The sequence below is a fragment of the Beta vulgaris genome, chromosome 7 (genome assembly GCF_026745355.1).
Source record: "Beta vulgaris subsp. vulgaris cultivar EL10 chromosome 7, EL10.2, whole genome shotgun sequence".
In the NCBI taxonomy this organism is placed as follows: Eukaryota; Viridiplantae; Streptophyta; class Magnoliopsida; order Caryophyllales; family Amaranthaceae; genus Beta; species Beta vulgaris.
The window spans coordinates 17,575,151-17,647,239 of record NC_079208.1 but is presented as its reverse complement, the minus strand read 5'-3'; the positions used below and the strand labels follow the sequence as shown (position 1 = coordinate 17,647,239).

Sequence of the window (72,089 nt, the reverse complement as noted above, 5' to 3'; positions counted from 1 at the left end):
ATCATTGCCAAATCTCTCTGTCTCTGAATGTGAGTAAGTGTAGGAAAGCTCCCCCTTTTAAATTTAATAAAGTATGGACAACTCCAAAGGATTTTGACTGTTTGATTAAGAAAACCTGGAGAATTCATTTTCAAGGATCTCACATGTTTTGTTTCACTAGAAAATGTAAACTCCTTAAAAAAAGTGCAAAGAAATGGTCAACAACTCGATTTGGAAATATTTTTAGACAACTTAGGAGTGTGGAAACTAGATTAAAATCTATTCAAAGTGATTTAGTGCAAAATGAGGATTGCCTCCATCTTATAGCTCTACAACAAAAAATTTTAACAAAACAAGTTAAGCTACTTCATTTTCAGGATGTACACTAGAAGGTTAAAGTCAAATCAAATCATATTAAACTTAGTGATGCTAGTACCAAGTACTATCATTCCTGTGCCTCCATTAGGCGAATTAGTAATCTCATTAAATCAATCCAAGATCCCCAAGGTGAAGTAGTAACTCATACTGGTCGTATTGAAGAATGTATTACTAGTGCCTTTAAACTTCGCTTCATGTCTGATACGCGATGTTCGTTTGATGTCAATAATGACTTTGAACTTCTAAATGAAATTTTTTCCGAAGAAGATAACATGTATTTGTGTATGGAGGTTACTTTTGAAGAAGTTAAGGCTGTAACCTTTGATTTAGCACCTGATAAAGCGCCTGGGCCAGATGGGTATCCACCATTCTTTTTCCAAAAATATTGGACTTTAGTTGGTAAATCAGTGTTTAGAGCTATAAAAGCTTTCTTCTATTCAGGCAAACTTCTAAAGGAAACCAACCATACTTTTATCACTTTGATTCCAAAAATAGACAATCCTTCTAATCCCAACCATTTTAGACCTATTAGTTTTTGCTCCACGATTTATAAGATTATTTCTAAGATATTGGCTAACAGGTTGAAAATTGTTATGGGTAAAATCATGCATTCGTTACAAGGAGCCTTCGTACTTGAGAGATTAATTCAAGATAATGTGCTATTGGCTCATGAAGTATTTCATTCCATTAAAAATAAGAAAGGGGGTGACAGGATGGTTAGCAATTAAACTAGATATAGAAAAAGCGTATGATCATCTAGAATGGAATTTCATATTCACTACATTAGAAAAATTGGGTTTCCGCTCTCGATAGGTAGAGTGGTTGAAACATTGTATTACTACTGTCTCATTTTCAGCTTTAGTTAATGGTATATTAGGTGAAACTTTTGTCCCGTCAAGAGGTTTTGCGTCAAGGGGACCCTTTGTCTTCGTATATTTTTATTTTATGTGCAGAGATTTTAGCTCGTCAATTGCAGCAAGCAAGCCTTGCTAGTGCAAAATCTATATGTGTAATGTTAGCACACTCAGGAGTAAAAGTTCCTTTCTTAACATTTGTAGATGATACGATGATTTTTACTAAAGCTTCCGAGGGTAGTTGTCATACAATCAAAACGATTTTAGATAATTATTGCGCTATGTCAGGACAACTGGTAAATTTCCACAAGTCTGTATTCCAATATACGCAAAATGTTTCAGATTTCTTTTCTGTCGATTTTTCTAATATCCTTCAAATGGAAAAATCCTTCTCTCTAGGTAAATATCTGAGTTGTCCCATTATTGATACCAAAGTTACAAATGCAACATTTGCTAATATCCAAGAGAAAGTCTCTTCTCAATTGGCTAAATGGAAAGCAAATTCCTTATCACAAGCAGGTAGGACTGTTCTCATTCAATCTAATTTAGCAACGAAAGCGAATTATCAATTCTCGTTGCCTCCAACAGTTCTTTCCTCCCTGGACAAAAGCTATCGAAATTTCTTTTGGAATAAAGCCTTAGATGCTAAATCCCCTAATTTGATTGGTTGGGATAACATTTGTAATCCTAAAATATTTGGGGGATTGGGTCTTAGGAAAGCTAAGACCAATAATAATGCCCTTCAATTCAAACTCCTTTGGGAAATTTTAGATTCTCCTGATGACCTATCGGTCAAATTAGTTAAAAAAAAGTATGTAAAGAACGATGATCTATTTTCCTATAAAGTCTCCTGGCAATGGAGAAAGCTGATGGGCATAAGAAGTACTTTTAAGAAGAGGTTACGCTGGAATGTTGGAAATGGTGAAAGTATTTCGTTTTGGTATGATAATTGGGTTTTCAACTATCCTATTGTGGAAATTTGTGCTGTTCCTAGTGGCTCTGATAATTTAAAAGTTAGTAATTTCATTAGTTAGGATCGTCAATGGGACAAACTACTTCTTAAACAATTTGTTCCTGTGGACATTTCTAATATAGTTGCAAATCTTTTTTTACCAAGTAATCTTATTTCTGATAAAAGGGTGTGGGGTCTCTCTCCGGATGGTAATTATTCTGTTAAGTCAGGTCTAGAGATTATTCAAGGGTTTAGTTTACAACCGAAGGAGCCCTCGGTTTTTTTTTTATTTGGAAATTAAAAGTCCCCCAAAGATTACATTCTTCCTTTGGAAAGTTTGCCAAAATGGGCTTCCTACAAAGAAAAGGCTAGAATTAAGCCATGTTTTTCTTTCTATGGAGTGTGTATTTTGTAATCACCACTTGGAGGACTCAGAGCATCTTTTCTCTAGTTGCCCTTTTGTAATTGATGTGTTTGAGGATTTCCATAACCATATGAAGTGGTGTGCTCCTCCTATTATTGAGAATGATGTGCCCTCTCTCGATTACTTGTTAGAATTAAAAGCCTCTTTCTCGATCTCCCAAGTTGAGTTTTTTGCTATAACTTGGTGGTTTGTTTGGTATAATCGTAATGGGGTGATTTTTCGTCATGAAAATTGCTCCCCAATTAAGGTTAGTATGATGATTAAAGCTTATGTGTAAAAAATTAGTCTTATAGGGGACGCGATTGATGCAGTTGATGCTCAGCTCCCTCTGTATCCTAGGTAGAGGAATGGTTTTTCTTCTGCTATGTCTAGGTCCGAGATCAGGTTAGTTAGCCCCCCCCCCCCCTTCTGACTATTGTAAGGTTAATTTTGATGGTTCTAAGCTTCCAAGTGGTCAAGCTTCCTTTGGCTTTCTCATTCGCGATCTTGGAGGAAAAGTCCTGCTTTGTGGTGCTGGTGCCTTAGATTCGTCCGATTCATTCTTGTTGCTGAAGCTAGAGGCCTTCGTGAAGGAATTAGAGGGCTGGGTCTTTGGGTATTAGTAAAATTGTTAATGGAGGTGACAATTTGGTTGTTATTAACTCTATTAGAAAGATTTGGAAAATTCCTTGGATGATTAATTCAATTATTTTAGATGTAGGTGAAGATTTACAGCTTTTTGAAGATGTACAAATTCGGCATGCTTTTCGGGAAGCTAATGCGGCTGCAGATTAGATGGCACATTGTGGTCACACGACGACTAACACGACAAACTGGTTTGATGTCCCTGATTTCCCCTTTGCTGTAATCATTCGCAAGGATGCTTTAGGGTGGCCCAAAGCTTGGGATTCCCCCTAGTTCTTTCTTTCCTTTATAAAAAAAAAAGGGACGGAGGGAAACTAAAACTAAAACATTTATGATTTAGACTTATCCGCCCCTAAGTTTTTTTTTTTTGCTTTTATTTATTTGGCGTCGGTATAATTTGAATAAAGGAAACAAACAGACACTTAGGACATAGTAATGCTAGTACCGCTCGCTAGCTTTGGTGAATCCTTGACTTCACTACAAGGCTTACAAACACAGGTATAAAATACAAGAGTAGACCGAACTAACATGTTTTTTCCTAATATGAAAAGAGAGATCCGAAGAATGTGGAGCATTACTTCTCCGCTTGGATCCTACTTGAGAGACGACACATCTGCTTATTTTCGTTCTGAACTGGAGCTGGGCATGACATCGACTCAAGCAATCAATCTTCTTCGCCTTACAAATGAGAGCTTTTCCTCTTCACCCATATCGTTCATCCTTTCTTCTTTAGCTTTGAGTGAATTTTCCAGATTGTTAATTTATCTTGTACTTGTACATCTTTACTCAAAGTTGTGTGAGTTGAGGCATCCATACAGACCTTTATATTTGACATCTCCAGAAGTGCCTTAGCAGTTCGATTTCCTCGCTTCAGACTCATTGGCTTTTTTGAGACGTTAGCCACAAGAACCTCGTCCACATTGGATGTTGGACTACAGAGGTAGGCTGCCCTGAATTTGGAGTTGTGGCGGGCCACCTTTAAGATTTTAGTTTACGTATTGAAGGTTTGAAGATTCAAAACTGACATATAGCGGAATTGGTAGAATTGAACTTTTTTCCCTTCCTATAGCCTTTCCACATCAGCGTGGGAAATCATCTTGCCAAAAGATGGTCGTTTGTTGTTAACAAAAGTGACCTTGTCAAGGTTTTACTTGGGAAAAGGAGACCTTAAATTCTCCAGAGTTTCCTTCTCTCCACATTTCTCATCCATCTCAACTATAGATTCTCTTCCATTTTTCTGTTCTTCGGAAGAGAAACTTTTCTGAATTTTCCTAAATATGCATATCCATCTCATGAAGTCCACAAGTTAATTGCATTGATATTAATAGCTCCCGTCCTAGAAGCTTGACTTTTAGACTGTTGTGCATCAACAACACTATGAATCAGAAAAAGGGCCCCTCTAAACTTGTAATCTCCCGAGCAATTGCCTTATTTTTCTTCTCAACTACTCTGACTTCCCATAAGTCATCATAACCTTTCTTCAAACATACAAATTATATTAGAGCCGACCCTTTTCTAATAAAAGAGGGATTTCACATTTCTCTTATCAACCCCCAACACCAATAAACACAAAACTACGCCTTTGTTAAACTGGTTAAGTTTAATTACATAAGAAGCATTATTAAATTACAATTAGGAGCATAATCATCATCACGAATAGCTATAAAAGTAACACAAAAGCATTTGATAGCATTGCTATATTTCTCGCATGCTTTTCTAAACTCACCCAATTTGAATAGATGTTAAACCCTAGTTTTGATGATGACAAAGGAACAACGATACAAACTAAGTATTGAACTAACAAGTTGTTAAGTAAATGAAGTTATCAAGGGATCAATGAAAGGAGCAAAGAGAATACTAAGTTAAAGAAGAAATCAAGTTTGGATTTTGAATACTAAGTGAAGATGCTTAAAGAATTGGTATTGGAGAAGTATTGGAACAAGAAGACCAAAGCTAGGCTTTATGTTTCTAGTTCCAATATAAAGGAACTAGTAAAAATTGGTAAGAAACTGTTGCAATTTGAAATGAGAATGAGAGTATGTTTTGTTGTAGGCTTGGACGAATTAAGAAGATTGATAGAACAAGTCTCAGATTCAATGGCAAGAAACCAAAACTCGAGCAAGACTAGCTAAAACAAACATAAGTCACACCACTTTGATTTAACAAAAGGTCCTAAGAACAAGCAATAAAAGAAATAAATTCGAAAATTAAGAAACCAAGGTAACAATGGACTCTAATGAACTAAGAACAACCGGATGAAATAGAGCTTCATGAATGCCTTCTCCAACAAAATGAATAATCCTCTGATCCTTAGTGAGCAATGATGAAGATGCTATGCCATCATCCTCCTCTTCTTGGGAGGAGTTTGATCTCAAACTTAGAATTTAACCCTCATCTCATATAAAGGACTAAGATCACTTACGTTGAATGTTGCGGAGACCCCATAATCACCAAGAAGTTCGATTTTATATGCATTATTGTTCACCTTCTCAAGGACCTCGAAGGGACCATCACTTCTTGGACTAATTTTAGAACGCCTCTTTAAGGGAAAGTGTTGCTTGCGCAAATGGATCCATACTAAGTCTCCTTGATTGAATTGCACATCTTTTTATTCTTGTCCATGCGAAGCTTGAGTTTCTCATTAGCCTTAATGATTCTATCATGAACCACCTCATGTAACTTATTTATCTCCTTGGCTCGTTCATGAGCAGCTTGGCTGAATTTGTTATGAATAGGCAAAGGGGCGAGATCAAGAGGGTTGCAAGGGTTAATGCCATAGAAAATCTCAAAAGGACTCAATCCTGTGATCTAATGAGGGACCTTATTATAAGCAAACTCAGCATGAGGAAGAATCTCTTAACATTAGCAAAGACTCTTAGTAGCCAAAGCCCTAAGCAAGGTGCCTAAGGTGCGGTTTGTCACTTAGGTTTGGCCATCTGTTTAAGGGTGGCTGGAAGTGCTGAATTTAAGTTTAGTCCCCATATTCTTCCACAAAGTTAACCAAAAATGGCTCAAAAACTCTCTATCTCTATCACTTAGCATGCTACGAGGGATTCCATGTAGGCGAACCACTTCCTTGAAATACAACAATGTTGTTTGCACCGAATCCTGAGTGGTATGGCTTGGAATGAAATGTTCCATTTTTGAAAATCGATCAACTACTACCATGATATCATCTTTGTAGTGTTGAGTTCTAAAGAGCCCCGTAATCAAATCAAGACTAATATATTCCCAAGGTGCTTGAGGGGTTGGTAGTGGCATGTAAAGGCCTTAAGGAAGAGAATGACCCTTAACTCTTTGACACACTAAGCACCTTCGAATGATATACTCAACATCAGGCATAAGCTTGGGCCAATAGAAGTAATCACTCACCATTGTTGTAGTCTTTTCAATGCCAAAATGACCTGCTAATCCTCCTTCATGGAACTCCTTAATGATTTTTTCTCATACACTATGTCTTGGCACACACAACCTATTCTTTGTGAATATAAATCCATCGAAGATATGAAAATCTCCTTGAGAATGAATTTAACATTTCTCCCATGGGTCACCAAAGTCAAGATCATCCATGTAAGCTTCTTTAAATACTTCGAGGCCAATGACTCGACTCTTTAGTGAACTTAACAATGCATACTTCCTTGATAAAGCATCTGCTACCTTATTCATCTTTTCAGATTTGTGTTGGATTACAAAATGGAAGGCTTGAATAGTCTCGACCCACTTAGCATGTCTAGGTTGAATTTTTTGTTGGCTTTGAAGGTACTTGAGGGCTTCATGATCCGAGTGAAGAATGAACTCCTTAGCTATCAAGTAATGCCGCCAATGCTGGGGGGATCTCACAAGGGCATAGAACTCCTTGTTATAGCTGGAATACTTGTGTTTATCCTTATTGAGCTTCTCACTAAAATAGGCTATGGGACGCCCATTTTGAGAGAGCATTGCACCAATTCCTACTTCGGATGCATCACACTCAACTTCAAATACATCCTCAAATTTAGGCAAGGCAAGGATAGGGGTTGTAGTGAGTCTCCTTTTAACCTCCTCAAAGGCTGCTTGAGCTTCTTTATTCCATTGGAAATGCTTCTACTTTGTAAGCTCAGTTATTGGAGCCATGAGTAAGCTAAAGTCTCGAACGAACTTATTATAAAAAGAGGTTAATCCATGAAAGCTCCTAACTTAATGAATGGAGTTACGAACTGCCCAATCTTGGATAGCTTGGACCTTCTTTTCATCAACTTCAATATCTGCATGAGAAACCAAAAAGCCAAGAAAAGTTACTTGGTTAGAAAATAAATGGCATTTCTCCAAATTCCCATATAGTTTCTCTCTTTCAAGTACTTCATACACTTGTTGCAAATGATCAACATGTTCCACTTCAGTTTTGGCTATACACCAAGATGTCATCAAAGTAGACTACTACAAATCTACATAGAAAGGGTTTTAGAGTTTGATTCATGAGCCTCATGAAAGTTCTTAGTGCATTCGATAAGCCAAAGGGCATTACTAGCCATTCATTCAATCCCTCATTGGTCTTGAAGGCTGTTTTCCACTCATCTCCTTCATAGATTCAGATTTGATGATAGCAACTCCCTAGGTCTATCTTAGAAAAGACCTTAGCACCATGTAAATTATCCAAGAGATCGTTTAACCTAGGGATGGGGAAACGATACTTAACGGTTATCTTATTAATGGCCCTACTATCAACACACATACACCACTCTCCAGTCTTCTTTGGTACAAGTAATGTAGGTACATCACATGGGATCAATGATTTTCTGATCATCCCTTTGGACAACAACTCCTCCACTTGCCTCCTAATTTCCTCGATCTCCTTAGGGTTGGTTCTATAGGCTGGTTTGTTGGATAGGCTAGCACCGGGGATAAGGTTCCTCTTATGTTGGATATCACGTTTTAGGGGAAGGACGGGTGGTATTTGTAGTGGAAAACGTGAACATATTATTCAAGCAAAGGGGTGACCAAGGGGTGATTTGGCTCTTGGCATATTGGTAATTCATCGAGGCCACTCAAGATCAACTCCTTGAATGAGATGTACTCTTGATGATCAGCTTTCGTCAAGGTGGTGAGGGACAAGCTTTTCTTATTTTGGTGGTGTTGTTTTTTAGGTATCTTACGGACGAGAGGGGTAAGGGTGATTCTTTTGTGGTTCTTGGGGAAGGAATAAGTATTTTTGTACTCATCATGGCTCACTCTTCTATCAAACATCCATGGCCTCCAAGAAGCACATGACACGCATCCATTGGGATTACATCACACCATAGTTCCTCCTCATATGCTCGACCAATGCTAAAAGAGAGTAATACATGAGAGGTTACATGTAATCCTTTCCCTTGATTAAGCCACTGAATTACATAAGGTGGAGGATGAAGATTGGTTTTTAAACTCATTTTGGTTACAAGGGTTTGAGAGGCTACATTAGTGCACCTTCCTCCATCAATTATAAGTGAGCATACCTTCCCTCCAATAGTGCATCGTGTATGAAAAATGGCTTCTCTTTGTAGTTGGTTTTTCTTAGACTGGCAAGCTACTAAGATTGTGTCTCACCACCAAGCATTCTCTCCCATCTAGTCCAATAAATCGCCCTTCTTCACACTCCTCCTCAACAAACTCCTCCTCTTCTTGATCGACACTTTTGTCCTCCAAGGTTTCATATTCAACAAGGTTTATTACCTTTTTGTTAGGACACTCAGTTGCAATGTATCCTAATCCTTGACATCTATAACAACTCAGTTGCAATGTTAGGAAGGGGTGGTGTCGGTGTTTGTGTTTGGCTTAGGGGTGTATGGGATGATTTTTGTTTAGGCTTTGTGATGGTAGGCGTTGGTTTAGTGTAGGTGTAGTCTTAGTAAAGGTGCGAGAAGCATCCCATTTACTCTTTCCTTTAGCCTTTTGTTGGCGCTCAACCTTTCGGGCTAACAGCACTAACTCCTCCAAGGTGGAATACGCATGAAGCTCCACCACATTGGCTATTTGAGGATCTAGCCCTCCAAGGAAACGAACCAATGTTTGTGGTTCATCCTCCAACACATCACACTTCATCAAATAGGCTTCGAATTCACGTGCATAGTCATCCACACTAGTAGTTCCTTATTACAAATGATGGAACTTAGCAAAGTTCTCTTGAACATATTATGTAGGAAGAAATTTTTGCTTGAGGAGTTTCCTCATTTTCTCCCATGTTCTTACTTTCTCCTTCCCCATTCTTTCTATCTTGGTGCATACACTATCCCACCAAGTAGAGGCGTATTTGAGTAGCTTCAATGCAACAAGTTTAACCCTCTTTTCTTCAGGAACTTGTTTATAATCAAACACTCGTTCCACAGTTCTAAGCCATTCAATAAAACCATCAGCATCTCGCTTGCCATCATAATCTGGAATATAAACCTTAATATCATTAGAGTGTCCATGATTTTGGAACCCTCTTTGAAATGCACTTATTTGTTTAAAGTTGTACAAGGCGCGCTCACTTTCCTCATCATAATTATGGTGATCTCCTCCATTGATTTTTAACCTCAATGAGAGTTGTCTAACTTAATCTTGCAACAACTCCATTTGAGCATTAGACTCCCTCCTTTGATCCTCTAGAGTCTTGAGAACCTCACTCCAATTCTGCTGAGGAACCTTAGGATCCGTCATAGTATTGTGGTGGGTGTAGGGTTGTGTTTGGGCGTGTGTTTTAAAGGGAATTTAGGTTAGGATTAAGCGTAGGTCGGATAACAAGATGTTGTAGGCTTGATTATCAAATGAAGCATACAAGTTTGGACGAAGAAGATTGATTGAACAAGTCTCGAATTCAATGGCAAGAAACCAAAACTCGAGCAACTCTAGCTAAAACAAAGATAAGGCACACCACTTTGATTCAACTAAAGGTCCTAAGAACAAGAAACAAAAGAAATAAATTTGACAATTAAGAAACAAGCTAACAATGGACTCTAATGAACTAAGAACAACCAGATGAAATAGAGCTTCATGAATACCTTCTCCAACCAAATGAATAAGCTTGTGATCCTTAGTGAGCAATGATGAAGATGATACGCCATCAATGTTCCTTTGAGAGGAACACACGAACTGGAACTGTCATGTTAAGTTAAAGGAACTAACTATTAAAAGCAACTAGACATAGGTTGAAGTTATACAATAGTTATGACGCTTGAATGTTTTATGCCTAGCTAGATAATAGGTTATCGTTACTATAATTAGTAAAAATTTGATTTTAAGGAAAATCTTTTAAGGACAGAATTTTATTTTTGTAAAAATCATTTTTAATTTTAAGGATTATTTTTAAAGATAATATTTTGGTAAAAAAAAAATTATTTTGTTTTTATTAATTAAAATATTTATTAATTGAATCAGATTTTTGAATTACTGCTTAAGTGGTTGCTAAAATTAAGAAAGCAGTAAATTACCATCACCCAAGTTTAACATAGATCATGGATACTAAAAAGGAACGTGAACATCATGGAAAAATATCACTAGGAGAACAAATGCTTATTAATGTGGTCATTAAGTGGCCTATTGCGGCGGTTTTGGACGTGCAGTAATTAAGGGTGCAACAGTAGGAAATTAACCTATTGCTGCAATTTTTGACCGCAGCAATAGGTCGACATATTGCTGCAGTTTCTGGGCAAAACCGCAACAATATATTAAACTTACTGCTGCGGTTTCTAGCCAAATCGCAGCAATAGGTTTATTTTTAACAATTTTGTGCTCATTTATCAACGTTTTTGCTCATTTTACGTTTTGCACATTTAACTTTTTTTTATGCTCATTTTACGTTTTTCTTCTTTTACATTTTTTTACATTTTATGTTTTTGATAACTTAATATTTTCTACTCATTTTATGTTTCTGCTCATTTGTTACTTTTTTTGCTCATTTTAAGTTGTTCTCACGGTTCTCACCATAAGAGGGTTCTCACTAGAACCCAACCATATATATATCTCTCTCTCTGTGTGTGTGTGTGTGTGTGTGTGTGTGTGTGGGTGTGTGTGTGTGTGTGTGTGTGTGTGTGTGTGCGTGTGTGTGTGTGTGTGTGGTGTGTGTGTGTGTTGGGTGGTGTGTGGTGGTGGTGTGGTGGTGTGTGGGTGTGTGTGTGTGTGTGTGTGTGTGTGTGTGTGTGTGTGTGTGTACGTATATGTATATGTATACGTATACGTATACGTATATGTATATTTGTCTGTGTGTGCGCGTGCATGTGTGCGCTTGCTAGTTTTATATGCAACTCAACTGTGTAATAACATGTAAGTAAAACGGTAATTACTTATGTGCAACACAATCATAAACATGGTTATTTGATTATAAAAAAAAGGAAAAAAATGTTTTAAATAATAAGTCTACCTTTTGATTGTTCCTGATTGAGTTAGGCTTGTAGGACTAGTTTCTTCTATTGAGTTTTAACCTGTTTGTGACTTATGTAATAGGTTACATGTGTTATGTGTCGCCATATGATTGGTTTGCTATTTTGTTTTTTTTTTTTTTTTTGTTTTTTTTCTCTCCACTCCCCTCCTCTTCTCATCTTTCTCGTCCCTGTCCCTTAAGACCACCCCTCCCCTGCCCCCTACATCCCCAACAGAAGCACCCCGACCCCTCCTACCCATACCCGCCGCAGCTCCACCCTAACCCTTGCCTGGCCCCAACCCCTACATCCCCACCATCAACATCCCCCACTCCACCCCTCCCCTGCCCCTGCTGTGTTTCCACCAGCAGCACCCCCACCCTTCTCCACCTACTAGCTGCGCTCCCACCCATACCCCCCACATCCCCTATCCTATCCCAAAATGCATCCCTCACCGGTTGCCACCCGCTCCCCACTATCACCTTCACCCCTCACCTCCCTCGCCCATTCCCCTATCATCTCCCTTCGTCCTAGCCCAAAGCCTCGTCGTTTAACACTAACCTTGCTCGATGAAGGTGGCAGAGAGAGAGAGAGAGAGAGAGAGAGAGAGAGAGAGAGAGAGAGGGGGGGGGGGAGGAGAGGTGTTCGCAGGGGGTGGGGGAGGTCGCAGGAAGAAAGGGGTGCGTGAGGGGCATTTCCAGGGGTGGGGTGGGAGAAGGGGTGTTCTTAGGGAGGGGGAAAAGGTGTGGAAGAGGTGTTTGCAGGGGTGGCGCAGGGGTAGGGGTGTTTGCAAGGTGGGGAAGGGGTGTTTGTAGGGGTGGGTCAATAGGTTTGCTTTAGTTTTAGGTAGGTTTTCAATTTTTGGTGGGTCAATGGGTTTTTGTAAAGTTAAACTTTTTTATTTACCAGTTTATCAAGTTACCAGTCATTTAGCCTAATTAAAGTTAATGGTGCTACAAAGTTGACTTGACTAGGAATAATCAAAAGTTAGACTTGAAATTGGAAGATCAGGCAAAAGTTGACTTATTTAAAATAATTTTCCTAAAAAAAATGTGAATAATGAAGAATAATAAGTTCCGGAAAAGTGTAATATTATATATAAAAATACGTCCATCATAATATACGAAGACAAAGTGTCAATGACATTAAGCTTAAGATTAGCTAGCTAAGTATAGAACAGTAAATTAATATTGCCAACAATAAAAGTCCTTATTTCTTATTTTTATTTTTTAATATAACACTATTTTATAAATAAAGAGGTGTATATGAACAGGTGTTATAAACAGGCGAATATAACATGAGCTCTCTCACAATGTCTAAACACTATCTCTCCATTCAATAGTTCATCACAAATTCTTCAACATCAAACCATCGCATTTTCTTTTTTCAAGCGAAAAAAATCAAGGCCTTCACACGCAGGGAAAGAAGAAATAGCCCAATTCAAATTCTGAGGAATTCAACATTATTGATTTTGATATTCACCTTGTAAGTGAGTTTAAAATCTTTCATTTTGAATGTGAAAGTAGCAGAAATATTTCAGATTTAGTGAAATATTTCAAATTTTTAGTAAATTTAGGATTTAGTATGCTCAAGCAAATTTATATATTTGTGGGTGATTATTACGGTTGGAAATAATTTAAAAACTTTTTGGCAATTCATATTGAAAACACTATTAATTCCCCCCAACAATTTGATTTTTTATTCCGTAAAAAGATTGAATTTTGATATCTGGAGATTAATTATAAATTTTAGAAACGAACTTTCATTCCCTTAAACTGTATTTTGATTCAACTTGCAAAATATGATTCATTCCTTCAATAAAATTGAGTTGTGAAATTAACATGAAAATCAATAAGATAAGTTGGTTTGTACAAGTTCACTAAATTATATTCATTGTAAAGATAGAGAAACAAAGGAAATTAACATAAATTAACCTACGCAATGCAATTATCAATAAAGTATCTTGCCCACTAATTTTTCATGTTATTGATTTGATCTTCCGTATAAGAATCGGAGGTAAAGGAACGAGAAATCTGAAAAGAATTCACCAAAGTTAACCTGAAATAATTAAATAATATATGAAATGAATTAAAGTGAACAAATACTTACGTCATCGAAGTCCTCCAAACCAAAATATAAATTGAGTACGTCGAATATGTTACGTATGAAAAAAAAATCGTACTCCTGCCCTCCTTGTAGTTGTGGGTACTTTATCAAAAGTTTTAAGAAAATGAGGTAATTTATTGTATAATGAGAGTAATATAGGCTTTTAATTGAAGAAAATAAGTATATTATACTTCAACACACTTTCAAAGAAGCTTTTCCTAACGAACTTTGTTGCCGCTCAACCGGAACATCCTAAAAGCACTCCATACAAAATATCAAATTTTTTAAAACTTAATTTGCTTTATATTATAATTTCAATTCATTTATAATATAGCAAACTGATCAAATTAAGCTGTCATAGCGAGTCTAATTTTTAACTTCCGCTCCTTGTGTATGCTAACAGAATCAAAGACATAAATTATCCCGAGCGTGGGACATATGACAAGGAGTATCCAATGACGGCTATTGCAAAATTGAATAACAAAAGTTACTATTAAATCCACATACCATGCAACAATCAACATTTGTAAAACGCACTAAATCATGATACTAGCACCATCGAGGACGGATTGAGTCAAAGCACACTAAATGTAAGTCGCTGAATTTCCAATGCATTCACATTTACGGTCCTCTCCGGACACATCCAACAAGCACGAAAATCATCCCCAAATCCGCTCAAGTCAATCTGTGATGCCCTATATAAAAAATAGATAAATGTAAAATTGATGTGCAAAATACAACTATTATACAATCAAATGTAAAAAAATCATAACTTTAATTATTGTTACCTCGTGTACACTAGGATAATAGAAATATTAAGTATCTCCCCTATCAAGAACTGAGCAACATCCTCCTTGGTCAGATAAGCGGTGGAATCTTCTAGATAATGGAACAAGGAGCTCAGCAAGGTAACACCAGTGGCATCATTGTCTGCAACGCCAAGGACCTCTTTTACTCTTGCTAGATGCCTTTGTCTTCCCACCTGATTTACTTCCCCTCTCTTGTGCACCATAATATGCACTGTCTAACAACGATCTAAGAATCAAAATAAGGAAACTAAAATAGAGAACGAACAAATAAATTACATATTCAATGTTCAGAATATATAAATAAGCGCGAACCTGAGGGGGTGGCTGATGTGGATCAGATGTCACCTCAATGCCAAGTAAAGCATTCCTATCAGCCTCTTCTTCCCATATTTCCCACCAAGCAGCTAACGCTTCTGCAGCACTATCCTCCCCCTGGCCAGGCTCCTTTTCTGGGATAAACGGTGCATCAGAATCCGATGAGTGATCGCTCGAACCATCACTAGCCATATCTGTAGCATATATGAAGAAATAACAAAAAAGTGTTAATTAACAAAATTTAAAACAATATATATACACGTCTCAACATATTATTGTAAGAAAATCTATTGAAAACTCATCATTTATAATTCAAATTACTTATATAGAACCTTTTTACCTTTATTTTTGGTCAATACGTTGCTCGATAATCATTATTCCTTCTTGATGATCTGTGTGCATCTAATTATTTTCAGTATTAGGCACATCCATCATATCATCATTTGGGATTGAGAAAGGGGGGAGGGGGTATCATCAAACGTATCATATTCTTCTTCGTCGTCAACATCACCGACTCCTAAAATTCGCCTTTTACCGTTAATAACAATGAATCACTGATGATATACATGATCATATACGTAAAACATACACTTGTTTTTCTTCTGATGCGAAGATGAAAGGTTCTTTAGTGTCACGTAGACGACTCATATTAACTAGAGTAAAACTGCAATCATCCGTTCGCAAACCACAACTATTGTCCGTCCACTTGAATTGGAGGCCTAGTGAAGTCACAATAGTCGAGCTCCCATATTTCCTGAATTATCCCGTAATATGATTGTCTAGCATCAACCAGAGGTTTATCCTTTTCACTCGCATATTCCCTAGATGATGCAACCATTTAAACCCCACAATCTTGTACCACCTTAGATTTCTTGTCCTGGTGTTCAATGTAAAAGGTATATCCATTGATATCATATCCCTCATATGATTTAAAACTGTCACATAGACCGTATGCCAACCACTTAATTGTATCAGCTACATGATGGCTGTTTGCAGACAACTCACCAATTACTTTATTGTGGAACCAATCAATGAAAGACATGTTGTGATCATTCATCAACGCCCTCTCCCCTTTTAACGGGATTTTGTGCCGCAATTTAAGCATATGTCTATCCACGTATGCATGAACTTCACGCATATGCAACTCACTCAACGAAGGCGAAATCTTTCGTATTTCGACCCCACCCATGCCTTCCATCCTACCCTTGGATCAGGACTTTGGAAGACCTATCATCACAGCTTTACCAAAATGAGAAGCACAATATCCTCCAACCTCTTCGGCACTCGTTCATTTGAATAATACTCGCCTCTGGTCTTACTGGATTCCTCACTTTCTTTTTCAAATAACCCATATATCTCTCAAAAGGGTGTGCCCATATTAAAAACACAAGGTCATATAGTTTAATCTCACTTACCAAATGAAGGAGTAAGTGAACCATATTGTCAAAAAAAGAAGGTGGAAAATACATCTCAAATTAACAAAGTTTTATAAACACCTTATTTTGCAAACTATCCAACTTATCAGGATCAAGTATCTTGTTGCATATGGTATTGAAAAATGAAAGCAACCTCGTGATGGCAAGCCAAACATGTTTCAGAAGAATCTCGCGTATTGCAACCGACAAAAACACTTGCATCATCATATGATAGTCATGGGACTTCAACCCAATTAATTTCAGATCAGTCATAGAAAAAAATTCTTCTCATGTTAGATGAGCATGTAGTAGTAACATTAAGACTGTATGAACACTCCCAGAATAGTCGTTTCTCTTGCCTAGACAATGTATAACAAGCTGGAGGCAAATATGTTATTGTGCCCTTTCCGTTCTTAGCTTTTTCCTAAACCTTTGGCCATAAATAATTAGGCCGAATCTTCAATTTCTCCATATCTCTACGAACCTTGAGACCATCCTTAGTCTTTCCGGGGTTTTCAACAGAGTATTGATAATTGCATCACAAACATATTTTAATATGCATTACGTCGAGACAATGTCTAACTGGTAAGTGTTTCCAATGAGGAAGTCTCCAAAATACAGACTCTTTTTTCCGAACGACACCATCATCTTCTGAAACTTTTAACCCCCTTACCAAATATTTAGCACATCCCCTTAACACGATAATAGACTTCTTTTCCTGTCAACGGTCTAGGAGCTGGAGCATTTGCAACTAACCTGTTAAATAGTGTTTTTTTTTATATGGATGAGAACTATCTAGGAATTTCCTATTAGTGTTATAATGTTTCCCATAATGTGGCAAATGTGTAGCCTCCATACTATTCTCACAAATCAGACATGCCTTTTTTTTCTTTGACCTTATACCCCGACAAATTGCCATAAGCAGGATAATTATTTATTGTAGTGAATAGCATAACACGAAGCCTAAAATTTTCATTAGAATACGCATTAAATACCATAACATCATTGTCCCACATCTTTTTGAGATCGTCGATGAGAGGCACAAGATATATGTCTATATCATTTCCTGGCTGCTTAGGCCCATAAATTAGGAGAGACAACATAATATGATCCCGCTTCATGCACAACCACGGAGGAAGATTATATATCACTAAAAGAACAGGTCAAGCACTATGTTGACTACTCAAAGTACCGTAAGGGTTCATTCCGACCGTACACAATGCATTTACCAAGGTCCTAGCTTCTTGACCAAATTCCCTATATCTGTAATAAATAATCTTCCATTAAGGAGAATTGCTGGATGCCTAAGCATCTCATCATTCTTTCTCTGATCAGCATGTCATCTTAGGTTCTTTACATCTTCTTTGATACTACCTCCATTTCCTAAAGATCTTCCTTGTTACTGTTACTACAGATACCAATGGGAATTAATTTGTGTGGGGTGTGGGGTGAGTAAAGTAGGAGAGAGAAAGGGGTTAAGAAAAATAAACAAATAAAAAGAAGTTAAAGTAGGAGAGAGACAGGGAGTAAAATTGAATTAATAATGTAATGGTGGACCATATGATAGGGACATGAGAGGGTAAAAAGGGGAAAAAAAATTCCAAATAAGGAATAAAGTAAAAGAGGGAAGATCTTTTGGAAACGCACTTAAACGGAAAGAGGGAAGAACTTTAGGAAACGGAGGGAGTATAAAGAACTTCTTGAACCTTGGCACAATTGGAAGATACAACAACACTTTCGCAGAAGGACACGTTTGCCCGACACAGGCTCAACCCTATTCGGTAATATATAATAGGACTTACCACACCTCGGGCATTCATAAAGGTGCGTATACGCATTTCGATACAACAAGCAATTCATTAGGACATGCATCAATCCGCTCATATTATGTTTCACTTTTATGTTGAAAAAGGTTAACACCATACTCAGTTGGGTGTATTTTGTACACCCTGGATAAAGGGGTTTCCTAACAGCTTCAGACAAACTGTCAAACACTCGTGGCCACTCATTGACTTGGTCACGAGCTCCTTCCAACATCTCATCTAATCGATCATCACCAAAATCTTTATCCCTAGTGTCACTATTATCTCCGTAATCATTTTCATCACCTACTACATCATCACCTTCAATCCTAACATGATCTTCAATCACAACTTCATTCTCAACCCCAACATTCGACATATCAATATCTAATGTTTTACTAGTGCCAACATCAACACTAACGCTATCCTGAGTAAATTTTTCCTTCCCACCATACCATAACCAAATATAATACTCATCCCAAAATCCAAGATGAATAATATGATCCCTTATAGTCCTAATATTAGAAATCGTATTCAGATTCTAGTGATCAACACATGGACAATAAATCTCATCATCACAAGTAAGTTGTTGATGCGAATTTCGATCCATTTCTAAATAGCTGCACACATACACACATACATACATACATACATACACACACACATACATACATACATACATACATACATACATACATACATACATACATACATACATACATACATACATACATACATACATACACATACATACATATACATACATACATACATACATACATACATACATACATACATACATACATACATACATACATACATACATACATACATACATACATACATACATACATACATACATACATACATACAACATACATACATACATCAACATACATACATACATACATACATACATACATACATACATACATACATACATACATACATACATACATACATACATACATACATAACACATACATACATACATACATACATACATACATACATACATACATACATACATACATACATACATACATACATACATACATACATACATACATACATACATACATATCAATTAAAAAGTTCACATAAATATAACACAACAAGCTAATATACAATGCATGCCTCCATTGGGTCCTTATCACTCTAACCTAACCCATCCTTAAACGTCCAATCCCACTAGTGAATGCATGTATAACCTTCAATTCTAAGTAAATTCATTAAAACATCGGTTTTATCACCATATACCCCTGACAAATTTTTTTGGTACCATATACCCTTTCAGGTTTCCAAATTCACAAAAAATCCTTCACTTTTCAAAAAATATATCTGCTTGCCCTTAATGACTAACGACGTTAACTTCCCCTTCCCCCGCACTAACCCTAACCTTAATCCTAACCCTAACCCTAACCATAACCATAACCACCCAACCACCTACGCTCCTCCACCACATCCTTTTCCTCCACTGCCTCCACTGCCCCACCACCACCACCCCACCTGCCCGCCCTCCCCACCTGCAGTCGTGCATCCCTTCCCCCGTTGACCCACAACCCTCCCTCCCCTTCCCCCGCACCTGAGTTCGAGGATTCAGTCGACCCACCCCAGCAGCCGTCCTCCCCACCACCCCCCGCAATCCCCCCTCCCTCTCCCCTTCCTCACAATCCCCTCCTACTCCCCTTTCCCGCAGTCTCGCAACCCCCTCCCCTTCCCCCGCAGTCCCACAGCCCCCTCCCCTTCCCCCGCAGTCCCACAACCATCCCTCCCATTCCCTTGCACCTGAGTTCGAGGATTCAAGCGTTGTTGAGTTCTAATCCGCACCTGAGTTCGATGATTCAAGCGATTCTCCTTCGACTTGCTTGCTCGATCGTGGACATTTATGAGACAAATATGAAGATTATGAAAATTTTGAGGTGGAGAGAGAGATGTTGAAGGCAACGAGTTTGTTGGTGTGTTGGCATCGAGTTTTGTTGGCGTGGTGGCGTTGGGTTCAAGGAGTGGTGGCTGCGCGGGAAGGGAGAGGGGGTGGGGTTGCCAAGGAAAGGGGAGGGGGATGCGTGTAGGGTGGGGGAAGGGGTGGGGTGGGTGGGGGAGGGGTGGTGGGTGGGTGGTTAGGGTAGGTTTAGGTTAATTAGGCTTAGAGAGGAGAATAGGTTAGGGTTTTGGGTTAATTAGGCTAGAGGGGATTAGGGTTTAGGCTAGTTAACTAGGGTTAGGAGGGAATAAAGGGTTAACGACTAACGGGCGTTAACGCTAGTAGTCATTAAGGGCAAGTGGATGTATTTTTTGAAAAGTGGAGGGTATATGATGAATTTGGAAACATGAAAGGGTATATGGTGCAAAAAAAAATTTGTCGGGGTATATAGTGAAAAAATTGTTAAAAAATTCACATAAATATAACACAACAAGCTAATATTTTAAATGCATGCTTCCATTGGGTCCTTATCACTCCTACCTAACCATCCTTAAACCTCCAATCCCACTAGAGAATGCATGTATCATCTTTGATTCTAAGTAAATTCGGCAGCATTTCCCTTCAGTTCTCAAAGTACACGATGAAGATAATTGCTTATCTTATATGTACCCGGAGAACAAATTAGGAAAATGACTAACCGTATTTCACGTAGAGTCAAAGAATCAATACACATTCACGTCCTAAGTGAGATGTGACGTTTAAGACCAGTATCAAAACAGGGACTATTCAAGAGTTACTCCTAATGAGTAAGTCTTGAGCGGGTATCTGGGCATTATGATGTACATAAAAACAATCGCATTCAAGCGATTCCAAGTCATCACCAAAAAAACAAGTACCAAACCATTCCTTAGATTTCCCTCCCCCTTCTATTAGAGAGTCTATCAATATGAAGGCATTGCAAAAATAATCCCATTGTACATATCACTTCAGATAAAGAACTTATGCAAAAGCAATCCCGTATAACATTTTAGGGCATACAAAAACTTAACCAATAATCATCACAAAATTTGTTTTATATCTTCAAAATCCTATAAATAATCATATATATACATTAACTAAAGCGAGTTAAAGTGAGAAAACTTAAAGTGAAGTTAAGAGGAACAGTTGTTAAGGGAACAATTGTTCAGGAACTCAAGGTGTGGCCTATGAGTAGAATTAGCTTGTAACAAAGTTACTTTACCTAATTGGTGAAAGTGTTGAGTTCTAAATCCCTAGTGGTCGAAGTTGTTTCTTCTTGTTGGGCCCAATAAGTTTTTCCAAGTAAAAATCCCTTGTGTTCCTTTCACTCGTTTCTTTGTTTAAGTTGTACAATTCCGCAAAAAGTTACATTTTTTTTACAAATACAATTCACCCCTCTTGTATTGTTCTTAGTGAAATAACAATTAGTATTAGAGCTAGAACTTGCGAAAAATAGGAAACCCTATTGAGAAAAGATCCAAAGAATAATGAACAATATCGAAAAACTTGAGGAAGGTTACTCTATGCAAAAGCCTCCCATGTTCAATGGAAAATTCTATTGTTACTAAAAGAATAAATTGGATATTTACATTAAGGCCGAAAACTAATAGGTATGGAGAGTTATTGAAGTTGGTGATTTTGAAGTCACAACTACTACTGACAAAAATGAGGTAATTCCTAAACCTTTCTCTGAATAGGACATAAAGCTGATTTTGAAAAGAAGTGAATGATATGGCTGTTAAACTATTGCATCGTGGACTTGGGCCCCATGAACACAATAAGATCATTGGATCCAAATACGCAAAGCAAATATGGAATTTACTTGAAGTAACCCATGAAGGAACAGAAGTTAAGAGGTCTAAAATTGATGTAATCAATGAATCAATATGAACTGTTCTCCACAAAGGCTAAGGAAAGTAGACAAGTGATGCTTACCCATTTTACTAACATTATTAATGAGTTAGCTTCTTATAGAAAGTTTATTTCATTAGAGGAACAGGTTCGAAAAGTTTTTAGGAGTCTTATTAAGGTCACTACCTTACAAGAAACAAAAGACTTCACTAAGTTCAATTTGCAACAGCTCGTTGGATCACTTATGACTCATGAGCTACACCTTGATACTAAGTTTAGTGAAAGTTGTAAGTCTAAGTCCATTGCCCTGAGAGTTGATGACGAAGATGACTCTGACTCAGAAGAAGAGGAAGCAACTCTCATGGTCCGAATATTTCAAAAGATTTATAGGAACATGAAGAATGGATGATTTAAAGGTAAAACTAAAAAGTTTTCTAATAAAGTTGTTTGTCATAAATGTGGTAGTACTGATCACTTGATCGAGGAATGTCCACTTTGGAAAAACAATAAATCCAAAGAAAAGAACAAGGAATGTTTTCCTGAAAGGAACAAGGAAACCAAAGCACCTTTTTCTAAAGCGAATGTTCGAAAGGCAATGATAGCATCTTGGGAAGATTCAGAGACTGAAGAGGAAGAGGATCAACAAAATGAAGAAACTGCAAATCTTTGCCTCATGTACATCGCTGACATAAAGGAAGATGAAGAAAAAGTTGAGGTGAGCCAACATATTCTTGAATCAAACTTCGATGGAATAACTAGGATTGCAATTTATGACTTCTTTATGATGCAATTCTTAAAGGTAGAGATGAACATGAAAAACGTGAACAAGCTGAACAAGCTGTTAAATTTTGTAAAGTTCATATAGAATGGCTTAAGAAAATGAGAGCAGATGTTGAAAGTAGGTTCTTTGACTTGTTTGATAAAAAACTTAAAAATCAAGGAAGTATATGACAGTGTGAAAAATAAAAATTATCTAATTAATTTAGAAATTGTACACCTAAAATAATATGTCCATGCTCTAAGTTCCTTTGATATAAGAGCAACCCCTTTGAAAGGTAACATATATGAGATCAAAAATTTGAATAAAGATAAAATTACATTAAAGGAACATATCACTAATCTTAAGAAGGAACGTTATTTCAAGAAACAGAGGCAAAGTGATGGTTGTTCGTAAGTGGATTGAAAGACCATAGAATAAAAGAAATTAAAGAATGTCTTGTTTTTGAAAACCACAAGAAGAGGAAAAAACCTAAGAAGAGAAATATGTTGACCTACCTAGTGATAAAATGTGCATGCATTGTGGGAAGATAGGTCACTACATAACTATATGTCAACTAAGAACATGATAGATTGGCAAGAATGTGAAACTGAGCAGCATGAAATGGGTTGTTAAAACCAATGCTAATCAAGAACAGGAACCCACGAAAGAAGGGGTTCTTACAACTAACAACTAGTTGATTTTCGTAGGTTGAAGTAAGGGGAACAACACTTGGTATCTTAATAGTGGATGCTCCAAGAACATGATTGGAGACAAATCTAAATTTCTCTCATTCTTGACCTATGAAGGTGGAAGTGTGACATTTGGTGACAACAAGAAATGTAACATAGTTGCCATGAAAGTTGGTAATTAAGTCACTATCACATTCTATTGACAATATTTTTTTCTAGTTGAAGGATTAATATACAATCTCTTAAGTATTTCCCGATTTCGTGATAAGAGAAATAACGTGAAATTTGACAGTAAAAAATGCTTGATCATAAACAATATTTCTAAGAGTGTCATCTTAGAAGGAACAAGGAAAAGAAACACAAATGTTGTGGATCTTGATCTTGTTCCTAAGAACAATTTGACATGCCTTAGTATTATTGAGGATGATTTACTCCTATGGCATAATCGAGTTGGTCAGGCAAGCTTTTCATTACTTGACAAACTTAGATCAAAAGATCTTGTTTTGGGATTACCATCTATAAAATTTAATATTGATCTATTTTGTGATATGTGTGCCAAAGTGAAGCATATAAGATCTTCTTTCAAATCTAAAATTGTTGTGAGCACCACAAAACCATTGGATTTAATTCACATGGATTTATGTGGTCCTATGAGGATTCAAAGTATAAGTGGTAAGAAGTATGTATTAGTTATTATTGATGACTACTCTAGATTTATATGATTAATTTTTCTCTCTAGCAAGGATGAAATGACGAGTTCCTTGTCTTTGAAAAGAAGGTTTAAAATTTGAGTGGTCACAAATTAATGCATATTAGATCTGATCATGATAAAGATTTTGAAAATTATAAATTTGATGACTTAATTAGAGATCATGGCCTAGATCATAATTTTCCTGCACCTAGGACACCACAACAAAGTGGTGTTGTTGAAAGGAAAAATAGGACTTTGGAGGAAATGGCTAGAACTATGTTAATAGCTAGTGAACTTCCAAGGAACTTTTGGGTTGAGGCTGTTAATAATGTTTGTCATATAATAAATTGTGCCATGATGAGACCTATCATTAATAAAACTCCATATGAACTTTATATTGGAAGGAAACCCAATATTACACATTCCAGAACATTTGGTTGTAGGTGTTTTGTTCATAATAATGGGAAAGATAACCTTGGAAAATTTGATCCAAGGAGTGATGAAGCAATATACCTAGGATACTCCTCACATACTAAAGCTTATAGAGTTTACAATAAAAGGACTATGTGTGTTGAAGAAAGTGTACGCATTATCTTTGATGAATCTGACAATTTTAATCCAAGCAAGTAGGTTGATGATTTTGAAATAGGCTTAGGCTAAACCAAATGAAAAAGATGCATATTCAGTCGAGGAAGAAGAAGGAATAAAAGAGGAAAGGAATGAAGAAGAAAATCTTCAAAACATACAATGTTGTTCTTGTTCCTTAATATGATGAAACTGTTCTCGTTCGTACCAAAAACGAAAATGTTGAAAGAACAAATTCAACAATGGGTGAGAGAGGAACAAATGAACAAGGCTCATCATCTTCTCAAGATATTCAAGAGGAACAACATGTTCTTATAAGTTAATTTCAACCAAAACCTTGAAGACAACAAAAATCACATCAAGTGGAACTCATAATAAGTGACATATCCAAAGGTACGCAAACTAGATCTCAATTAAGGAATTTTTGTGCATTTAATGCATTCTTATCAATGATGGAACCTAGAAATCATGAAAAAGCCTTAACTGATTCTGATTGGATTACTAATATGCAAGATGAGTCAAATGAGTTTCAAAGAAATAAGGTATGGCATCTATTCCCTCTTCTAAACAACAAAAAGTGTTTGACTTAAAATGGGTGTTCAGAAACAAACTACATGAGCATGGTACAATTATAAGGGACAAAGTCAGACTAGTAGTAAAAGGTTATAGTCAACAGGAAGTAATTGACTACGAAGAAACATTTGCTCATGTTGCTAGACTTGAGGCCATTAGAATATTAATTGCGTTTGCTGCATATATGGGATTTAAACTGTATCAAATGGATGTAAAATGTGCATTTCTTAATGGCTGTTGAAATGATTGTATATTTCGAACAACCCCTGGGATTTGAAAATAATGATTTTCCAAACCATGTTTACAAGCTTGATAAGGCTCTTTATGGGTTAAAGCAAGCACTTAGGTCATGGTATGAGAGAATATCTAAGTTCCTATTAGAGAATAATTTTAAAAGATGAAAAGTTGATAAATTTTGTTTCTAAAATTGAAAGGAACTGACATACTTCTTTTTCAAATATATGTTGATGATATTATCTTTGGAGCAACAAATGAATCGTTATGCAAAGAATTCTTTAAGCTTAGCAGTAATGAATTTGTAATGAGTTTGATAGGTGAGTTAAATTTTTTTCTTGGGTTACAAACTAAGAAAACTAAAAAAGAAATCATTGTTCACCAACAAAAATACATAAAGGAACTGTTAAAGAAATATGACCTCGCAAATTCAAAGATAAATCACACTCCTATGGGAACTACAACTAAATTAGATGAAGATTCCATAAGAACAAGTGTTGATCAAACAAAATATAGAGGCATGATTGGTTCTTTATTGTATCTAACTACTAGTCGTCCAGCCATAACTTTCAGTGTTGGTTTGTGTGCTAGATTTCAAGCAAGTCCCAAGGACTCTCATCTTACAGCAGTAAAGAGAATTCTTAGATATCTCAAAGGAACATATGGTTTTGGATTTTTTTTTTTTTTTTTTTTTTTGTCCAAGAAGTGACCCATTTGAGTTAAGAGGATATGCTGCTGACTATGCTAGAGATCTTGTAAATAGGAAAAGCACGTCAGTTATGGTTCAATTTCTTAGTTATTGTTTAGTCATTTGGAGTACCAAGAAGCAAAACTCAATTGTTTTATCCACTGCTGAAGTAAAATATGTAGCTGCTGCATGTGGCTTTCAAATGCTTTGGATAAAACAACAACTATGTGACTATGGAATAAACTTTAATTGTATTCCTATTTATTGTGAGAATACAAGTGTCATTAGTATATCAAAAGATCCAGTGCATCATTCAAGAGTTAAGCATTTACGTATTAGACATCACTTTCTAAAAGAAAATGTGAAAAAGATTTGATTAAACTTGAGTTTTGTCAAACTCAAAATCAGATTGTTGTTATTCTAACAAAGCCTCTACAAAGATATAGATAAGAAAAATTAAGGCTTGAATTAGGTTTAATAGCACTTAAGTAATTGTTCTTGTTCCAATCCCTCATGTCTAATTGATTTGTCTTACTTTATGTGATATTAAGCGACCATGATGAATTGCCTAAGAGCATAGATAACTAAAATGTTCTAAACATATACAAGGATTCAAAGGAATAAGGCAACTCACAAATGTCACATAATACTCTCCTTATTGTTCCTAAGTCAAAGAAACATACATGATTTGAAGAATGTTGATAATTAGTATAAGTTGTTCCTATAGCACAAGTTCCTTACTTTTCGTTTTCTTTTCATAAATTAAAAAGTCCATAATAATCAAAAAATCCAAAAATCCCAAAAATATAGGAATCGGGTTTATCATGTCATGATTCAATCTTTATCTTTTATTTTATTATATTTTATTTTTATTCTTTAAATACGCGTGTAACTCTTCCGTCACTGTTACATGCATCCTCTTTCTTTTCTTTCTTCCTTCCAGAACTATGTTCCTTTAATCGATTCATCTTCACCATTAATCATCTCCTTCACACCTCTTCGCACCACATAAAACCTCAATCCTTCTTCACCAAATGGCAAAAACCTCGCTCAATTTACCTTTTCCCAAAACAAAAACTCCCAAAATCTCAAAAATTGAAAATCCCTCTTCTCCTTCCAGAACCCTAGAAAACAAAAATTCTCAAGAAACAAAAATGGAAGTTGAAGAACAAAAATTAGAGTCAACTAGAAAAAGTATTAGACGAAGAAAATTAATTGGGGAAGATGATGAAGAAAAAACCCCATAATTAGTTAAGGGGAAGAAGAAGCTACACTTGTTCCTTCTAAAGGAACTGCTCCTTCATCCACCAAGAAAATACTGGAATGAAGTGGAGGTATGTCTTATGATTTTGTGTTGATTTGGAATTGGCCAAGAAAGTTCAATTCAATGAACTACTTGAAAATTCTAAATGAATAGGGTATGGAATGCCTTTTTGAAACCGCATTTAACAATGCCTTGGTTCCTTTAGCTATGGAAGAGTTTTGTGCAAACTTCATCAACACTAGTGGATTATGTACTACTGAAGTTAAGGGAAGAAAATAAAATTTTCCCAAGAAATTTTAGGAAAAATATGAGAAGTTCCTTGCAAAGGAACTAATCTGTATTTTAAGAGGCCAAGGAACTATCACCTTTCCAAATTTCTCCCAAGATGATATTGTCAAATCTTTTAGGTGAACTGCTGGCCAAACTAAGATCAAGCACAACCTTCTCTCTCCTGTTCATAAGATCTTGTTTAATCTTGTTTGGAGGGCACTCATTGCTCGAACTGAAAAGAGGAATAAGGTGGGTCTCCTAGACATGTGTTATATGTTCTACCTTGACCACCACATCAAATAAACTTCCTTTCTCTCTTTATCCAACATCTAACTTATTGTATTGAAAATCATTGTGTTGTTGCGTATGGAGCACTCATTACCTCTCTTCTCTCCCATTTCAAAGTTAAAACTACTGGTAAGCCTACCTTGGGAATTAAGCAAGGTAATATATTAAATGAAAATAGTTTGTGTGGATTGGACCTCTCCATCCAAGATGGGGTTCGACTCAAGGGAGGATTGCTTCTAGTTCATCTCAAAAGAGAAAATTGCCTAAGGCAGTTGAAGAGGAACTAGTTAAGGTAATATTGTATAAACAAGCTCCTGCCCTATTGATCGAACCAAAGGAACAACCACCCAAGAGACGAAAAACAGTTGTCAAAAAGCTTACATGTCCTGTTCTTGAACGAGTTAAGCAAAGTTCTAGATTGTGGATTGCCAAAACTACACTTGTTCCTTCTAATAAGGACAAGCCTTTAGTCCTATCTGTAAGAGGAACTGGCTAAAAACTCACCTAAGGAACCTACTCCTCCATCTTCACCAAAAATACCAATTACGCTAACTATAATTCCTTCCATCTCTCCCTCCTCATTCACCGTTCCTTCCAATGATAAATAGATGAAGTTTGCAATGAATGAACCTAACCCTTTCTCCACTACATCAACTAACTTTCCACCACGACCTTCATTTCTTCCTTCCCTTTATACCACCACTTCACCCTTTGTTCCTATCACAGGAATCGCAGGACCATCCCAAGAAAACACCCCACTTCCTCCACCTAAACCACCCATTGACTTTGGTTCAAAGGGAAAGGAACAAGTTCCTTCAGATAATTTTGGTTGGGTAAATGACGTGTGCCTCCTTGCTCAACATATCATCAAGTTATACAATCAACTACACTAGACTTTGGATGATAAACCTGATAAGATGATGGGCCTAGTGAAAGTCCTTAGTGATATGGTGATAGAACAACAAAAGAATATGGAGATGATGGCCCAAGCAATCAACACTTTGAAGAAGCAACTAGATGGGCATCATGAGGAGGTTATGAAGAAGTTGGAGGATGTGGTTGAAGAAGAAGTAGTTGAGGAACATAACTCCCCTTCCCTTCGGATTGTTTAATTCTTTTTCTCTTACAGGAACAGGAACTCTTAGCTTTTGTTTCTTTTCTTCCTTTTTTTCGTTTTATACTTTTATGGAACAAGTGCTATAAATATAATGATTTTTGCTACGATTTTGTTCGTTTGTGATATAATTGCATAATTTCTTACTTTGAATGGCTAGTATTATGTGATTAATGTTTGAGCAAGTCTAACCTTTGAACTTCCTAACTAAAACCATTTTTTTTGGGTGCTTGTTAATGGTCAAATGGTGTTGAAAATATTAGTATTCTAATAATCACTAAGAGCTTGATCTTTTTGAGGATGGCAAGGGGGAAAAGATACTAGGAACAAACTAAGTTGACAAATTGAAACTTGAAAAACTTAATAATAGCCTTAATCTGCGTTAATAAAAATTATAAAGTATTATTAATAGAAATTATGAAGTATTATTCATAAATATTATAAAGTATTATTTTATCTCTATCTTTCATTTCCTTATGTTATTTGTTGTTGTATTTTCCTTAGTTTGTAGCTTTGTTGTCATCATCAATAAGGGGGAAATTGTTGAACTCTATTGTAGGCGTGTTTTTATTACGCCTACGCGGTGTGAGCGCATATTATATTTGACTACCCTACTGTTAAGGTTTTATTGAAAATTATTTTGAAAGAAGTCGTCACCAATTCTTTTAGGAAGAATCATAAACCTGATTGGATATGGGAAAAACGTAGGGACAAGTTATCCAATGTAGATTTCCCCATCTAGACTCCAAAGATGGTCAAAGAGAACCAAAGATTGAGTTCGGAGGTGAGGGTACAAATATGGTCATAATGAATGACATTTTACGTCCATTGCTAGCCTCTACTAAATATCGATTCATTACGAATTTTATGTATATATGTATGTATGTATGTATATATATACGTATATATATATATATATACGTATATATATATATATATATACATATATATATATATATATATTATTTTAGATTTTACAATATATATTATATTAGATTTTTTTTGTAAGTGGGATACCATCTTTCTCCCCACTTCACTTATATAATAGAGATAACTCAACATATGAAGGTAGGTATATCATACTGTCAAAACAACTATGATTAGCATAGAGCGACACTTGTGCAAAATGTAATGCTAGAAGTCGAAAACTAGTATAGTACTATAATCTGAATATGTAAGGCCTCATTTAATTTCAAAAACTACTCCCTTCGTTTCCTAAAAATCTTTTCTCTTTCTCTTTAAGTGCGCAAAAGATCTTCCCTATTTTACTTTATTCTTTATTTGAAATTTTTTTCCCCTTTTTACCCTCGCATGTCCCTATCGTATAGTCCACCATTACATTATTAATTCAATTTTACTTCATTTCTCTCTCTTACTTTAACCCCTTTTTATTTGTTTATTTATCTTAACCCCTTTCTCTCTCCTACTTTACCCACCCCATACCCCACATAAAATGGATCTTCCTTGTTATCTATAGGAATAATAACAAGGAAGATCATTAAAAAATGGAGGAAATATTCGCTAGAAAAACTTTGTTTCAATAAGCAATTTTATTGATTTGTAAATACGTAGTTGAGAAAAATAAAATTTGGTATGTAATAATCAGTATCCCTTAATCTAAATTAAATCAATAAATTAAGTTTTAGTGAGTGAAATTATAAAAGTAGAGAAATATCAAAATGGAGTAAACAAGCCCTGTGTTTTCAAATTTAAAAAGGAATATTATATATTTTGTTTTCATAGACAATTAGACAAAGATACTCCTGGTGCTTTTCTGCTTTCCAAATGGGTTCCCCCGCATCCTCTTCTACCTAATGGATGGAGAATAATTTGTACTCGTATCTTCAACATGGAACAAATAATCAGGAGTCAAAGATTAATTCTAACAAGTATATTTTTCAGCACTTTGTTTTTATGTTATCTACGGAATTCTTTTTCTTATCTGCCAAAAGTTAATCTTAAATTATATCAGAGATGCCACTAGATATGGCTTTTGGTCCTTCATATATTTAGTATTAGCAACGTCTTTATCCTAATTATTTGGTTCTTATAACGCACAAAGGTTAATGGAAATGAGAGAAACTACATATTTTATGTATACTAATAATTGTAAAAAATTTGTATGAATCCGGTGCATGGTATTTAGTGTGCACCTACTAGAGTTATGTAGGTGGTAATGATTACAACTTCTACTATTTTGTTTTTCTCTTTCCTCAGATTTCCTTGCCTTTTCAAGTTCTCTCTCATAATTGTTTCATTATATCTCTCGTTTCAAGTTTTTAATCTGTTTTTCAATTTTCATGATATAGTTGATTGTATAATTGAACCTGTTATAAAAAAATTAGGACTATATTGTCAGTTTCGGTATGGTGTGTTTGTGTGTGTTATAGTGTGTTTCTCTATACTATGGTATAGTATATTTTTCTGTGCTATAGTATGTTTATTTGTGAAAGTGTTTTTTTGTGCTATAATTTGTTTGTTTGTGATTTACTGTATTTCTTTCTGATATAGCGTATCTTTTTGTGATATTGTGTATTTCTGTGTATTATAGTTGATTGTACAAAAGAACCTATTATAGAAAATTAAAAATAATATTGTCAGTTTTGATATAGTGTATTTGTATGTAGTATAGTATTATAGTGTGTTTCTCTGCACTATAGTGTTTTTTTTTTTTTTGGCAAGAGATAAAGTGTTTCTTTGTGTTATAGTATATTTGTTTGTGATATAGTGTATTTCTCTCTTATATAGTGTATCTATTTGTGCTATAATGGATTTATATCTATTATAGTAGTGTTTGTCCCGATTCACATGTATGAGTCTGGTGCACACTAATTTTACTGTGAACCAGATCCACACAAGTTGAATGGTTAATAATTAATTGCTCTTGATAAGTTTACTCTTCTATCTTTTAATTGTCCTACTTCCACTCTTACAATTTTTTTTGAGGGGACTTTGACTTGTACAGTTATTAATGAGATTACTCTATCTGTTCCTAAATATAGTGCTCATTTTTTCATTTATGTTTATACAAAATAGATTTCTCATTTTCTTATTTTATAAGGGTCCACTAATTAAAATATTATTATGCTTTCAATTTTTATAATATCACACACTTTTCAATATGACCCACATTATCTCCCTAATACCAATTCATAAAAAGTGTACTAAATTTTATATTTAATTATTATTTAATACAACTTAGGTCATACACATGATTTCTTCTTAATACATGTACCCAAAAGAAATGGATACTCTCTATTTAGGGATGGAGGGAGTAGTTTTTGATGTAAAACATAAAGTGATGAGGTCCTTACATCTAAACTTTGTGAAAATATAGGTTCTTAATATACCCTTAACTCTCAATTTAACAATTTCGGTAGAAAAATTTATGGTGATGCAAACTCTAATTATATGATTATATAATGAGAAATTCTCAGTAATAATCTTCAACTTTGGCTTTTTATCATTAGTAGCTAAAAAAAGTTTGATTATCAAAAATAATCTGCCTTGAGGGTTTTTGCTATCCTTGAAAATGTCACATTAACAACAATTTTTCGTTAAAAACTATTATTGAAAGATTGTTTTAAACTAAATATGGTTCCATAAGTTATAATGATATGAGTTTCCCTTAAAAAAAATTTTGCCTTCGTGTCTATTAAAAACTTAATTCACTCGATTTTACAAAAGATATGAGCACATTAAAATTTGTCAAGGACAATTTATATTATTTCAGACACTAGAGACCTTACTTACGATAAAAACAGCTTTCTTAACAATTGTTCATGACAAAAAATGGTTGTTAATGCGGCATTTTCAAGTATAGCCAAAACCTCAAGGCTATTTCTAATAGGAAAAATTAATAAGAACAGTCCCAACTATGGGCGTTCCGCCATATTCAATCCCAACTAAGGATTATTACTGAGCGGTCCCAACTATATATCATTTTTGCGGAAATTGGTCCTAATAGGTCAATAACAACAGGTAAAATGTGTTTTTTTTTCTTTTTCTTTTCACCACCACCTATTCAACATCACCCCACCACCCAACACCACCAACAATTTCTCTCTCCACAAAACCACCACCCAGATCGTCTCCTCCACCATTTCTCGCCTAAATTCCACATCTCCATCAGCCAAACATCCCCCTTCACCCTCATCCACCTGCGTCAATGAACCTCCACCCTAAACCAAACCTTTGTCACCCCAATGAACTACCCCCGAGGCCACCAGCAGATGTGGATTTGTAGCCTCTCTTATACCCCTCACGCTCTTCTGTTTCTTTTTTGTTACTTGTTGCTCCTCCTCCGCTCGCCACTGCGCCACACCATGAGATGGGAGGGGGAGGGGTGGCAGCGGAGGGGTGAGGGGAGAGGGAATTTCGGGGTAAATGGGGAAAAGGGGTGGGAGGAGGAGGGTTGGCATGGGAGGGGTGGATTTCGAGGGTTAGTTGGCGAGGTGGGCGGGTGGGTGGTGGGTGGGAGGGGAGGGGGAGGGTTGGCAAGGGAAGGGAAGGGAGGGGATGGGAGGGGGAGGGGGATGTGATTTCAAGGGTTAGCTGGGGAGGAAGTGGGTGGGTGCATGGGTGGGTGGGTGGGTGAAGGTTGGCAGGGGAGAGGGATGAGATTTCCGGGGCTAACTGGAGAGGTGGGTGGAAGAGGAGGGGTAGGAGGGGATGGCAGGGGAAGGGATGGCATGGGAGGAAGGAGATAGGAAAGAGAAAAAGGACGAAGAAACTGACTTAAGAAATAATAAAAAATAAGTTGTTAAACAGGTAATCAGTCATCTGGGATCAATTTCAACAAAAATGATGCATAGTTGGGACCGCTTAGAAATAATCCTTAGTTGAGACTGAAAATGGCGTAACACCCATGGTTGGAATTGTTCCTATCAATTTTTCCTTTCTGATAATCAAACTTTATTTTGACTACCAATGATAAAAAGCCAAAAATTAAAGGCTACCACTAAGAATTTTCCTTGTATAATTTACATATGTATCAAAAACCAAAAAAAAAAGAGGAACTAATAAGCTCATATTATCTAATTGGAGTATAATTTTTTGTCCATAACTCTTTCTATGCGACTTGATTATATAAATGCTCATAGAAGTATTATCTTAATTCTTACGTGAGTATATAGATTATATGTTCATGTGAGAACCACCCTCATGATGAGAATAATGATGGTTTTCGGTTCGAATTTACTATTTTTGGGTGAATAGTTATGATTTTGGGTTTATATTTTACCATTATTTGGGATTTTTGAATTAATAGTGGGTTCTATTAATTCCGTTTTTGGGGGTAAAAGTTAATATTGTAGGTGAAAAAATTATGGTTCTCACCAAAAGAAAGTTTTCATTAGATATTTATATATATATATATATATATATATATATATATATATATATATATATTGATGTTTTTTTATACTTCTTCCTCAATGTAAATATATGTAAGATGTTCTTTTAGGATTGTGATACCATTAATGATTAAATAATTGTGACTTAAATAAAGAAAATGTTCATTCTATTTTTGTATATACATCATTCCTTTTTTTTAGTTTACCCCTTTACTTTTTTATGTCAAAGTTTATGATTTTAAGTCTGTTAATAACACTAAATATTATCATTTGAGATCTTGTTAAATTCTTTCCAATATGTAAATTTATTTTTAATTAATAAGCAATTGAGTATATTAATAGTCAACGGAATATCTTAAAGACCATCCGTGAAAAAACAAAGCAATCTGACTTGTGTGGACTTGGTTCACATTAAAATTTGTGTGCACCAAGCTCACGCCGTGAATAGGGACAAATACTACTACTCCCTCCGTTTCCTAAAGATCTTCCCTCTTTTCGTTTAAGTGTGTTTCCAAAAGATCTTCCCTCTTTTACTTTTTTCCTTATTTGAAATTTTTTTTCCCTTTTTACCCTCTCATGTCCCTATCATATGGTCCACCATTACATTATTAATTTAATTTTACTCCCTTTCTCTTTCCTACTTTAACCCCTTTTTATTTATTTATTTATCTTAACCCCTTTCTCTCTCCTACTTTAACCACCTCATACCCCACACAAATGGATCTCCTTGGTATCTGTAGGAACAGTAACAAGGAAGATCTTTAGGAAACGGAGGTAGTATAATACACATAAACCCACTATATCACAAAGACACAAACATATATACTTTATAAGATAGAAATATACTATATCACAAACAAATACACTATAACACAAAAAAACACTATAGCACAGAGATTTACACTATACCACATACATACACACTATATCGAAACTGACAATATTATTTTAATCTTCTATAACAGGTTCAATTATACAATCAACTATAATATACATAAAAACACATGATACCACAAACAATACACTATATCAGAAAGAAATACACTATATCACACAATATAGCATAAAGAAACACTATCACAAATAAACATACTCTAGCACAAAGAAACAAATTATACCACGCACAAATACACTATATCGAAATCGACAATATGATCCTAATCTTATGTAACATGTTCAATTGTATAATCAACTATATCACAAAAATTAAAAATTAGAGTACGAACTTGAAGAGGGAGAAAATGTAGTTAAGAGAGAGAACTGAAAAGACATGAAAATTTGAGTAGAGAGAAAGATAAAATAGTAGAAGTTGTAATCATTACAACCTATATAACATCTATTGATGCACACCAATTAATGTGCACCAGGTTCATACGGATTTTTTTAAAAACAAAGAGGAAGTATTAAAATATTTAGTATACCATATAATAAGTATGTACAATATACACTTTTTTTTATTATTTTAATGTCATCGGTAAACGTACAAACTGTAATATCTATAGTGTATCTCTATTATATAAGGGAAGGGGATAGCTATGGTGTCCCCCAATAAATTTACTTAATTACAGTAAATCAACTATTCATACCAAAAAAAATATGAAAGAAAATTAAACTAAAATATAGCATAAAAAAATTAACAAAGAAAATTATCAATCAAATATTTGATCAATAAATACACAATCAAGTAGTAAACCAAAAAGGAAAATATAATCAATCAACCAAGGGGAACGATTTAATTAAAACAAAATAATTTGTTGATAAAAATATAAGAAATACTTAATAAATCAGCATAACATTCTTTTATCGCTCATCACTTTTAATTTTAAAAACCTTAAAGAAAGTATAAATAAAATAAATAGTAAAAGACGAGTTTGGTAAAGTGATATACGCTTAATCAATAAAATTAGTTAGCCCAAAAAACGTGTCTATTGTTCAAATTTTACCTTTGTTTATGCCAAAAAAAGTTATAAATTATGTTCAAAAAAAGTGAGGCATGCATCGCGTGCATAAATTGCTGGTACTAATATACTAAAGGAAAACTTCACAAGAGGGCCCAACTATTACCCATTTTCTTTTATAAGTCTCAACTATGTATTATTCACTGCAGGTTTCAAGTTCACCATATTGCGATTTTTATAGGTCATGAATTACTTATAATCAGTTTAGAAGGTTAGATTTTTAAACGTTGGTCCAATTTGATTAATATTATAGGTCTTTGTCACTTGCTGTAAGTGTTCGAAGATGGTAAACGTTTTAAAAACTTACCTTCTAAACCGCTTATAAGTAACTCAGGACCTATAAAAATTACAAGATGGTAAACTTGATACCTGTATAAAATAATCCATAGTTGAGACTTATAAAAAAAATGTTTGATAGTTAGACTCCTACTTGCGAATTTTTCCTATATTAAAAAAATTTTTTTTTTTTGGTGTATCCACTTTCATTGAACCTTATTTTAATTGTTTGACGAGAATCACTGTGGACCCCAATCTTTGAGTTGACTCCTATGAAGTCGAAGGGATCAGGCATGACAGGCCCACATTGATTAAACTATACAAGAAGTTACATACATTTAAATCCAATAATAGACACCGTCGCCTGTGTATGAGTTGTTTGTCAATAACACCGTCATATTTTTTCATCGTCCCTACTGGCCCTATATATATACAATCAATCTAAACACATCCCACAACAAATTAAAACAGATCAATCATACTAAACTTCATTTAGTGTTAAGTTTGCGTTTAATTTGCTTCTCTACCAGATTTTCTATCCTATCTCAGTAACCTTTTTTCAAGAGAATAGAGGTCAGTTTTTTACGTGCATGCATGGAAACTTAATTTCTTCTCTCTTCTATTTCTCTGTCCGTGTCTCTGTCATTTCTTTTGTTTGTTTCAAAGTTGAATTATAAACTCTACTCTGGCATTTTGGATTATACGATGCCGGAGAAGGGCTATAACAATACTTATTTGTACTATTATATTGTTTCCCATGTTACTATACCCAGGGGCGGAGCTACTATCACCCTATTGGGTTCAAATGAACCCACTTGATATATGTATTATCACACTATTGGGTTCAAATGAACCCACTTGATATATTTATGATATATGTACAATATATGTATGATATATGTACAATATATGTATGCAATATAAACATAAATATTTAATATTTCTCAAATTTTAGAGTTGTAGATTTTCAATTGATAATTTATAAATTTAAGAAATAAATTTATAGTGTTATACTTCAAGCTTAATCTTTGTAGGCCAAGAAAATATTTATAAACTTGTTTTAATGATTTTGAGACGAAAGTATATTTATGTAAATTTGAGAGTTAGTTTTGATTGACTTAAACCCACTTGAATAAATTGCTAGCTCCGCCATTGACTATACCGTTTCCTATATGTTCCACTGTACTATTCCACTAAGAATAATAAAACATCTACAACTTATTGACTATAAATTAACTATATGCTACATGCCATTGACATACACTATATAAAAAAAAGCATATATGCGTAAACCACAGAATAAGGATACCTTGATTATTCTCATCATAACTTTCATAATTCCCATAAAGATATATGGAGGATAACTCAGGCAAGAGGTACTCCTGCCATTTATTGAGGCTTTTTCTATATACTGTGTCAACATATATCAAGGGAAAAAGGAGAGATAGCGTGAAAATATTTGGTGTATTTGTTTATTTAAGTAAATGAAAGAAGATAATTGTGAGTGAGTGTGAAACTAAGCGGGTCTAACAAGCTAGTATTAAGGTAAGATAGGAGGGAACGAGGACAAAAATTTATAAATAAGAAATAATTTCAAAGAATGAAAAACATTATTCAACAAATTCCAAGAAAAATATGAAGAACTTTATAAAAAATGAAGGGAGTATTTACAAGCTATAAAGTTTTTTTTTTTCTCTTTGATGAAAGAAATAGAACATTAAATATGGTTTGAAGTTTGCTATTTATTTCTTTGATGAAAAAAAAATGATGTAAATAATCTCTATTTCACCCATGGTTCTAGGACAATCTTACCTTTTGATTTTTTTTAGTTTTTTTTTTTTCAAGTGTTAGGGTATCTTTTCAAAATGATCCAAATTGTTAATCTCTTTATATACCAAACTATTAGTATGGATTAGCAAAGGAAAGAAAGATTAAAGTTGTTTTAACAATATAGATGCAAACCAATAAAATTTTTCTTCTTTAAATTTGTCAAATAATTAACCATATAAAATTTGACTATGTATACAATATTCCATATATATCTATGCTCATTATTTGTTTCAATATAAATTTACAAGGAGTTAATGTGAGAATAGTCTTTTTACATCAAGCACTCCCTCCATCCCTAGGTCATATTCTCGTCTTAATTTTGAATGCCCGCAAATTAATTCATTTACACCACCAAAATCATAAGATGTGGTATCCTTTTCTTAATATTGCCCATTATTCCATATTAATCCTATGGACCTTTATTCTATGCTCAATAGTCCTGACATTTTCCTACTATTATTATGCTACCAAAACTTATTGTACCAGAAAACAACCAGCCAAATCTTAAACTATTAGAAAGTAACAACTAACAAGCGTGCATGTGAAGTTATTAGAACATCCAAGGAGGTTTAATTTAGACGAGGTGAATATAAAATAATTTATCATAACACATTGAAAGTTATTTCTATAAAAGTAAGAAATCACCGATTGAAACCGAGAAATAGTTGCTATCTAGTTACATTAAATTTTTGTCTTCCTCATATATGATTCCATATATATAAAAGATTTATACAACTTACGTAGCATAGATCCATACTAATCCAAATACGTAATTACATATATTCTTCTATTGTAATTTTGAAGTAATTTAACGACGCGTATTCTGGTATTATTTATGTTCAAACACAAATTTTAATTTGATATGGTTACTTTGTTGGACTAGGTTGGTAATATGTCATCACTTCCCATGCAAATGTGGAAACAAGCACAACCATTACTAAAGATACCAACAAGCTTGTTAAAAAAGGAAGTACTCAATCCGTGGAAGCAGCAAAGAGACAAGGTGGTGTTCATTATGGGGGCAACCGGCACTGGCAAGTCCCGACTATCAATCGACCTAGCAACGTCTTTTCCAGCAGAAATAATAAATTCAGATAAGATCCAAGTTTACAAAGGGCTAGACATTGTGACCAACAAAATCACACGGCAAGAGCAATGTGGGGTCCCACACCACTTGCTTGATATAGTCAACCCAAATGTTGACTACAAATCTAAAGACTTCTGTCTCATGGCCACACATGCGGTGGAATCTATTCTTCAACAAGACAAACTCCCAATCATTGTTGGGGGCTCTAACTCATACATTGAATCTTTAGTTTCGGACCCTAAATATGGGTTCAAGTTTAACTATGATTGTTGTTTCCTTTGGGTCGACGTGTCTGTTTCAGTGCTACATAAGTCTGTATCAAACAGAGTTGACAAAATGGTTCAATCTGGTTTGGTTGATGAGGTTCGGGGGATATTCGACCCTTACAACTCGGATTACACCCGGGGTATACGACAAGCCATTGGAGTACCCGAATTCGACACATTTTTTCGGACCGAACATCATTTAGATGAATCAGATCGAGATAAACAACTACAAGGTGCTATTAGTGAGATAAAGGAGAATACATGCAAACTTGTAAACAAGCAATTGAAGAAAATCCACATATTAAAGCACTTAAAGGCATGGGAATTATATCGGCTTGACGCCACTGAGGTGTTTAACAATGGTAACGAAGATGTTGCTAATGACGCTTGGCATAAGATGGTCACCCAACCATCGCTCGAAATTGTCACACAGTTTCTTTCCAACACTCGTAATTTGGACCCTAATTTCTCTGCAAGAAGGGTATTGCGGAACATGATTGAACAAAACCACCCGTTGATTGCTACAGCCTAAGTGCATGACGTGTTTGGATCCTCTAGAGTTGTAAAATAACTCTATAAGGTAGAGTTTGATCAATATCAACCATTGAATAAAAAATCAATGGCTGATATATTGTCTTTCCAAAATTCTCCTATTATGAGCATTTGGTTTTAAAATGTATGACTCAGATACAACTCTACGTTATAGAGTTTCACTAAAACTCTAGAGGATCTGGACTCGTATATGCGACTAACTAATTTGTTCATTGCTTGAATGCTTGATTAATTGAGGTCCGTTTTGGTTGGACGAAAAATATTTTACGTGGAAGTGAATTCCCTTGAGAATATATCTTACAAGAGAAAACACAATTACAGCTTAACTTTCGTTTGTTTCGTTTTTTGTATGAAAAGTTAGAGAGAAGAAAAAGATTGTAATTGGATGGGGGAGGATGGATGGGAATAAGGTGAAGAATGGGGAGGAAGATAATGTTTCTTTTCTTTTGGAGGATAAAAAGTTTTCCACCACTTGTAAAAAATGTTATTTCTATTCTTTACACACAAAACAGAACGAAAATGGAAAATTTGTTTTTCCATGACAATGTTTCCCGCTCAACCTATCACTCTTTAAATGGCTTTCATCCTAATTTGGGAAGGAAAGTTAGTTCTCCATAATGATATTAAAAGATGATGTATTATTGAAGATTCTTTTTTAATTGTTCGATTATAATTAAAACAACTCTATCTAGTCTAATGTAGAGAAATTATACTATTTTATGATAGTTTAAGATGAACCACCTAATATTTTATAGTTGAACATAGTCGAATAATTACTATGATAGTAATTTTTATGTAGCTATTATCCTTCTTCGATATTAGCCGCAAGGCGCCATGATTAGTTATGAACCCTATCCCTTACTCTATTTAAAGTCTCATATAATACACTAGCATGAATTACTTGAATAGTTGAACTGGTGGCTGGTGCGCAACACCTACCTTTTATGGTTGTCATTACATTTATTTGAAGAGCCACTAATTTCTCTTTAGGCCTTTGGGTAAAGTTTTATAAGAATGAGTATTTCTGGTAAAGGAGGATTATTACCCAAAAAAAAATATTAAATACATGATATTTTATGATCATAATTATATATATAACCATGCATCGGCTTGTTATTTATTAAAAAGAATTGTAACTATTATATATATAACCATGCATCGGCTTCCAAGTGATAATCACTTAACATAATCTTTTTTTTATTGTCGTAATTTTTGCCAGGAAGATCTTGCGGGCTTTTATTGATCTATTATATTATAAAAGAAAAAGTTTTTCCTTATTGCAAATAGGGATAGGTATTGGATAATAACAGAAATAGGGATAGGTATCTGCTATGGATTCCTCGATCCATGCTTCCGCCGCACCTGCTGATTTTGCCCAGTCCATGGCGTCGCCGACCACCGGCTCCTCTTCGCCAGCGACAGACCGTCAGCCCTATGTCGGCCTCTATGCGTCTTTTCCCGCATCTTCTTTGACCACGACTTGGTCTGCTGCTGCTCCGTCAGTCACCATCGTCGGACTATCTTCCGGCCTGCAACCCACCGGTCTGTCTCCGGCCGCCGCGTCGCGTGTCCCGCAGCCCCAACCTGCCTCCTGGACTGCCTCTGTGACTTCCACAGCTTCTGCCGGTATATTTTCTTCTTATCTTCAGCCCCACGTCGGCACATCTCCGGCCTCTTCGTCCCGCGCCTCGCCGCGATTTCCACTGGGGTTTCCAGCCGACTACCACTGGTCCGTTTCCGTCCTACCACATGCCACCCAGTTCATCGGTGTTTGCCCTCCCACAAATCTCCTCTTCTAATCTCAGTCGTAATTTGGTAACTATTACTCTTTCTTCTCCAGAAGATTATTTGTTATAGAAAACCCAATTTACTTGTTTATTGCTTTCCCATCAACTGCTTGGCATGGTTGATGGTTCTGCTATTATTCCTCCTGCTACTGTTATTGATGAAAGTGGTATTACGATTCCTAATCCTCCCTTCTATAAATATTTACGTGTGGTTCAACAAATAAAATCATGGATTTTTGCCACCTTATCACGTGATGTATTTGTGGATGTTCATAATTTGCATACTTCTGTGGATATTTGGACTAGATTACAATCTAGATTTATGCATGCTAGTATGACCAGATCCATGGAATTAAAGGGTCGATTAACTCGTATTAAAAAGACTGCTTCCCAGACGATGGATGGATATTTACGTGAGATTAAGGTGATTGCTGATTCCCTTGCTGCTATTCAATGTCCTGTGTCGAACCAGGATTTAGTGCAGTATACCCTTTACAATATAATATTATCCCTTTACATATAATATTATCCAATAATAGGATCTGCGGATAACAAGTCTAAAGCAATCTAAATACTTATAATAGTACTACTAATTATGCTGAAAATATTTCATGAGTTCTTATTTCGTCATTTAGTGTTTTATGTTTTTTAGTCAATTTGATGTACTTACTTACTCACATGTTACGTAGAACTTATAAGCTTTGTTACTCATCATATGAAATACTATATTTTATTAGATTAGTTTATGTTTTATTTATTTAAAAGGAAAATATATTGTCTTTATTTATACTAAGTTTAGTTTAACTATCTAGTGTTAGTAGTTTTCACTAAATGTTACCTACAACATATAAGTATATAATTTTGTGGGTTTGGTAATCAAGCAATTGCACTACGTGTTTGTCAGGCGTTGGTTATTAATCCTTGTTAAATATGTCGGTTAGCCGTTAAGAGGAGAAAAGTTGGTACCGTTAAGGGTGGTTCCGTTGGTCCTATTTATATTAGGGGTGAGCACAACCGGGTACCCAGTAGAACTTCATAGACCCGGACTCAAACCCTGACCCAGTGGGTATCAAAAATTTGAAATTGGAATTGGTCAAATCGGGTCCTAAATTTTTGGACCCAGACCCGGAACCGGTGGGTACCAGGTCCCGAACTGGGTACCCAGTTGTAAGTTTAACAACATACTAAGATGGGCCAATTGAGCTATAAAATTTTTTTAAAAAATTTAATGGGCCTAAAGGCCTACTAACTAGTAACTTTTTACTTAACAACTATTATCCTATTACTAATTCTATATGAGTATATGAAAAAAACCAATTCTAAGTACCGGATACCCGGACCTAGACCCGCTCCAACACTACAAAAAAAAACTACATATAGAGGCAATCCAAAATTGCATCTAAATATATCTTTGTAGCCTCTAATGGTGTTTAGAAGCAATTTTCTCGCTGCCTCTAATTAGTCCGTCGCTAATTATAGGTTGCCTCTAATGCCACCTTTTAGAGACAGACAAGTTATGGTGTTGCTAATTGTTGGTTGTCCCTAATCCCACCTTTTTGAGGACAAAAACTTGAATTGTTGCTAAAGCCACTTACATTTAGAGGCGACCATCAGGCAGTCGTTAATTATAGGTTGCCTCTAATGCCATATTTTTGGGGCACACATGTTACGTTGGTGATCAGACCAGTTATATTTAGAGGCACCCATAATTTGTCTCTAATTTAAGTTGCATCTAATAACCATAAGTCTGTCGCTAAAGGATGTTTTAGATGCAACAACAACTAGAATTTCCACATTTTCGATAATATTTTGGGATTTTTTGACGTTTATAAGCATCGAAATAAAAATTATCGACTCCCTAAAGGAGCAGCGAACATTTAGCCACCGATAATTAACGACACTCATACGCTCGAAATGTTGAGGCCTTTTAGCATCATTGCAATTGAATATGTCGCAATTTGAAGCTACTATATGACTTGTAAGCGTCAACATTGCGTTATAGTACAGTAACAGTTACAAGCACATTCTTACATCACAAAAAAAATAACATTATAAATTAATAAAGGAAACTAGAAGTATAATCTTATTACTAACAATTTTGACAAATTGATACAAACATTCAAAAGAGGAAATAAAAAAATAAAAAAAATATGTAGAAATTCCATCTTCAACAGACATTCAACCTTCAGTGAATCTTCAACATAAAACTTCAACTTGAACGCAATTCAATCTGCAAACTCAACCCAAAAAAAAAAGATCAATAATTGCAAAATAAAAAAGAACATAAATCTGGAAATTGCAAAACTATACCAAAAATCTTTGAGGCCCTTTTCTGCTCTCAATATCCTGCATTTTTTCAGAAACACACACATCAGAAACAAGATCTTAAAAAAAGGTCATATATATACAAAGAATAGATGTTGATGAGGAGTGTTTCACAGATTCAGCACCTGTGAACTGGTATCCTTCAAGTTATTTAAGAGATCCTTAAGAATGCATTGAGGATGATTGCAGGACCATTCGGAACCGAACCCACAACTATCCCTTGAGTCATGGGTAAAATCTTGCAGACAGACGAAGCCCGTGTTTCTCAAGCAATCAACTCAGCAACTCAGGAAATTGCAGGAAAAGCCAAGGGTATATCGAATACTCCAATAACACTTTTAGTGAAGAAACATGGTGTTCCTGACTGAACTTTAAAAACAGTGCCCCACCAAATTAAAAATGCTGGATCCACCCCTAGGCAGAACATTAATGTCTTCAAACAATGCTAGGATATGTGAATAGGAGCAGACTACAACCTGTTAGCAGAATTAGAGTCTGCAGATGCATACATATTTTCAAACACTGGAGCATCAATAGCATCATATGGACAAACCTGCACTAGATCCATTTAATTTACATAAGAAAACACTTTATGTACCTTACTAGTGTTTGATGCTCGGTAACCTTACTAGTGTACCTTACTAGTGTTTGATCCATTTATGTGATGCAAAAAATATGGATTTAGAGACAACCAATATTCATGTGATGCTAAAAACATGGTTATAGAGGCAACCAACATTCATCTGATGCTGAAATGTATCTTTAGAGGCACCAGAATATACTGACACTAAAAACCATATAATTTAGAGGCAACCATGTTTATGTGATGGTAAAAGGGGTTTTAGAGGCAAGTCAGCCAAATGATGTGCCTCTATAGCCAATTTTTTTTGTAGTGCAACCGGATATCCAGAGCTGGAACCAGTCAAACTGGGTACCCACCAGGTACCGGGTCCGACAAAATTCTACCCAAAATTGGAACCGGATGCAACTGGGTCCATTTTTTTGGACCCACGTGGACCCAGTTGGACCGGGACCAGGTCTGGATCTGGTTACCCGAAATTTCTACTCACCCCTAATTTATATGCATCTACCTAACTGCTTTATGCACTAAATTTTATTTACTATAGATCATGGCTACTTTTTGTAGAAAGTTATTTTCACATGGTAGTGATAACTCAAACATAGTACATAGTAAGGAGATGTCTTTTCCGATTAATTTGCAAAACTGGACTATGCTTACAAAATATGTAGATATTATCTCTTTTCCTTTTATTAATGTTATTACTAAAAAAATGATAAAAACGAAAGAATTTTTATTTGAAATCATAGATTAGAGTATTAACACGAATATTAAAAAAGAATATCTTTTGAAAATTAAGAGACATTATTTGTAATGAAGAAGCTCCTACTACAACTGAACCTGTCACCTTATCAAAATTATTTGACCAATATATAACTCCTAATATTTTTAAACAAATTACAACTAAAGATTTACAAACTGAAGTTAACACCCTTAAATTACAAGTAAAAGAGCTTAAAGAACAACTATTAGAATTCAAAACTAAAGATTTAGCACTTCAAACTAGGATTGCTTTATTAGAATCAAATAATAGGCAAAGGGATCAACCTTCTACTTTAAACTTATTCCTATTCAATTTTCATCTCAAGATCCTAATGATGATCAAATAAATGTCATAAAATAGAATCAATTTTCAAAAATGGTATATTCTCATTTCTCTTAAAATAGGTAATGACTTTCACTTAAATACTATATATAATATTACTAGATAGTGGAACTGAACAAAAATGTATTAAAGAAGGACTAGTTCCTAGTACCTTTTATGAAAAAACAATAACAAAATTACATAGTGCAAACGGTAAACCATTAGAATTAAAATATAAACTTTCAAAGGAATTTATTTGTAATCAAGGTTATTGTTTTAAGAATATATTTATTTTAATAAATATATAAATAATAAAATAATACTTGTTACTCCTTTTATTACTCAAATTTATCCTTTTTCAGTTGATCATACTAGTGTACGTACTTATATTATGGGAAAGAAAATATCTTTTGAATTTCTTGCCCCAGTATATCAAAGGAAAAATTGATTGGAACAGTACCAACCATGGGCATTCCACCATTTTCAGCCCCAGCTAAGGATTATTTTTGAACGGTCCCAACTATGCATCAGTTTTGCCAAAATTGGTCCCAGCTGACTGGTTACCTGTTTTACAGGTTAAATTTTTTTTTTTGATTGTTTTAACTCAGTTTCCTTCTTCCTTTTTCTCTCTCCTACCACCTTCTTCCCCTGCCACCCCTCCCTCTCCCACTTTCCCTCCCTAGCCACCCTCGAAATCTCATTCCCCCTCCCTTTCCCCTGCCACCCATCCCCCCTTCCTCTACCACCCCTCCCCCTCTTACACCCCTCCCCAGCCACCCACAATAGCGGTGGAATAACTCAATGGCTGCAAAGTTAACCATCTTATATTCTTACAAATTCAGAGTTCCCTCCTACAAGCTAGGATTACTAAACTTGATGATTCGACAAATGGACATAAAATAAACAATTTCTAAAATGCTTATCTTCTACCTAAATTTATCATCAAACCATGAAGTTCTATCTTTGTTGATTTCTATTTCAATATTATTCAGAGTTTCCTCCTACAAGGATTACTAAACTTGATGATTCTACAGATGGACATAAAATAAATAATTTCTAAAATGCTTGTCTTCTGCCTAAATTTTTCATCAAACCATGAAGTTCTATCACAACAAAGATGTAAACATGTACTTAGAAAGTTTCATCTTATTCGAGAAATCGTTGAGAGAAAGGATGTAATAGTTTGCAAGGTTCATACGGATAGCAATGTCGCTGATCCTTTGACTAAACCTTTGCCACAGCCCAAGCATGAGAGTCATACTAGGGCTTTAGGGCTTAAGCATATAGGAGAGTGGGTTTAATTGTGTACTATTTACTTTTAATTAGTTCACATTTATAATTACTCGCTTTGATATGTTATGTTTATGTTTATCCATAAAGTTTTGTTCTTATTTAAAATTGGTTTAGTATTAAATAAAACGTTCAAAGTATTTTATAAGGTTTGATAGAATTGTCAAATACGTGATTTGACAAATGGAACTCTATCTAGTGAACAAGAGTTACAATATACCTTAGTCCCTAGTTCGAATCATTAAGTTGAACGTAAATGATTCAGTTTCATGGACTAGATTGCAAGTTGATTGATAGCACAGTTTCATGGGCTATAGGGACATGGAGATGTCTAGTCATTTGCATAGGCTTGTATAGTTGATACATGCTGGGCAGACCTAGTGGGAGTTCTCTAAAAGGTTTATGAGAGTCTTATTAATATGTTTAGTGGATTCCTTTGACATGAGTATGACATTGTTCTTACTTAAGGATTAGAATGTTTTTGACGTTGTAAAACACCGTGCCGTAAAAGGATGTTATAAAAGCAGCGATCGGAACTGCTATGAATTGAGTGAGAGCTTTGGTCATACAAGATTGGATAAGTCCTCCTAAGTGTTAGGATTGGTGTCTTGGCCCCTTGAAGAGAAAGAACTGGTAAATGCATGGCCGTGCTCAAATGGATTAAGAAGTTAATCATTTGTTTCGACAGTTCGAACTCAAATTTCAAGGAACGACTTGAATATTGGTATGATGAACATATGATGTTATCATATCATCAAGTTAGACATTAAGCGACTTAAGGAGTTTGAAGGTTACACACTTGTTCTTAGTCAAGTGAGAGATTGAAGGATTTTGTCCTCGATCAAGTGTAATAAACTAAATAATATTAGGATAAGTTATGGAGATAATATATTCAATAATGTTAGATGATCACAACGTTTTGCTAGAAGTTAATTGTGATTTGTTGGACTAATATGATTGGGCCAGCTACTAGTATTATTGGGTCATATGAGGTCACACAAGTAATAACACTTGGATAATATCCAAACACATTTGTGAAATGGGTTGGACGGTTTTATGGTGGATGGAAAAGATGTGTAACTTATGAGTTTATTAGGCTCATAATGTATCACATTATGAGGCCAATAAAACCTCATGAAGTTCACTTGTAACCACTCCTATATACTTGTATTAGGAGTTACATTGTTGAGCATCTTGGTGTGTGTCATCTTCTTAAGAGAAAAATCTGATTTTTCTCTCTAGTTTTCCTCCCCATAAAATCGTCCAACCCATTTCACAAATGGGTTTGGATTTTATCCAAGTGTTATTACTTGTGTGACCTCATAGGACCCAATAATACTAGTAGTTGGCCCAATCATATTAGTCCAACAAATCACAATTAGCTTCTAGCAAAACGTTGTGATCATCTAACATTATTGAATATATTATCTCCATAACTTATCCTAATATTATTTAGTTTATTACACTTGATCGAGGATAAAATCCTTCAATACGCATTAATCTTTTGGTATAGCGTGCTTGCTTTAAATGTTAGTGCAAAGTCTAGCCACCCCTTAGGTCTATCCTACTTATTTTAGATATAAGTTCAAACTCTAGCCTCCCTTATTACCTAGCCTACTTACTCACCCGTAAGTTCAAAGTCTAGTCACCTTTAGGATTAGCCTACTTATTTTAAATATAAGTTCAAGGTCTAGCCTTTTTCCCTTTACCTAGCCTGCTTACTCCCCAGTAAGTTTAAAGTTTAGTCTTCCCTTAAGTCCACGTTAGCAATCTTCTTTGAGTCCAATCCATGTCTGTATATGCACATAGTTAAGCCCATGTCAAGGTCAAGTCCATACTAGTTCAATACCATATCCATTTCTAATCCTCCATTTCAAAATCAATTTCCCATTTCCATTTCCATTTCTCATTTCGAAAATCATTTCGCAAAACTTACAAGCGAGGTTCACTCAATTATGTTCATGACCGATCCAGATATTACAACTTAGAAACGCCTCATGTAGGAACAATAAGGTGAGCCCACTCTAAAGCTTATCAAGCGCACTATCACCACCTGACATTATCAACCCAACTTTAAACAACCATATCTCTTTCATTTTTAATCGGAATCGGGCTTGTGACCACTCGTTGGACAGATATCGAGTCAAACTTTCATGTTCATCTTGAATAACTGAAAAACAGTGTGCTGAAAGAAATGACTATGTGATCAATTTGACCCTTGTGCACAAATCCTACCAAAACCTCTTATTTTTATTTGGAAAATCTGCAACAATGCAGTGGCCACAACGGACAACCTAATTAAAAGGAAACTTAATGTCCACGAAATGTGTGTGCTTTGTAAGAAAGGGAAAGAAACTGTTGACCACCTACTTAGGGACTGCGAAATTATGAGAAGAGTCTGGAGAAGCTCATACCTGGGGTTGATGATTAATGACACAAACTATATTGATTTCCATGAATGGAAGGAAAACCATCTAAATTACTTCCTCAATATCAAAGATGAAGGAGAAGAGGCTCTGCTTTCAATGGTTGCTATAACATGGGGAATCTGGCAGCACTGAAATAAGATTGTTTTTCATAATAAGGAGCCAGACCCAAGAAAAATTCTAGCAATTGCAACTTCTTGGAAAGGAAAGATTAGAGATTTCAAGAAGGATAAGGAACTCCCTAAGACGTTGTTAACAAAGCTTAATGAGGAAAGAGACAAAAGAAGAAAGGATTCCAAGAGGCATCAGTGGAGCGTGGGGAGATGATCAGCATGTAAGTGGAAAATTCCAGATTTACACGAATCGATGGAACCTGGAAAACTAGAAAGGATGGGATTACCAGAGCATGCATAGACTGGGTGCTGCTTGCGGATGGTACAAAGAAGAGGTGCTCAGAACCAATCATTTAAAACTCTCAACTTCATACGGAAATGATAGCCATCTAGAGTGCCATGCATAAAGGAAGTTCTATCTTATAAGAGGGCCACTATTTTATGGATAGATATCGATTTATCAATTAAAAGTTTGCTAACTCCAAAAAAGGCAGACAAAAAGCTGCCATATTGTAGATATTAGAATTGTTGTAAAATCTTTCCTTTTTTCTAATATATGAAGGTTGTCAGGGAAAGGATAAAGGGGAGGAAACCCCCCTAATCCTTCCCGTGTTGCCTTACCTTTTTGTTGCACCGTTGCTGAAAAAATAAACTGAAGAAAACAATAACCTACCATGAACACCACCATTACCATATTCTATCTCCTCTTCGCACCCACAACTTTGTCAACGTCAATTTTCAAGTCAACTCTAAAGAAGGTAACATCTAAAATCACAAGAATACAAGATATTCACTAAAGTCATTGATTCAAAATCCAAGAGCTCAAATTTGTTTGGGAGGCCATGAAAATCTTTGAGTAGTGAAAAAATGAGGCACATAGAAAGGAGAAAAAAGATAGCTCTTGAATTTGATGGGTTATGTTAGAAAACATTGTATTAGATGTTAGAAGGAGATGGGGTGGACGTAGGTTGTTTACAAGTCTAATATAATCGAGATAATTATGGTAATTAATGAGGTAAGTTTGCTGTAATTAAATGATATTAAGGGTCGTCAAATTTTAGATTTGGATGGTCTACATGCTAGGGAAGGATAAGAAATTCATTCGTTAGAAATATTGCAACTAATATGAGACAACGGAAAACAAAAAGTTGCAAAAATTTTAGAGTATTCTTTTTCTAGAGATAAAATATTTTATTATTAACGAGACACTCACCTTATAATATTTCAATTTCCGACCTAAGGAGCACATATATTAAAGATGGATGAATTTACAATTCAAAAAAGTATTATGATATTTCTTTTGACAAATTCATTTATCAAAACGTTCATGGCATGGGGTTTCTTATTTGAAATTAAAATCAATTCATTGAATTAAAATCATAGAAGTCAAAACCAACTAAAACTAATATCGTTGATGAAATCTAACACTTTTCAAAACTCTCTTCTTTCACATTGTTGTATGATACAACCTTCTAAAGGGGGTCTATTAATCTATTGTAGTTTTGAAGTAGAACTTGATTTAATTCAAGTGAATATAAACAAAGTACTGACATTTGTTGCAACCTTTCCCAAATTTCCATCAACAAATCAACCTTTAGAGTCACACAAAACCAAAAACAAAATCTCCATCTCTCACATGGAGAGAGATAAAATTCAATATATGGGTAAAAAATCTCCGCAAGAGAGAGACTAAAGTTTATTAGAAATGGTGGGATTAAAACTAGTAACAAAATAAAAAAGGGCCGGTGGCCCCTAGATAAAAAAATAGGGTTTTGTGTGTTCCATGGGTTCTAGCCTAGTATTACAAATAGGGTGTTAATTGTTAACGAGACGAACCGAGACCAAACCTTATTACGCTCGACTCGGCTCGCCTCAAAAACATATTTACTTTGGCTCGACCCGAGCTCGAGTCCAAAACTTACAACTTGTCTCGAGTTCGGCAGGCTCCATCGAGAAGCTTGAAATTCACTTTCAACCGAAGCAAGTCCAAGGTTACATTTATTGAGGCACAAAAGTTTAATAGTTCAAAATTCCAATGTCCAAACACTTGTTATTTGTATGGCCCAAGAAAGTAGCTAGCCAGTTGTAGGGGATTAGGAGTCCAAGATTTCTTTTATATAACTTTTAGCTCAAACCTTAAGCTATTCCACCGACTTGTGATGCTCAAGCTGTATCAAAGATCAAATTTCTTTTTAGCTTTCAACATGGCTGCTAAACATATGTCTGTAGTTATCACTGTTTCGTAATTAGCTATTACTATAGTTGTATTTTATAATTGGCCGAGTTCTCCTCTATAATTTGCTATTGTTGTTCTTCTACTCCCATTGTTATTATCCTCCTCAAAACTCATGCATATTTCCTTATTTTATGCTATTGCCCTCCAATTTTCCTTAAAAAGCTACTTTCTGCCTTCTTCTTTTTTTCATTCAAGTGAAATAAAAGTACCTTTCATACATTTGAAAGTCCTCATTTCTTTCAATAATAAAAAACTATAGTTTAATGTAATTTATGTTTTTTTATACAAAAACATACAATAAGCTTTAACTTATTGCTGCTTTTTTTTAAAAAAAAATGAAACTTATTGATGTGTAATTAGATGTTTAATGCTATTTTTCCTATAAAAAAGATGTTTAATGGGTGTTTTGGAAAATGATTTGTAATGGGTATTAATTGCATGTATGGAGAACAAAAATAGCATGATGCTTTTAACCATAATTAATAATTAATTAATTGAACATTAATGAAATATTTTTAGTAATTGCAAAATTATCGAGCCTATCTGCTAGCTTTCGAGCTAAACTTAAGTTAGCTCATGCTCGAGTCGTTACAGTCTCGAGCCAATCTCAGACTCAAATCAAGTCTTCTCCAGCAAAATTTTGACCGAGCCGAACTCAAACAATATACGTGCCATTCTTATTCTCATTAACAGTTTAACACCCCCTAATAATACCTTCTTTTTTTTTTTTTGAGGGGGTAATAATACCTTTTCTAGTTCTAAACCATTTACGGTCCGTTTGGTAGTCGTTAATAATTTGCGGTAATGGGAATGAATTTTAAGTGTAATTTTATTAGTGAAGCACCTTTAAAATCTCCATGGGGAGACATTTTTTCTCCATGGGCAAGCAATCTCATCCAAAACTTGTGTTTTTGTCTCCAAAGGGAAGCAATTTTCATTACCACTCATTACCACCCTACAAGGTAGTATTGGATGGGAATGAAAATTCAAGAAGGAAAGTAGACACTTTATGATAAATTAGCATTACCATGGGAATGAACATGATATTTTTCACAAATTTACACACAAATTCATTCCCATTACCATCATTTATGACCAACTACTAAACGGGCCGTAAGTTTTACCTAGAACAAATGGTAGCGAGAAGGAGAAGTAAATCCAAGTATATTCTTTTTTTTTGTTGATATTCCACTTTCGTGCAACAAAAAAAAAAAAAGCATATTCTAATTTCTAATGAAACTATGTAATATGTACTTCATGTCACAATTTTCTGGGATTCGTGTCCTTCCTTCCTCCTTCACGTCAGAATCCCTCTTCAGGTTGCCGTGTTTTCCTCTTATCTCTCTCGAACGCATCCAGTTACGAACCCTAAAAATCGACACTAAATCGGAGAAAATCTCATCGAATTTAAGTTCTTAACAATGGCGACCCCAGACATTTTACAGAAAGATAAAGATTTTATTCTCTATTCTTCCATTTTCGGAGATGAAGAAGGTTCAGTATCCAATCTTTCAGATTTCCCTCTTTAAAATTCTTGTTAATTTGAGCACAATACTTTGTTGCAGGATTTATTGATATTTTTTGTTCCAATTCTGCTATTCTAATTTTTCAGGAGATACAGTGAAATCTCGGGGAGCATTGATTGAGAAGAAGATTGAGATCCTCGAAAGCCTAGCTTCCAATGTAATTTCTTTTATTTTTATATGAGCCTTTATCGGCCATCCAGATTTTATTCAATATTCCTAATTTACATAATTTATAATCCCTCATTTTCTTTTTTTACGCAATTCCCTTTATGTCGGTAATGACTGTTTGGTAGACACTAACTAATTAACCGTGGTGATGGTAGTTTATTTGTAAGTAGTTGTGTGAAACAAAGTGTCATGTTAATATCCATGGTAATGCTTGTCGATCCTTAAACACCTCTTTTTCTTCATAAGTTTTCTGATGCGAAAGCAAGCATGGTTATGTTCTTGGTTGTTTATTTCACATTCTTGGACTAATTTGGCTTGTTCTTGGAGTTCAAGTAGAGTTCTTTTTTAATTAGGATTCTGTTTATATTAGAATTTGATATGCATTAATCGCTTTCTTAGAATCGTTGCATGGTTTTAGTTTACTCGTGAAGTGAAGGTTTTATGTTTGACCAAAAATATGTCTTCTAATTCTTAGTGTTAGTTTAATTAGTTAATTAAAGTAGGATGGTTAGTTACAAAGGGCCGAAAATTCCCTATGATTTCAGTTTTCTTGGAGTCCAAGTCAATTTGCTACTTGTTAGTGAATTGTAATCTAGGAAAGAAGAGTAAATCTTCCTAAATTTTAGCATAGTTGAGTGGCAAGGGGAGACTTCCTGCTCCCTTTAGTTGGCCGTGTGCTTTGGAACTGATATTAGGAAATGTTTTGCATATCTTTCCTAAGTATGTGGGATTCTATTAGTTTTTAGGAAAGTTTTCCTAAATCACTTTCTGTTGTAATGCCTGTTTAAAGTCCCCTGGTTTCATGAATAAAATTAAGCTTTTGAGTTTTGATTAATTGGAATGTTGCTTTTTATTGTTGTTAACCGAAAATAGACTCATTGAAATTTGTGTGAACCTCCTAGTTCCGATTAGAGAGAGAACCTCTTATTCTAGAGAGACTTGAGGAGATCTATCCTTCAACTTATCCGTAATATATTCATCCGTCTAGCCTTAGTTTAAGGTTCCTAAATACTGAATTTTAAGACTAAATTATCACAATATCGTTACTTAGATCATAAGATTAGTTTTAGAGTGTTCTTTCTTTGTTTCAGATTTGAGAACCACATCATTTCAATTACATCTACTACCACTTTACATGTCGTATTGAGTAGTAACTGAATTTTTATGAAGTAAAGCACGTGTTTGGGGATGATGTGTTACACAGGCATTGACATGCGACTTTGTCTACAAAGTTACTGTAAATCTATTAACATTATCACCTTCTATTACCCGCCACCAATAAAGCCGTAAATGATTCCCAATCCCTTTTGTGGTTATAGGGTCTCACCTTTTACCTTTGACTTCACTACATATTTTTCCTTAACAGGTTGTGTTTGTGAAGTTCAAGGATAAACCTATGTGCCTCAATTCCTTCCCTATTCCGCTCAAGTACTAAAACAAGGATAAACACAAATGAAGTTCTAATGGTGTTGAAATCTTGTTTTGGATGAAATAAATTCATCTTAACGAGGGCCAACCTTTTAATATTTTCATACCTATGCTGTTTTTTTTATTATCTATTTTTGCTACCTTGGATGGTCTCTTATTATCTTTGTCTGATTTTTTGTGACTTTTTCTCTGATAACAATTTAAGAAATGTTGGACTATTCCTCATTAAGAACTGCATATAACAAATCATCATTTTAGTGTATATTAAGTAATTATATTGCAACATCGATAGTAATTGCTTTTCGTAAAGTTTCCTCTTTCTCCTCCTTATCTATCTAGTGGAAAGCAATCAAATTTACCTGATGCACTGTGCTACCGTACACCTATGCTTTTTAAGTGCTTTGTGTGCGCAGTATATAATGGTCAATACTTTCAACATGCTTATTGCTCTCCTGAATATTACTCTTAAATATGATCCAGGTTAGCAATCGACGATCCCGTAGATTATTGAATGACCGACTTCTAATGGAGCTTGTCCCTCGTCTCAATGCTGAAGAAATTCGGGGATTATTTGCACCACCACCCTGGGGTAATAAGCTGCTTCACGTTGAGTATTTTTTTTTTTTTGAAGGTCCATTACATAACCATAATAAATGCCCTTTCTATGTTGGGATGCTTCTGTGGTTAGTGGATACTTCCCGATGAACTTTGCTAGGGGGGGGTTGTTTGTTTATGGTATCATGGCTATCATTATGCTTAAGTATGAACTCATAATTAAACCTTAGGTAATTGGTATCTAAATGACAGTGGATTTCTTGCCAGTTATTGATGAAAGGTTTATTGCAGGCGAGGAGGTTCCAGTATCACCATTTTGTATGGCAAATGTGGACGATTGGGACAAAGTTAGGAATGTAGACATGGATAAAGAGGTCTTTTGCTTTCCCTCTCATAATACCCTCATTTGCAATTTTTTCATTAAGATTCATCCAAGCAATTAAGATTCGTCGTGAAACAAAGTCATAGAGAAAGGGTACTTCTCTCCTTCCATTGAAGATTTATTGTTTCCGATTCTTTGTTAGAACTTTATTTTTATTAATATATCAAATCATATTTTACCATGTAAAATAAAAAATCATAGTCTCAATAGGTTTCAAAATATTTGATTTATTTTCAGCAAACAATTTGCTTTTCATTGGAATTGATGTTATGTTATATTCTCTAAGATTTTTTTAGAGCTGCAACAATTGATTTATATAGTTCGGAATGAAATCTGACAAGTACCTAATGTGTAAAAGTGACAAAGTCGTATGTATAAAATTGCTGCCAATTTCTTAAGAGTGCCAATATATGAGCAAATTGTTGCCAATTCGGAACCAAGATATAACAAAATTATGGAGCGGACGTATAAATCTTCATTGCATTTAGACTTGGAAATACCTGATTATCAGTTAAGCTAGCAAAGATCATCTATTCAGGAAACTTTTGTGTTCAAATTCAACTAATCATCTGACATGTACTAATATACTGTTCCTACTTGGTAAATTGAGAGTTCTCTCTTTCTCTCTCTCTTTTTTTTTTCCCAGGCTGCTCTAATTTCCTAGATTGTGATTTCCAACAACTTAAAATGTTCATTCTTGTAGGCTAACATCGTGAAGTCCATAAGACAGAGGTCTCAGAAGCGGAAAAGCCATGTTGATTCTGATAAAATGGCAGTCATGAATGCATGGCATAGAATTGATTGCCGAACAAGGGAAGCTCTCCGACGTAGCTTTCTCTCGGAACTCATTGAGGGCTATGAGGTATTGCTTCTTACAAATTACTTTATAATTATTCAAAGTGAGTTATGTGCTTATGTCTTGCCAAATTCATTTAAGAGATAAAAACTTGACCTGTGTATAGCTATATTAACCTACTGTATGCTATACTTCTATGAAGGATGATTGGATGGTAAAGAGCAATGTGGCTCACTTTAATTATGGGTTGAGCTCAATAGCTGTCTCTAACATTGTTGAAGGGGTATATAATGAAGAATATTTTCTGGGCTCCTTCTCTTATCTCAGCTTTAGTTTGTGGTACAATCTATCTAAGATTAGGAAGGAGATCCTCAGTAGTGGTGACCCTTTCACTCTTCCATAGGGAAAAACTGTTAAAGACTGAAGGAGGAGAGAAATACACCATGTTTTGAATGACACAACATTTATGACCACCTAATGATGTTAAACTGGTTAAATTACCCACTCACCCTTCCCGCCACTGACCTTTCCTCACTTTTTCCTATTAACCCTCTGTCTCCCTCTCTTCCCCATTAACCTTGCCCCTCCACCCAGATGAAAGGAGAAAGAGACGCAAAGCAGAGGTCAAATGTTAAGTTTCATAGAATAGAGAAAAGGGTGAGAAAAGATAGAACTAAAAGGACTGGAGGAGGAGGACCAAATTAAAGAAAGCGAAAATGAGAATCAAAGGAGGAGAAGAGATAGCCAGCCATTTGAAGGAGAGAGGATTGGAAATGGAGAAAGACGATTGATGATGAGGAAGACACTAGTGCTACGGTTTTAAAATATTGAATCATAGAGAAAGAATATTCACACTGAAGTCATGTGAAATTCTATTGTTAGAAGACAATGAAGGAATTCAGGGTAAATCGTTTCCTCTCATTGACCCCATTTCTTCTAAAAAGAATCTAGAAAAATCTTTACATATTAAGCCGAAATCCCAGACATGTATTAAATATTTTGAACTTTATGTAACAAAAAAGAACGAAAAAGAAAGGCAGAAAACTCTAAAAATTGAAAAACATCCAAGTCGATTGCTGATTCATCGACTTCAAATGCCATAAATAGCTGCACCATGTTGGATAAATATGAACTGAAAATGAGCAAATCACTATCAACTACCTTTTCGACACAAATCATCTCCACTTGAATTCTTAAATTGACTGCTATATTAAAGTAACACAATTAAGAAACAAATCTAACAAGCCAACATCTTCTGCCTAAGTTTGATCCTCTTTGCTCATCATGGAAAAGAAACAAGGGAAAAAGCTGGCAGAAAAACCGTCCTTTCTGGAAATAGTGTGGACAACAGCAGAGTGAGTGGAGATGGAAGGGGAAGGAAGAAGAGACAGAAAGTAGATATTTGATCCAGTAAATGTAATTACGTAGTACTTTTGGGTTTTAGTTTTTATTGTTGAGGTAAAAAAGTGAAGATAACAGAATTTAAAACAGATTTAGCTATTAGGTCCTTAACCCTAAAGGATAGTTCAGGTCCTTTAATCCTAAGTTTAGTGCAAATTTTGGGTCCTCATAGTTATCTCGACTCGTTGAGATGGTGATATTGAGCAGCAACACTAAATAAGGACATTATTTTAAGTCTGTAATAGATTATCATTTTGCTTGTACCTCTTCTTTCCTTTCAAATACTGAGATTATCTTCATTGGGGACATGTTCTGAAGGGCTGGTAACGTCATTTATGGAATACCCATTTTGGAGAAGGAGACAACTATGTGTAACCTGTAAGAGCAGGACTCCTTTGGTATGTTTCCTCATGGCAGGTCAATTACTTATTTTAATGTTAGTGGACGACTGAACGTGCATTTCTGTAATGTGGGACTGGAGACTCTGTTAGTGCAGTCAAAGTTTTCTCCCTGCAGGATATTTGCTAAAACATAAAAGTGTAAGAAGTCTTGTATTTCAAATGATCATTCATGTAGATATCTGAGTTTTTGATTGAATGAAAAAGCTGCCTTTTTTTTACAGAACCTGGCCTTTTATGCCCCCAACTGTCTCTAAAGGACTGCAACACCCTGCAGGCCAAATCAGTTGTTGTATAAGAGGACAATAAGACTAAAAGGAGTTGCTAATGTCAAACCCAAAGAGGATATATTCTTGCTTTAGACTTCTTTGTTTTATCTTTTTTATTTTGAGAGGACTTTTTTTGTTTATCTTGTGGTGGCATCTTATCGAAATTCTGTTTGTCCTTACTAAATTAGATTGTTTTTCGTATTGGTTCAATACCAGCTTAGAGTTGTTTGTGAAGCTTGTAACAGCAGTAAGCTCCTGTGCTTAGTTGTATTTTTATGTTTTTGTTGTATGCCTTTCCTGGACTGTTACGTGAGAGTCATTATCATAGCATTATCAAAGTTGTCATTGCGTCCCTGCTTTCCCAACCTTTCCCAGCCCTCATTGTTGTGACAGATGCAATTAAAGAAGCAAAAACAACGAACAACGAATACAAGGAATTAACGTGGTTCACTAACGACGTGTTAGCTACGTCCAATAGGCAGAGTAGAAAAGATTTTATGAGGTTGAGGAGTACATATTACAGAAAATAGATGCGGCAGAGGTTGCTTGATTAATCCTAGCGCCATATATCTAATTAAAAGCATAGTTCAACACTCTATGTACACGCTCCTTGTCTTGCAATTCTCTAATGCTTCCATCTCTTAATTTCCAGAATCGCATTCGCACATTTATTGAGGATGGCAATGATTCAGAAATTCTGGTGCTTCAGGTCCAGGATCCCTTCCACAGGTTGTTGCTTCATGGTGTGTGTGAGGTAATAGCTTCTTTAAGTTAGCTTATTATTTCTATAGGTTCTGTGGAAGAAACAATGTTGTCCTATTTGGCTCTTCTCATTCAATGATCTGCATTTCAATGATATTGTATCAGAATGACCTTTGGCTGATTCGTCAATTGGGTGTATGAAGATTCCCTGCAGTGGCATATGGGTAGTTTACAGAAATCTAATAGCAAAATTGGTATATAGATTAGCTTTGATGGTAAAAAAGAACCAAATTCTAGTCTAATGATAGAATCCCTTACCCTTATTTTAAAGTTGGACTTGAAGGGTGCGTTTGCTTCACCTTAATAAATATGGTTCAGGAAAAATTAGTTCAAATAAGTTATGATAAGTTATAAAATTAGGTTCCAATGATTCTAATTGTATTCCCATGGTACCGCTAAGACCTAGCTTAGCTTAGGACATATTTAGCTATCAAATATGGTGATTAAGGAGAGAAAATAGTATTTGATTGATTAAGAACTGGAAACAGCAATGAAAAAGATAGTACAAGCTTTCGAGAGGCTTGTTCTCTCCCGAAACAAAACCACTACATTCTCCAATATTTTCAGCTTCCTCTATCTAATATGCTCTCTATGTAGAGCTTTTCCTCTAACAAACTACCTATCTAAGTATCTACTACTTGAAATGTCCTCTTTAAATATGGATGCCTAGTAGAATACATAAAGGTTAAGAGTCCAAGTTATATACTTAATACTTCCTCCATTTCTTTTAAGGAAAAATTGACAGTGGCAGTCCCAAACTCCCAACTACGGGGGTCCCGCCATTTTCAGTCCCAACTAAGGATTATTTTTCCCAATCCCAACTATGCATCATCTTTTACAAAACTGGTACCACACTTACGACAACAGGTAAAATGGAGTCCGAAGCGCAACAGGCTGAAGCGAGGCTTTGAGAGGAAGAGAAATGGGTTTATTGATGATGATGGGGGAGAGAGGAGAGAGAAATTTTAATGCCACTGAGTTGGGAATTGAGACACCATGATTCTGAAATTGGTTGCTTTTGGTTTCAATGAGCTTAAAAATTGGGGTTTCCGGAAACAAGCATTGTTCATTGTTGGGTTGCTTATCAACATTCTCAAAGCTGCTGCTACTGCCATTTATATGTTGACAGGAAAGGGTGTTGCACTGATTGGCGTTGAGTGACAGGAAACATTGTTGCACTGGTATCTTTCTTTGTGTCTCTCGTTGTCTAGTGTGAGGAGGGTGACAAGGTTGAAGATGAAGATGCTGGTGGCCGGTGGGTTGGTGGTTGGAAATGAGAGATGGGTGGGATTATTAATTTTATATGGATTATTAGGTCTGTTTCGAAATTCTGGGGTGGCAAGGAAGGAGGGAAGAGAGAGAAAGAGGAGGAAGAAAATAGTTAAACAGGTTAAAAAAAGTAAAAACATAAATTAACCGATAAAATAGGTATCCGGTCAACTGAGACCATTTTTGTAAAACATACCCCAAAGTTGGAACCGCTAAGAAATAGTCCTTAGTCGGGACTGAAAATGGCGGAAAGATTATCTAATTACCCACTACCTCCTACCTGCCCTCCTCCCTCTCTGTGGCTACTGCCACTGTCACCGCCAGATGCAATCCCCACTACCACTACCAGATGCATCACCACCACCCATACCTATTGCCGCCGGCCACCATCACATCCACTTCCCCTAGATTTGCCATCCAACTTCGTAAGAATCGTAACCCCCTCCACCAAAGCTTTATTGGTCATTTTACACAATTATGTAACAATTAGCTATCAGTTATTTACCAAACACATATATACGAACAGCGAATACAATCAGCTAGTATAATCAGCTAATACAATCAGCTAGTATAATCAGCTAATACAATCAGCTAGTATAATCAGCTAATACAATCAGCTAGTATAATCAGCTAATACAATCGGTTAACAGCTATCTGCTAATTGCCAAACAAGACCGAAGTATATTGGTTTAACAACTTTTGTTTTCGAATAATTCAATTTTTAATACTTGCTCCATTTTAAAATAAATAAAACACTTATGATTTTAAGCCCGTTTCAAAATAGTTGCAACATTACTATATATGGTACTTGGTTTTCTCAATCTCTCTCTTCATTACATGGGTTTTCTTTTTATTTCTCACTATCTCTCCTTTCCTTGATTGCCGTCTCCCCCTTTTATCAATTTTTTTTTTTTCACATTCCCCCTTTGTGTGTTTCTCTTCTCACTCTTGTATTTCTGTTGTGGAATAGTTCTATGATGTGATATCAGTGACAGAGCCACAAACTGGAGGCTCAAAAATGGTCAAGACGACAAAGATAAAGAAGAAAAAATCAGGTCGACTGGAGATTCCTAGCCTTACGCTGTCCCATTATCTGAAGATGTCCAAGGAAGGGCTCTGGTGATTTCGTGGGAGGCAAAATTTGTTGTAATTTGTAAAATTGGATTGCAAGTTTCAGATTGTAACTCTGATACCTTGTTGGAAAATCTCTGTTTCTAATTGTCACATTGATACAAGGATGCTCATTAGGATGTTAGGGCTTTGCTGTATCTGTAAATAAATAATATTCTGACGTCCGGCATCCTAGATCACTTCATTATTACTAATAATTCTTGTTAACCGTATGTTTATATGATTTCAAGTTGTAGTTTCCTGTCACCATTTTCTTGTACTCCCAAATTATTGTTGGTGCGTGTAATGGCAATTCAGGATGTGTTCTTATCCCTTATGGGATGCCAACCTTTTTTTTGCATCTTGCTATGAAGTTATGATTCGATTAAACCTTATTTCAGATTGTTGATGTGGAAAAAAAAGGAGAGATGAGAAAGACAATGCAACATGAACTTGAAAGATGTTAGGGTTTGAAGTTAGGAGGGTTAGGGTTGGACAACCTTCCCCTAGCTCCATGGCCCCACCCTTTCGATTTTTGCACTTCTCACCCTTCCCCCACCTCCTGAAGCGCCCATCCCCTTTAAATTTTGGGAAACAACCTACAAATCAACTAGATTTTTGTGATCCACAAGCACATGTGTGGAAATCAAATTAAAGGGGTGCGAAAATCGATAGAGATGAGGGGTGCGATAATCGGTAGGGGTTTGGGGGAGGGTGTGGAAATCGTCGGGGTGAGGGAGGGGGGTTGCTATGGGGCTGTCGGGGTGTGTGTAGCTGGGGTTGGGGGGGGGGGGATGGGATGGGGGAGGTGGTGGGGTTTGGATAGTGGGGTTAGGGTTCTAGTTTGAAGTTAGGAGGTTGAGGGATAAGAGTTAGGATTTAGGGTTTGGTTACACTAATTAGGGTTTAATTAGGATTAAGACTAATGGAGTTAACTGCTATTAGTCATTAAGGGCATGTTGATGTATTACCAAGAAATTGAAGGGTACATGGTGTATTTTGAAAACTGCGAGGGTACCCAGTGAATAAATCGAAAACTTGAGGGTACTTGGTGAAAAAACCGATGATATTATTACCTTAAATGATGAATATTTACGTGAGAATGAAAAGATATTGTTCTTAAATACACAAAATTTTGAGAAATGAGTTGGTAGGTTCATATGCTGTCTTGAGTTATCACATTATATTGCAAGTAGAAGTTGTAATTTGGTGGTTGGATAATACTTCCTCCGATAAATAAGTGCATGTTATCAAGTAAATTTACACAATTCATCAATTAAGTTTGACTCTATTTTCTCGCTATTATATACTCCCCCCCTTTCATTTTAATCTACCCACATTGATATTTTACACTATTCACAAATTTCACTTTGATCATCATTTGTGATTTATATGCGGATGAAAATATAGTCATGTGGGATCTTGTTAGATTCATCATAACATGTATTTTATTAATATGTATTTTTTATAATTTTTACAAATACAAAACTAAAGATATATGTCCTCATAGTTTTGCATTGACATGCGTGAAAACTGTAAGTATGTAGATTAAAATGAAATGGAGGGAGTAATAATAGTTAAGTGTTTGTCTCGATTTATACTTTTAAAATATCCACATTCTAATAATCTTCATTTGTATGCAATTAATTAGTTTATTTACTTTTCTTTTTTGGTTGTCATTTAATAGTTTGTCAACTTCTTTTTTTTTCCCTATTTATGTAATTGCCGTACAAATTTTAATTTTTGAATGGTCTTAGCCCACAAACTTGAACACAATATGCATTAAATTGATAGTTTATCTTCCCTTTCAAGCCCCATATACCTCTTTCTCCTAAAACTTGGTGCTTAAAATGGGTAAGCTAAGTAAAATTGGAGGGTGTAACACTTATCTAGAGATGGAAAAGTATGTAATAGCCCAAAATTTACACAGTTTTTAATTGATAACTAGTGAGTGTCCCGAGCGATGCTCGGAGTTGTTACTTTTCGTAAGTTTTTTGTCAAGTGAGGAAAAATTCACGTAATAACATGATAAGTAATTGCATGATTTTTGAACAATAAATTCTTAAATGTTTGGGGATGAAAGCAATAACTTAACTTTCTACAAGGAAATGAAGTAAGAGTTTATATCTATAATAGTCTCTTGTTATTATCATAAAAAGGTTAACTATCTAACTACTTGTACAACTCTTTTAATGAGATATACTCCCTCCGTTTCATTTTAATCTACACACACTTTTCACGCATGCCAATGTAAAACTTTGAAGACATATATCTTCAGTTTTGTATTTTTAACAATTATAAAAAGTACATATTAATAAAATACATACTAAGACGAATCTAACAAGATCCCACATGACTATATTTTTATTCACGTATAAATGACAAACGAGAGTCAAAGTGTAATTTGTGAATAGTGTAAAATGTCAAAGTGTGTAGATTAATATGAAACGGAGGGAGTATTGATACGACCTATGATATTTTATTTTGAAATACTAAACAATGGCGTTATGTTGGATTAATGGTTAAGCTTCCATTTTTCATTTCAAAGGTCACGTGTTCGATTCCCTATATCTAGACACTATTATTCTTTAAATTGAGGGTTTGACTTGAAGTATTGCATTAGAGCCTTAGAGGAGCGCCACGTGGCACACAAACTATTTTATGAATACCTTTTAATATATTAGTATAGATTATCTTTATCAAATAAAATTATACTTTTCAATACTGTTAATTATCTAATTGTGATTCTTACGTTATTAATATTAAGGCTCCGTTTGGTTTGGTGTAAAAATATTTTCAATCTAAAATGATTTTCATGGAAAACAATTTACAATGGAAACTACAATTTCAAAATTAGTTTTTCGTTGTTTGGTTAAATGTAAGAAAAATGATGTAATAAAAGAAAAATGAAAAGAGAAAGTAAGGAGGTAGTGAGAGGAGTGTGCAAAAGAGATAAGGAAGAGAAAGGAAAACGGTTTTCCCTTCATCTTGAATGGAAAATGGTTTTCCATTATTGGAAGATCAATTTTACTCCAAGGAAAAATAATTTTAATTTTTTTTGCAAACCAAACAATATAAAATTGATAATAAAGGAAAACAGATTTATAGGATAATATTTTCCACCCTATATCCTAAGTTGTTGATAAGCAATATGAGCAATATACTAGTTTCTACTAATGAGCCTTTAAATTCATAGTAACCTGAACCTAATGATGCAAGTATTGAAGATCAAATTGATAATAACTTAAATGACCAGTCCTCGTTTCAAAACCCCCCCATCTCCTACCCAAGTTCTCAATGAAAAAGAAAAGGCTAAGTTTGAGAGATTATTGGAAGCATCGAATTAGGAATTATATGAAGGGTGTGTACTACTTTCTCCAAATTGTCATTTCTTTTGCGCATATTTCATATCAAATGCATGCATAATTTTTTAGGCCATGCCATTTCTATGATTCTTGAACTTATATTTGAAGTTTTTCCTCAAATTATGGAGTTTCCATCATCCTATTACGAGAGCAAGAAGATGATCAATGAGTTGGAAATTGGGTATAAAAAAATTGATGCTTGCCCAAACAATTGCATTCTTTATCGAGGAGAATTTTCAGATAAAAAAGAATGTCATCTATGTCATGCTTCGAGGTGGAAGACAACAAAGGCTAAAGAGGGTGATACGAGCGTGGAAAGTAAAGACACGAAGAAAAATGAACCCGCTAAGGTATTACATTATTTTTCTTTGATCCCACGGTTGAGAAGACATTACATGTCATCTAAGCCAGCTGCAGCTATGATATGCAATGACAAGGATCGTGAGGAAAATGAAGGGGTACTACTAAGTGTAGGAATTTTTAAGTACTATAAAGTGGAATTTCATGAATCTAATTCATAAGCACTTAAAACAGGATCACATGCACATGCAATTAAGGATCACATATAAGTTTAGAAATAACCTTTGTAGCGTGAATTCCACAAAGCTTGAATAACCCGGATTGAGAATCTCATATGTGATTCCTCTACTTAGTCCACCAACCCGGATCAACACTCCACCAATGCTAGTTGGAAAGGAAGAAAACTTCTTTCTTGTTTCTTGGAGTTATACGTGACTTTCAGAGAGAGAATAGGAGAGAAAAATAATAAGAAATTTCTGATCTATTTTCTTTACTGCCTAACCCCATATATATAGATATATACTGGGTTATCAATAACTCTCTTTCTTTTCTATCTCTTCTCTTAACCGGCCACCTAGGGCCCTCTTGGGCTCTAGTTTCATTTGTTGATCCAAGTTTAATGTGTGACCTTGTAGGATTCATTGTATTGGGCTTCGGGTTTATTATTTACTAACCGGAAGTTCTATATCGTTCTCTAGCAAGACGTATAGACGACCCAATATAACGAATTTATTATCTCCATAATACGATCCAATATATATTAGTAATTGCATTTAAGTCGAGGACATAAATCCTTCAATCTCCCACTTGTCTGAGACGAGTGTGCAATGTTTTTATTCCTCAAGTTTCTTAATGTCTTAATTTGATAGTATGATCATATTTCTATATCATCCATACTAGCTTTCAAATTATTCCTTGAAATTCGAGTTTAAATTGTCTAACAAATGATCATCGAATGATCCATTCGAGCACGGCCATGCATTTTCAATTTTCGCTCTTCAAGGGGCCAAGACACATATCCTATCTCATATAGGAGGACTTTTCCAATCTTGTAGTAAACAATACTCCCACTCAACTTTTAGCACAACCTCAACGCTGCCTTTATAGTCCCCTTTTACGGCATGACGTTTGACAGTATCAAAGTTATACCAATCATTGGGCTAAGTAATGTTCCACTCATGTCTCAGGAATCTACTAATATATTTCGAAGTTATAAAACTTCTAAGTAGGTCAAGTTCGACTATGTATCAACTATACATATCCATATGATTGATTAAACATCTCTATGTTCCATAGCCCATGAAACGGCGCTATCAATCAATCTTATATGCTAATCCCTTTAATAAGTCATTTATGTCCAGTTTAATAACTTAGATTAGGAACTTTAATATTCTATGAATTCTGTTCACTTATGGTGTTTCATTCATCAAATCACTTATTTGACAAAACCATAGAATTCAAGATATATTTTGGACATTTTATTTAATACCAAACCAAAATTAAATAAGATAAAATTTATTATCATAAACATAAATAGCAAAACCATATCTTTACATTGTAATAAGTTTCTCTAAACCTAGTACAATCTAAAGCCACTCTAACATTTGCTTCAAGCCTATAGCCCTAGCATGACAGTCATGCTTGGGTTGAGGTAGCGGTTTAGTTAGCGGATCATCCACGTTCTGGAAGTTTGCATCAATATAACCTTCAACAACCAACTCACTTTGTTCCCCATATACTAAGAACATGCTTTTAGTCCTCATCAAGTACTTACGGATGCTCTTAGCTGCAGTCCACTGTGCTTCTCCTGGATTTGCTTGGAACCTGCTGCACATGCTCAAGGCATATGCAACATCAGGTCGAGTACTTATCATGGCATACATTGTAGACCCTATAGCCGAAGCATAAGGAATGCTACTCATTCGCTTTAACTCATCAGGATCAGTTGGGCACTGACTCTTGCTAAGCGATATGCCATGTGTCATGGGAATGAAACCTCTCTTTGAGTTTTCCATGTTGAACCTTGTAAGAACCTTATCAATATAAGTTTCTTGACTTAGCCCAATCATCCTTCGAGACCTATCTCTATGGATTTTAATTCCCAGTATTTACTCAGCTTCTCCATGGTCCTTCATAAAGAAACAACTTTTTAACCATTTCTTGACTGACTCAAGCATTGGTATGTCATTTCCATGATCAATATATCATCTACATACAGTACCAAGAAGACTAAGCTGCTTCCACTAAACTTCTTGTAAACACAAGATTCTTCTTCGCTTTTGATGAAACCAAATTGTTTGATTGCCTCATCAAACCGAAGATTCCAGCTTCGAGATGCCTGCTTCAATCCATAAATGGATCTCTGAAGCTTGCAAACCCTTTTAGGATGTTCTGGATCTTCAAAACCTTCAGGTTGTGTCATGTACACATCCTCATTCAAGAACCCATTCAAGAATGCGGTTTTGACATCCATCTGCCAAATTTTGTTATCGTAAAATGCAGCAATCGCTAAAAGTATCCGAATTGATTTAAGCATTGCTACTGGAGAAAAGGTCTCATCATAGTTTATACCATGAACTTGTCTGAATTCTTTTGCAACCAGCCTTGCTTTGTAGACATAGACATTTCCATTTTTGTCTGTTTTCAATTTGAACACCCACTTGCATCCAATAGGGTTAACCCCATCAGGCAAGTCAACTAGTGTCCAAACTTTATTCTCAGATATGTAGTCTAACTCGGATTTCATGGCCTCAAGCCATTTCTTAGAGTCTGGGCTCGTCAAAGCTTGTTTGTAGGTAGTAGGTTCTGAAATTTCAAAAATCATAATTTTAGAATTTTCAGTCATTAGGAAATCAACCAACCTTTTGTTTGGAATCCTTGGTCTACTAGACCTATGCGGGGCCTGGGCATCAAGAGAAACGTTTTCTTCAACAGTTTGAAGATTTTCGCTTGAATCAACTTCGAATGGGACAGTAGGAGGTTCACACGTTGAATATGTCATCTCCTGAACATGACTTTCGTCTTGTTGTGCTGTCTCTGACATGGTGTGAGCCACGTCCAGTTGTTGCTCATCTCGAATTTCGTCGAGTGTTATTTTACTCCCACTTGTCTTTCTAGAAACAAATTCCTTTTCAAGAAAGACACCATCACGAGCAACAAACACTTTGTTCTCTTGACGGTTATAGAAGTAATAATCCCTTGTCTCCTTTGGGTATCCCACAAAGAGACATTTATCTGACGTGGGAGCGAGTTTTTCTGATAGTAACCGCTTTACATAGACCTCGCATCCCCAGATTTTAAGAAAAGACAATTTTGGAGGTTTTCCATTCCATAACTCATATGGAGTCTTTTCTACAGCCTTTGACGGGTTCCTATTTAGTGTGTGTGCAGCAGTTTCGAGAGCGTATCCCCAAAAAGAAATCGGAAAATCAGCAAGATTCATCATAGATCGAACCATATCTGTTCGATTCCTTGCTCCTTTCAGATGATCATCAAACTTTTGGCTCAAATACTCAGCACCACGATCGGATCGTAGTGCTTTTATTGTCTTACCAAGTTGATTCTGTACTTCACTTTGGAACTCTTTGAATCTATCAAAAGATTCCGACTTATGTTTCATCAAGTAAATATAGCCATATCTACTCAAATCATCAGTGAAGGTGATGAAGTAATTAAACCCTCCCCTTGCCTTTGTGCTCATAGGACCATATACATCTGTATGTATGAGACCTAAAAGATCGCTGGCCCTTTCACCTTTTCCAGTAAATGGTGATTTTGTCATCTTACCCATTAAGCATGATTCACATACATCAAATGATTCGAAATCAAATGATGGAATTACACCGTCCTTTTGTAACTTGTGAATGTGCTTTTGGTTTATATGACCCATTCGGCAATGCCAAATATAGGTTAGGTTAGAATCATTTGATTTATGTTTCTTGCTATCTATGTTATAGACTGGTAATGACTTATCAAGCACATATAAGCCATTTATCAATTGAGCTCTGGCATAGAACATATTATTGTAATAAATGGAACAACACTTATTTTTTATTTCAAAACAAAACCTTCAGAATCCAAAATTGAAACTGAATTATGTTCTTTGTTATTGCAGGAACGAAATAACAATTATTTAATTCTAAAATAAGCCCAGATGGCAAGTGTAGACTATAGCTCCCGACGGCAAGTGCAGCAACTCGTGCTCCATTTCCAATGCGTAGCTCTACCTTGCCTTTTGCCACCTTCCTACTTCTTTTTAGTCCCTGCACATCATTAACTATGTGAGAACCGCAACCGGTATCAAATACCCATAAAGAAGTAGAAGTCAAATTGATTTCTATAACATATATACCTGAAGTGGAAGCCCCAGACTTCTTTATTTCCTCCAAGTATATCGGGCAGTTCCACAACCGGTATCAAATACCCATTTCTTTTTGAAACCCTTTCCCTTTTGAACCAACATAACCTCTTTCTTTGGTTCAACCTTAGGAATGTTCCTTTCAGCATTGACCAACAATCCATGCAGCTCTTGCAAAGTCTTTTTCAGACTCATTCATATTGTAGGTCATTCTGAACTGATTGAAACTATTAGGCAGTGAGTGGAGAATAATGTCAGTAGCCAACTCGGATCGAGCCTATAAGGAAACCCAAGTCTTTCCATGTTTTCGGATAGACCCATCATTTCGAACACATGGGGGCCAACAGCTTGACCCGGCTTCAAGTGACATTCAAGTATCTCCCTATTAGTCTCATACCGCTCAACTCGGGCCTGATTTTAAACATGGCCCGCAGCTCTTGCATGATCGTGTAGGCATCCTTGGTTTCGAACCTCTTTTGGAGGTTCGGCTCCATGGCTGCTACCATCAAACAAGTGATTGGTATAGACTTATCACTAGCCTGTTTTGCACGACGTTTTTCAGCTTCAGTTGATTCATCAATTATTACAGGAAGCGGAGTGTAACACCCCCAAAATCCATACACGTCTAATGCTACGTCGCATCGACTTTGGGAGTGTTACCGCCGCGATGGAACGCAAGGCATAATTAGAAATACGGTAACTCAAATTCATTGTCTCAAAACCAAATTGCAGCGGAATAGAAAATGTAAATACAACTCGGGAATCATAGTTGACCCCTCTTTATTCAAACTCAAATTACGTAACAATGTTCTATAAAATTTAGTAATACTTAAACCAAAAGTTTAACTTCAAACTACAGACTAGCCCCCTTATGCTTGATATCATGCAGCAGCACCAGCTCACCTAGTCTGCTCCACATTGAAGTGTCAATAGTTCATCACAGGACAACACACATAATAACACACAGAGTCAGCTATGCTGAGTACGTAATGAACCATTGAAACTATATGAACATAAATGATGCATACATTACAACTGCTATATGAACCTACGTCATCTCACATCCTTTAATCTTTCATTAATTGGCATCGAACGGGCACCGTCATCTTACTAGAATCATACGGGCTACTGAATCCTTAATAGACAACTTGGTCTATTAGATGAAATGCAAATACGGTTTTGTTCCGTCTCACACCCATCACCTTAGTATGCATACCCCCAAGATCGAACGGAACCTTCCGCCTACTTGAGTTATCAAAATATAAGGACACTACTGTCGTCACAGTAGGCCTGCGTAGGAGTGTAGGACAAGTCCCACACTCCCCCATTGTTCTATACTTGTAGGGAATCCAACTACAAGTATCGCCATAATCTTCTTTTACTACCAACCATTCTTTTTATAACTTTAAGGAGTCATTTACATGCTCTCTTAATTACCAAACTCAATCTTATCTCTGGTAACACTCTTGTAACTCTATAGATCAGATTAATAATGCTGATGTTACACTACGATAGAACTTCGCATTTCAATGCAACATATTTCAATGCATCATATTGATTTCACGTTATAAACGTCTAACCAAACAATCACAATCAAATGTTCCCTATCATGGTACTAGGTTCCAATAACATGAACTGCAACCTAAACATGATACTAAGCTTTGAAAGTAAACTGGTACGCGTACGTACCTTGTAGCGGAGAATTTTCGCTGACTTAATAGAACGAGCCGCTTATGAAATTGGGACCTAAATCGTTAAAACAAAGCTTTAGTGTTACGTCCTTGATAACACTAACAACTACTACGTACTAAGACCATAACGATCTAACGATTCGAATTAAACAATAGTTAAAACCTTATTCCAGAACTTTCGTTATAATTC

At 35.4% G+C, this 72,089-nt stretch overlaps 2 protein-coding genes and 1 long non-coding RNA gene across 5 annotated transcripts; 2 read left to right on the top strand and 1 right to left on the bottom strand.

Annotated features, from left to right (window-relative positions):
* Positions 1-36,779: 36,779 nt before the first annotated feature.
* Positions 36,780-40,291, top strand: LOC104898878 (adenylate isopentenyltransferase 3, chloroplastic). The gene is made up of 2 exons (XM_010686010.4): positions 36,780-37,119; positions 39,260-40,291. Exon 2 carries the CDS (start codon positions 39,269-39,271, stop codon positions 40,259-40,261), a length of 993 nt encoding a protein of 330 aa, XP_010684312.3. The 5' UTR covers positions 36,780-37,119; positions 39,260-39,268; the 3' UTR covers positions 40,262-40,291.
* A 3,833-nt stretch (positions 40,292-44,124) lies between these two features.
* Positions 44,125-45,020, bottom strand: LOC109134693 (uncharacterized). 2 transcript variants are annotated; one of them, XR_008970358.1, is made up of 4 exons: positions 44,992-45,020; positions 44,519-44,888; positions 44,379-44,414; positions 44,125-44,298 (listed from the first exon to the last, which is right to left on the bottom strand). It is a non-coding gene; the product is annotated as an uncharacterized LOC109134693 (long non-coding RNA). The 2 variants fall into 2 exon arrangements; XR_007276317.2 differs by lacking the exon at positions 44,992-45,020 and having other exon boundaries at positions 44,519-44,981.
* Positions 45,021-53,356: 8,336 nt separating this feature from the next.
* LOC104898838 (uncharacterized) lies at positions 53,357-62,453 on the top strand. 2 transcript variants are annotated; one of them, XM_010685949.4, is made up of 7 exons: positions 53,367-53,616; positions 53,735-53,805; positions 55,725-55,833; positions 56,091-56,173; positions 56,885-57,043; positions 59,698-59,799; positions 62,047-62,453. In XM_010685949.4, exons 1-7 carry the CDS (start codon positions 53,544-53,546, stop codon positions 62,197-62,199), a joined length of 750 nt encoding a protein of 249 aa, XP_010684251.1. In that variant the 5' UTR covers positions 53,367-53,543; the 3' UTR covers positions 62,200-62,453. The 2 variants fall into 2 exon arrangements, with proteins under 2 accessions (XP_048504100.1, XP_010684251.1); XM_048648143.2 differs by lacking the exon at positions 59,698-59,799 and having other exon boundaries at positions 53,357-53,616.
* The last annotated feature ends 9,636 nt before the right edge of the window (positions 62,454-72,089 follow it).

Excerpts from the sequence above, each read along its gene's own strand:
- LOC104898878 (XM_010686010.4), top strand. The coding sequence starts at position 39,269 with ATGTCATCACTTCCCATGCAAATGTGGAAACAAGCACAACCATTACTA.
- LOC104898838 (XM_010685949.4), top strand. The coding sequence starts at position 53,544 with ATGGCGACCCCAGACATTTTACAGAAAGATAAAGATTTTATTCTCTAT. Across the intron at positions 56,174-56,884 it reads ATGTAGACATGGATAAAGAG|GCTAACATCGTGAAGTCCAT; the intron begins GTCTTTTGCTTT and ends TCATTCTTGTAG. Across the intron at positions 59,800-62,046 it reads TGCTTCATGGTGTGTGTGAG|TTCTATGATGTGATATCAGT; the intron begins GTAATAGCTTCT and ends GTTGTGGAATAG.